We start from the raw sequence: 72,089 nt of genomic DNA, 5'->3' as shown, positions 1-72,089 counted from the left end.
GCAGTGGTGTGGGCGTTTGACAAGTTCAGATCCTATCTAGTGGGAACCAAAGTCATCGTCTACACAGATCATTCAGCTATCAGATACCTATTTGAAAAGAAAGACGCCAAGCCGAGGCTGATTCGTTGGGTCCTCCTCTTGCAAGAATTTGACTTAGAGATCCGAGATCGAAAAGGGACAGAAAATCAAGTGGCCGATCATTTGTCCAGATTAGAAAGTCGGGACCATGTAGCTGAAGGAGGGTCAATTAAAGAAAACATTTCCGGATGAGCAAATATTAGCAATCACCTCAGGTGAAGCCCCATGGTATGCAGATTATGTGAATTTTATCGCAAGTGGGGTGACGCCACTAGAATGGACAGCTGACAATAGAAGAAGATTCCTACATGATGTAAGGTTCTACGTGTGGGATGAGCCATTCCTATATAGGCAGTGTGCAGATCAGTTGGTGAGAAGGTGTGTTCCTGAGGAAGAGATGAAGGCTATACTACATGACTGCCATGCGTCACCATATGGAGGTCATCACGGCGGGGATAGAACCGCCCAAAAAGTGCTACAATCAGGTTTTTATTGGCCAAAATTGTTTAAGGATGCACATGCCTTCGTTAAAAATTGTGATAGATGCCAAAGAACTGGAACTATCACGAGGAAGCACGAGATGCCCTTGCAAAATATACTGGCGGTAGAACTTTTTGATGTTTGGGGGATTGATTTTATGGGACCATTCCCATATTCTAACGGACACAGATACATCTTGGTGGCGGTCGACTATGTTTCTAAGTGGGTAGAGGCCATAGCTCTTCCTACTAACGACGCAAAGGTTGTGGTAGGCTTTGTAAAGAAGCACATCTTCACACGTTTTGGGACCCCAAGAGTGTTGATAAGCGACGGGGGAACTCACTTTTGTAACAAACTGCTGAATAATATTCTTGCAAAATACGGAGTCAAGCACAAAGTTTCCACTGCGTATCATCCCCAAACGAGTGGTCAAGTAGAAGTTTCCAACAGAGAGGTCAAGCAGATTTTGGAAAAGACAGTAAGTATGAATAGAAAGGACTGGGCCGGGAAGCTGGATGACGCATTATGGGCATATCGCACTGCGTACAAGACCCCAATAGGCACTTCTCCGTACAGGTTGGTTTATGGGAAGGCCTGCCATCTGCCCGTCGAGCTTGAACACAAAGCATATTGGGCGATTAAAAAGCTAAATATGGAGATGGACTTGGCCGGTGAGAAGAGATTGCTACAACTCAACGAGCTTGATGAGTTTCGATTGCATGCGTATGAAAATGCCAAATTGTATAAAGAGAAGACCAAAAGATGGCATGATAAGCATATCCAACATCGTGAGTTTGAACCAGGTCAAGAAATTCTACTGTTTAATTCAAGGCTAAAGCTTTTTCCAGGAAAGCTTAAATCTCGATGGTCGGGTCCGTTTGAAGTGGTTAGTGTGAAACCTCATGGTGCGATAGAATTGTGTGATAAGGGGTCCAATACGACATTCTTGGTAAATGGCCAAAGAGTAAAACACTATTGGGGTGGTGACATTGCACGTCACAAGACCACAATGGATTTAGTGGAGGCATGAAGAACATGTTGCGTCGTGCCGCGACGTTAAATCAGGCGCTTCTTGGGAGGCCACCCAAGTTAGTTAGTTTATTTTTATTTTTATTTTTAAATTTTTTTTCTTTTTGTAGGACATAGATCTTAGAAAACGAGGCGGATGCGTCGCATCCCCCTCAGCAAAAAAAAAAAAATTTTTGACGGGCCAATTGCTCAAGGCAGTGAAGTCTGCCTATCGCGCCCGTGTCGCGTCCGAAAATTTTTGAAGGAAGACAAGGGGATGCGTCGCGTCAAAGCTCGCACGCACAGGTAAGTAATATATATTTTAACACATCTTAAGATAACGAATTCGTAAAAAATGCTTCTTGCGACGCATCCACACGTCTCTTTTTGGCGACGCCTACGAACGCAGAACAGAATTCTCTAATCGAAATTGTAACGCATACAAACGCAATAAGCTCAAACGCGACAGGTACGCATCATCCTCTTCGTTCTTCCGTTGGCTTCTCTCCTAATTCTTCTCTCCTCCCTCCCTCAATGGTAGCAACAAGTAGGTTTTGCAATTCCAAAATTTTTAGGGCTGTCGTTCTTGGTAGTTGTAATGGTTGCGAGATGATAAACTATAATTCCCTTCATCTCGTCCAACTTTGGGAGGGTAGTTGCATTGCTCAACTGATAGAATGAACTAGGCACACTTGTTGCATACCACATGTTTGACGAATTGTCCCTGAGGAAAATTTAGGCGTCGGTGAAGTCTGAGTAACCGAGCAACATTGGTGTATGCTTGAGAATAAGTGTGGGGTCGAGTGAGGGCTATGTGAAATTGAATTTTTGAAGAGAGTTATCACATACTTGCTGAAAGTCATGAGCTACAATTCCATGAAGTAGTGAATGGCATGACTTTACGAATAAATTGAAGTCTGCAAGCTGTTGCAATTGCTTTCAAGCTGAACTTCACTGTTTCATCTGCTAATTGTTGAATTCTTTGCATTGCAGGTACTTAGATTCGTAAAATGACAGCAGTGAGTAAACCATCCAAGCAACAAGACAAAGATGGTAACAAGCAACCGCCCAAAAAGCCTACCGGAAGGGCAGCGGGCGGTCCAAATCCACAGAAAAAAAGGAAGCGGACGGAGAAGGAAATGGAACTGCTGCCTAGGCAGTTAAGTGATGATTCAGAGCAAGAGGAGGAGGAAACATTAGTCAGGAGGACAGTGAAGAAGGGTATTACACCAAGCAAAGGAATAGAGATAAGAGAGCCTGTGACATACCAAAGAAAAGCTTCGAGAATGAGTGCTCCGACTGATAAAGGGAAGGAGAAGATTACTACAGAATCTGAATCCGATTCCGATTCGGACAATGACCACCTACAGGTCAACATGAGTGATGAAGACGAGGGTGAACCCATAGACCGAGTTGATTGGGAGAAATACTTTGTTAATGAGAAGGCATTCCGAGCCTATAAGAAGATACTGGTTTCAAAGAAGTATATTCCGGAAAAGCCGATAAACATCGGACCACTTAAGACAAAGTACTCAGAGTTTCTAAAGTCAATTCGAGAGGTGCAAAAATGGGGACCCATTCTGAAAGGTCACGGCAAAGCCAACCTCACCATTGTTAGAGAGCTCTACGCCAATTGGCGTCACGCAAGGGGAAACATTGTGCGAGTAAGAGGGGTAGATATTAATGTGTCAGCTGAAGCTCTGAATAACTTCTTAAGGGTGCCACACACACTTACAGACAGGTTTGACGCCATATGCAAAACACCAGATTATGCACACATTAAGTCTGTCCTATGCCCTACCAGGAAGGATGCAGAATGGAAGCATGGGAGTATGGAGTACCACTCTATAGCCAAGGAATTCATGAGTGCGTTAGCACGTGTGGCTCTAAATTTCATTTGTAACCGCCTGCTGCCATGCCAACATAAAACTGATGTCCCTCGTTACCGCGCACTCGTATTATATGCTTTATTAGAGGGGATACCACTCAACTTCGGAGCCATCATGCATGATCAAATGCAGCGAACCAGGATGAATTACAAGTGGAGGCTGTTCTTTGCTAATACCCTAACGGCTTTTTTAACAGAGATGGGAGTACTATGGGACAAGGAGAATGACGACATTGAGGCTAAAGCTCCAGGACCATATGATGTCACTCATGTTCTAGAGCCGAACAAGGGAAGGTCTTCTAAGCTCACCATTCAACAATTATTTGAGCATATGCAAGCAGATATGCAAGAGAACAGGGCTGAGCTGATAGCGACTCGTGTCGAGTTGAGTGCCACCAGGGATGAGTTGAGACAGACTCGTGCGGATCTAAGCCGAGTTCAGACCGAGCAGGCCACGATGATGAAGGAGATATCATTACTCCTCAGAGCTCTGGTTCAATGTGCAGGTACAGACATCTCCCAGCTGATTGCATCATCCACTGCCGGACCATCCACTCCTGTTCCTCCCATAGTCACTGAGGCTCCACTCAACAGGCCTACTGAGGTCGCTGTAACACCTGATACAGAATCCGCACCAGTTGTTGATGATAGGAATGCTATGGATGCAGATGCTCCTCCACAGACTGCGGATGAGCCCTCCACCTTGACTTGAGGGAGTTCTTCTCACCCTACTTTACCTTGTTTGTGTGCGTTGGGGACAACGCACAGTCCTAAGTGTGGGGTGGGGGTGATTCATGTTTTGATGTATGGATGAATGTACTAAAATATTCACTGGATTAATGGCATAAAATAGCAGTAAATTCATCTATATGGAGTAACTATCAGTTTATCTATCAGTTTATCATTATTATAAAATATATATATATATATATATATATATATATATATATATATATATATATATAGTATCTTTGTAGATAGTAATAATCCCCTGTGGTTTTTCTTTGTGCCTCGGTTCTTTTTCATGGGATGTAGTTGAACCGGGTAATTTTATTTTCTTTTTAGAGTAGAGTAGGAATGTAGGGAATAAAAGGAGGAAGAATGATGAACCTAGGTGACCTTGACTTGGTTGATAATGGCATATTTAGGCTTTTACATATGTAATATCTTCCCTTCTCACTCTGAAATTATTGATGATGCCTTGTTAAAACGGATAGCATGTTTTGTGGCGCCTATTTCTCATTTTCTTGACTTGTGTTCACTTTGCGCTTAATGCTTAATATCTCGTTGCTCCGTGAATACTTGCATTGTTTGAGAGTCGGAATGTGACCGTCCTTAGCGAGTCATGTGCCATATGTGGTAAGGTTTTTGTGTAGTCCATATAGTGTACTTGTGTCTAGAACTTGCCCGGTATGTGAGTTGAAGCGAAATTTTAGGTGATGCTCGGTTTGAAAAATGATTTTAGGCTTTCTTTGATCTTTTTGAGCTTATTGCTTATCACAAATAAAATCTATCCCTAGTTAACCCTTTTGAGCCTGTAGACCTTTTATTTGGTACCCACATTACAAGCCTATACCCTTTTTATTCTTAATTGACATTGTTTTGATCCTTTTACCTCTTAAAGCACTTTAATTGTTAGATGAGCGCTAAAAGAAGTAAGAAGGGACTAAGTGTGGGGTGACTTTTGAGTGGAACCAATGAAAGAAAGAAGGGTGCAATTATTTTGTAAAATAATACACCGCTAGCGGAAAGAAAAAAAAAAAAAAAAGCAAAGAAAAATATAAATGAATAAATTGTTGTCTTGTTCTTGCTAGTGGGTATGAATTAAAGTAGTGCTTAAAGAAAGAGGAAATATTGTTTGAAGTGATATTATTGGTGAAATTGAAAGGGTGTTGAAGAATTCGCGCTTAAGTTATTTGATGATGTGTTAAAGTGCTTAGGAGGGTGAATCATTATTCCTTAAATATATCCTACCCGTCCCTTAGCCCACATTACAACCATGAAAAAGTCCTAATTGATTTTAGATCGAGCGAGCTTACATTAGTAGAGATTTACATTAAGGGCAAGCCTATGGTACCAACTACATGCATGTGACTTCTTTTGTGAGAGTGAGCGATTTTCTTTGTGAGCATGAGATTCGAATGTGTGGATTGATTCTACTCTCTCTGCTTTTGTTGTGAGGGCACATGGTTTCACTAGGGATAGGTAACGTTATTAGACTTCTCTATGATGTTGGTTGTTCAAGCCATGAGTGCATTGTGACATTGAGTCGGTTTTTGAGGTTAGGATTGTTGTGAGCATGTTGTCTTTGTTCGAATATGTTTAAAGAAGGGCATAAGAAAAGGGAAGTGTGTTGATGCATAGTCTAGAGCCTAATTGTAGCAAATAACCATGGTCATAGATGTAGTGTGCTTTGAATGATAAGAGCTTAATTTTATTTTGTTTACTATAGTGATGGTTTGTTCGAGGACGAACAAAGGTTTAAGTGTGGGGTAGTGATGTTTGGCATATTTCGATATGTGTTGATGTTACTTTGCCCATGTTTTAACCACTTCTTGATTGTTATTTAATCTTTAAAACGCCCAACATGGTGTAATTATTGGTTTGATGACTAATTAAGTTATGTGTGACGATTTAAGGTGTTCGGAGTGCAAAATATGAAGAAAAGGTGGTTTAGCCAGAGGAAGAAGGGTTGGATGCGTCGCATCCAACCTAGGAAAACATCATCCTGCATGCAACCTTAGCAGTGAAGTTGGGCCATAGCGTTCGCCATCGCGTGCGAAACTGGGAAGTAGAAGAGAAGGCTGGATGCGTCGCGTCCACCATCGCATGCAAAGCTGAGAAATGGAGGACAAGGTGGATGCGTCGCATCCACCTTAGCATCAATCCCTGAAGCCGAATTGGACTAGGAATAGGAGAGCTTTGGCCCACGACTTTTGTACGCAATATATAAGCTAAAAACGCCTCTTTTAGGATATAAAACATATTGGGAAGAGGGAAAAAGCCACGACAAAGCTGTGGAGGCCGGAATTCATCAAGTTTCTTCTTTCTCCCACCAAACTTAGTAATTTTTATGTTTCTTTATATGATTTGTTGTTTGGCTACCATGTCTATGTGGAGCTAAACTTCACGTTCTAGGGTTGTGGTTCTTTCATGACTATTGTTATTCGGATATTGATTTTGACTTCTTGATTTATCATATTAGTTTATTTATTCAATCTTGCACTTAATTATTTAATTGCTTGATCACCAATTGAATATTATCTACGAATCTAGAATTGAACTCGAAAGTGGGAATTCTATATTGCATATAGGATTGAGTAGGGCAAGTTCTTGAACTCGGGCATCGGGGAACGGATTCGTGGTTAGGATAGACATATACCTAATTGCCTTGCTTGGTTGATTTACAGGAATTATAAATGCGTTCTTGTTGATTCTCACTCCATAGACATATAGGCGTTAAGTTAGCTGGAATAGGCGAGTAAGAACTCGACAGATTCTTATGAGCAATATTAACCCTGTCAACCAATAAGCTAGATAAATTAGTCGGTCAATTCAATTGAAGAATACAATAGGATTGTTAGATAGACCATAACCCTAGATCGTTTTCATTACATTGATATCATTAAAATCTGCTCTTTATCTGTTCAAAGTTTATTATTTATATTTTTCTTATTTAATTAGTTGGAATAAAATATTTTTAGATTTAATTCTTGTTTAGATAATTAGGATAGTCTAATTTAGTTAATAGTTAATCATAAGTCCTCGTGGGTTCGACATCCGACTTTTAGTCACTTTATTACTCGACGACCGCGTATACTTGCGTGAGTGTGTTTGGTCGCAACAGTAATTGTTTGAACTCGAAGTATTATAGCCCGTAGGCTTTATGGTCAAGTGAGTGATTGTTCGAACTCGAACTCGAAGCATTATAGCCCGTAGGCTTTATGGTCGAGTGAGTGATTGTTCGAAATCGAAGTATTATAGCCCGTAGGCTTTATGGTCGAGTGAGTGATTGTTCGAAATCGAACTCGAAGTATTATAGCCGTAGGCTTTATGGTCGAGTGAGTGATTGTTCGAACTCGAACTCAAAGTATTATAGCCCGTAGGCTTTATGGTCGAGTGAGTGATTTTTTGAACTCGCACTCGAAGTATTATAGCCCGTAGGCTTTATGGTTGAGTCAGTGATTGTTCGAACTCGAACTAGAAGTATTATAGCCCGTGGCCTTTATGGTCAAGTGAGTGATTGTTCGAACTCGAACTCAAAGTATTATAGCACATAGGCTTTATGGTCGAGTGAGCGATTTGCTCGAACTTCGACGTAAGATAGCACTTAGGCTTGATAGTCGCTTGTTTCGAAAATTCTTTGGATAGTGGTTGGCCCTTAGGCCTGTTTGACTCATAAAGCAGGAAGATCTTTTTGAAGTATGAGACTTCGTTGCAGAAGAAGTTTTCTTTTACAAGTCATTATACACGTGTTTGTATCTTTGTGTAAGGGTTCGAACGAAACTACGTGGGCATGATTCGTATTGACCATTTAGCCCTTATACTTTTCTCTATCGAGACCCTGTCTGACATGAATTTGATATGAAACAACTTCCTTGTACCAAACTTGGTTTATTCTTGATGGTAAGGCCCCACAGTATTCGAGGTTGATTATGAAGAAGCCTCAAATACTGTTGAGTTTCCCTCAGGTAGCACATGGTTGTTGCCTCGTTAAAAACCTCGCCGGGAAAATCTATTTGGGATAAAAGCTGATCTAAGGGAGGAAAAGAGTGCAACGCGTACATTAAAACCTGAGGTCTCGACATCTTTGATTGAACTCCTGCGATGGGTTAGCTCCGAATATGAATATATGGGCGAAAGAAAAAAGAGAATCATACCTTAACAATAATATCGTTTGAGGAATGATATGTTCTAGTTGTTCGATAATGGTTTGCCATCCATCGTTCCGAGTTTATAATATCCCTTTTCGACTATATCGAGGACCTGATAGGGTCCTTCCTAATTTGGGTTGAGCTTCCATTCATTAGGATCTCGAGTATTGATAGTGACCTTTCTTAGGACTAAGTTCCCGATCCCGAAGTGGCGGAGGTTGGTTCTTCTATTGTATTACCTTTCGATTCGTTGTTTTTGTGCAGCCATTCGAACGAGTGCCGCTTCTCATTTTTCATCTAATAATTCGAGGCTAGTATTCATTGCCTCATGGTTTGATTCCACCGATGCATGTTGAAACCTTGCGCTGGGTTCTCCGACTTCGACTGGAATTAAGGCTTCGGAGCCATACACTAAGGAAAATGGAGTTGCTCCTATACTGGACTTCGATGTTGTTCGATATGCCCATAGGAGTTCGGGCAAAATTTCTCTCCATTTCCCTTTGGATTCGTTCAACCTTTTCTTCAAGTTTTGGATGATAGTCTTGTTTGTTGATTCGGCTTGTCCGTTCCCGCTGGGGTGATACGGTGTCGATAATATCCTTTTTATTTTATGATCTTCGAGAAATTTTGTTACTTTACTGCCGATAAATTGCTTACCATTATCGCATGTTATTTCTGCGGGTATCCCGAATCGACACACAATGTGATCCCAGATGAAATCTATAACCTCTTTTTCTCTTACTTTCTCGAACGCATGTGCTTCAACCCATTTAGAGAAATAGTCAGTCATAAATAAAATGAATTTAGCCTTACCTAGGGTCAATGGTAGGAGGTGACGATATCCATCCCCCATTTCATAAATGGCCATGGGGATAGGACTGAATAAAGTTGTTCCCCAGGTTGATGGATCATCGGTGCATACCTTTGACATTTATCACATCTTCGAACAAACTCCTTAGTGTCCATTTTCATGCTATCCCAATAATATCCTGCTCTGATGATTTTGTGAATCAGTGATTCAGCGCCGGAGTGGTTCCCACAAGTGCCTTCATGGACCTCTCGTAAAACATAATCGGTGTCTCCTAGTCCCAAGCATACTTCCAATGGTCCATCGAATGTCCTTATGTACAATGTTCCATCTTCAACCAACGTGAATCAAGCAGCTTTGGTTCGTAGGGCCCTTGACTCTTTAGGGTTCGATAGGAATTTTTCGTTTCCCAAATATTCAATATACTTATTCCTACAATCCCAGGTTAAGCTTGTGGAGTTTATCTCGGCGTGCCCCTCCTCGATTACGGACCTCGAAAGTTGAACGATAGTTCCTGAATCGATCTCATCTTCCTCGACCGATGACCCCAAATTTGCGAGTGCATCGGCCTCGCCGTTTTATTCTCGAGGCACATGTTGCAAAGTCCATTCCTTAAAACGGTGTAAAGTTACCTGCAATTTGTCCAAATACCTATGCATTTTGCCTTCTCAAACCTCGAAGGTTTTTTTTACTTGGTTTACTACCAGTAAAGAGTCACATTTAGCTTCAATCATTTCTGCTCCCAGGCTTTTGGCCAGCGCGAGACCTCCAATCATGGCCTCGTACTCGGCCTCATTGTTAGTCAACCTAGAAGTTTTGATAGACTTCCTAATGATGCCACCCGTGGAGGGTTTCAACACGATGCCAAGCCCGGACCCCTTCACATTCAAAGCACCATCTGTGAAGAGGGTCCAAACCCCCAATGATGTACCTGATTTTAACAAGAGTTCTTTTTCAACTTCGGGTACGAGGACTGGCGTGAAATTGGCCACGAAGTCTGCTAAAATTTGAGACTTGATGGTCGTACGGGATTAATATTTGATATCGTACCCACTAAGCTCGACGGCCCATTTGGCCAACCGGCCCGATAATTTGGGCTTGTGTAAAATAATACGTAGTGGGTAAGTCGTCAACACGCATATGGGGTGACATTGAAAGTATGGTCTTAATTTCCTAGAAGCGCTTATTAGTGCAAGTGCTAATTTCTCTAAGTGTGGATATCTAGTCTCTGCTTCTCCTAAGGTCTGACTTACGTAATAAACAGGAAATTGCGTACCTTGCTCTTCTAGAATTAGGACGCCACTTACCGCGATTTCCAATACAGCCAAGTATAAGTAAAGTCTTTCATCTGCCTTCGGAGTGTGAAGCAATGGCAGGCTCGACAGGTATTGCTTCAATTGTTCTAAAGCTTTTTGGCATTCCACAGTCCAAGCAAAATCGTTCTTCTTTTTTAGCAGAGAGAAGAATCTGTGGCTTCAATCCGATGACCTCGAAATGAATTGGCCTAGGGAAGCTATCCGTCCGGTTAGCGTTTGCACCGCTTTCACACTATCCACGATGGTGATGTCTTCGATGGCTTTGATTTTATCGGGGTTGATCTCAATTACCCGATTTGATACCATGAAGCCAAGGAATTTGCCCGAGCCAACCCCAAAAGCACATTTCTCGGGGTTGAGCTTCATGTTGTATTTCCTTAAAATCTCGAACGTCTCCTGCAAATGAGTTAAATGGTCCTCTGCGCGCAGGGACTTGACTAGCATGTCATCAATATAAACTTCCATCGACTCACTTATTTGTTTTTCGAATATTTTATTCATTAGGCATTGATAAGTAGCTCCTACGTTTTTTAGCCTGAAGGGCATTACATTATAACAATATGTTCCATACTTGGTGATAAATAAAGTTTTTTCTTGGTCCTCTGGGTTCATTCTAATTTGATTGTACCCGAAATAGGCATCGAGAAAAGTAAAGATCTCATGGCTGGTTGTGGCATCGATCATCCGATCGATGCTAGGCAGTGGAAAAGAATCCTTGGGGAATGCTTTGTTTAGATCTTTATAGTCTACACACATTCTGAGTTTGTTCCCTTTTTTAGGGACTACAACTACATTAGCTAACCATTCGGGATATTTTACTTTCCTAATCGACCCTATTTTGAGAAGTTTACTTACCTCGTCCTTCAAGAACGCGTGCTTTAACTCGGACTGAGGTATTCTTTTTTGCTTCACCGATCTAAACCTAGGTTCAAAGCTCAGCCGATGCGTTGTTATCGACGTTGGGATTCCTGTCATGTCTACATGGGACCAAGCAAAGCAATCTATGTTATCAATAAGAAATTGAATAAGTTTTTTCCTGAGTTCGGGGGTCAATCTCGTTCCCAGGTATACCTTTCTTTATGGCAGATGTTCGATCAATATAACCTGTTCCAGTTCTTCGACTGTCGATTTGGTGGCGTCATAATCCTCGGGGATGATAAAAGTTCGGGGGGTCAGGAAATCTTCCTCGTCATCTTCTGTTTCCTGCTTCACCGATTTGGTCGAGACTGGCAGTTATGATTGCTATTTGGACTCTCGTACATTTTTAATGCTCGATCTTTATGAGGCTGATAATGTTGACATCGGTGTTACCTCATTGACTGCAAATATTTCCTTCGTCGCATGCTGCTCCCCGTACACTATTTTCACGCCATCCAACATTAAGAATTTCAATACTTGGTGGAGATTCGAAGGTACTGCCCTTATGTTGTGGATCCAAGGCCTTCCGAGTATGGCATTATATCTCATGTCGCTTTCGATTATGTGGAACTTTGTGTTTTGGATGGTCCCAACCACATTCACTGGTAGAATAATTTCCCCTTTAGTCGTTTCGCTGGCCATATTGAAGCCATATAAGACCCGAGCTGTGGGCACGACTTGATTCTGCAGACCGAGCTGCTCCACACCCCTTGATCGGATGATATTCGCAGAGCTATCTGGATCCACTAAAACACGCTTAACCTGAACTTTATTTAATAGGATAGAAATTACCAGAGCATCGTTGTGGGGCTGAAAGATGCTTTCTGCTTCTTCGTTTTCGAACGATAAAGTGCCTTCGGACACATAATCTCGGGTTCGTTTTTCCCCTGTGGCCGATACCTTAATGAGTTTGAGCGCGGGTCTCTGTGGAGTGTCGACCCCGCCGATGATCATGTGAATGATATGTTGAGGTTCCTCTTGTTTGTCTTTTCTGTTGGAGTCCCTTTCTCTAAAGTGATTCTTGGATCGATCACTAAGGAATTCTCGAATGTGGCCTTCATTGAATAGACAGGCTACCTCCTCCCTTAACTGTCTGCAGTCCTCGGTCCTGTGGCCATGCGTACCATGATATTTGCACATAGAGGGTTTCTTTGGGAAGGATCGGTTTGTATGGGTCTGGGCCACCTAGCATCTTTGATTCTTCCAATTGCTGATACAATACACGATGCATCGACATTGAAGTTATACTCTGACAACCAAGGTTCTTCTCTAGGATCGGTATGTTTGTCAAAGCCATTCTTACTCATCAGTCCCCGAGAATTCTGTCTTCGATAACTCCTTCAATTGTTTCGGGTGGCATTATGTGTTGAACCGTTATTCATTCGATCTGTGACGTATGGTTGATATCGGTCTCTGATCGACCTCGGTTCTCTACCGATGTCTCTCTGGTTTTTAATAGCCGGTATGTTTGGATGTGCGGATCCGGAAGGAGTTTCTAATTGGTCGTCTTCGACCCTGATCTTTGATTGATATCGATTGTGCACATCTGCCCAAGTCATTGCCGGGTACTCGATCAAATTTTTTTTCAGCCGACATGATGCCATCGAACTTCTCTCGTTCAACCCTTGAGTAAAAGCTTGGACGGCCCAATCGTCTGTGACCGGTGGCAATTCCATGCGTTCCATTTGAAAACTGGACACGAACTCCCTCAGCATTTTATTATCCCTTTGTTTTACTTTGAAAAGGTTCGATTTCCTCGTTGCAACCTTTATGGCACCGGCGTGTTCCTTTACAAATGAATCCGCTAACATGTCAAATAAATCGATGGAATTTGGTGGCAGGTTATGATACCAAATCATTGCCCCCTTCGAGAGGGTCTCTCTGAATTTTTTCAATAACACGGATTCGATTTCATCGTCTTCCAAATCGTTACCCTTGATGGCACGCGTGTAAGAGGTGACGTGTTCGTTGGGATCGGTCGTACCATTATATATGGGGATTTCGGGCATACGGAATATTTTGGGGATTGGTTTTGGGGCTGCACTCGAGAGAAAAGGCTTTTGTACGAATTTCTTGGAATCCAACCCTTTTATCATGGGCGGAGCCCCTGTGATTTGATCAACTCTGGAATTATATGTTTCTACTTTCTTATTGTTGGCTTCAATTCGCTTTGTGAGCTCCTCAAGTATTTTAGCAATTTCGGGAGTAGTCCCTGATTCTTGCTCGTTCGACCTTACTACGGCTGGCTCCGTTCGGTGGGCGATTTCTCGAGGTGGACTGGGTTCCGGTCTGCTCGATAGCTGGGTTTGGCTCTGCAACTGAGCTATCGCTACCTGCTGGGCTTGCAACATTTCAAATATCATACGCAAGCCGACTCCGTTCTCCTCCACGTTATGGGAGTCTCGAGCTGCAGATCGAGTACCGCCATGAATTCTATTTTCAGGCTCGGAACGTTGGTTTGCCTCAAAGGCCATATGCGAGTTGACATCTAGCGGTACTTCGACTCGAGCTTCAGGTACTTCGACTCGAGCTTCAATGACATCGATAAGCGGCCTTCCGGCCCTGGGCATCAAGTTATTGGTTTCGTCTTGAGGGCCGGCTTCGTTGTAGGTAGGTAAAGCCATTAATAGAGGGTTTGCCACTGCTAGTTCAAAGTCAGAGACACCCTCAAAAGGCGAGCGTAAACTGGTGTGTGTTGCAGATTTATATCAAACAAACACTGTTATCCTTAGCCCCACGGTGGGTGCCAAACTGTTTACCCGAAAAATCGAATAAAGTTGAATTTATAAGTAGTTCTAAGGATACGTGATATAACTTGATAAAAATTGTATAGTGAAATAGAAATATATATATTCTTGACAAACTGAATGAAATATAAGGCAGAGAAAATGAGCCCAAAAGTGTTAATCTCTCTAAAGTTGTCTTTTTTACAATGTGTCCTTGTTGCTTATAACAATGCTCCTCTTTATAGTAGAAGGATCCTATTTTATATACAATAAAAAAAATATATAGTGGGGAACCCATGATTAATTATCTTTTTCCTAATTCCTGCCAGGATTCTGTCCCTTAGTGCGGTTGCAACGGCTCTTTGTCTGTGAGCTCGATACTGACTCGAACTCGATATTGGATCGAGCCTTCGGCCTTGACTCGAGCTCGATTCTGACTCGGAGTCTTGATATTCGGGGCAGGTGTTGGTCGATCTATGCATCTTTGACAATCTTCACGTTGTCTCGTAGTTCGATTTGGTCATGAGCTCGATAAGGATACTGAGCTGGTCATTGATCGGTCTTAGAGCTCGATACATGACGTCCTTGCCTCGGATCTCGACCTGACGTTATGCAGATACCCTTCGATCGAAGTATTATCATCTTGATTAATCCGTACGACTGACTAATAGGTTTCGACCATATACAGATAGCCCCTTGTTTTCGAGAAGGATGTGACGAGAAACGACATGATTTTCCAACGGTATGATTTTCCTATTGAACACCTACCTTTCCAACGAAGTCCAAGGCGAGGACCGCGCAATCCATTGTCAATATGTGGTGCCGACAAAGCCACCCAGCAGGATGATGGTTCATCTCACATAAGTTCCGGGGGGGTTTCAAGAATTCTGCAACTTATTGTACATAATGCAAAAGTAAGCGCTACGAACCATTTGCTCTAATATTATTTCAATTTCAACTCTTGCTTACCGACCAACTCTGCTCTAACCAACAAAATTCTCAAAGCAAAATCTCATCGGTTCCATCTTAGGGCTCACACAAAGGGTCTTTTTGCAGAGGCATTTTGTGCCCACTGAACAGCACTTGTATCTCATGGAATCTCGTATCATTTTAACAGTCAAAACTGTACTACAACTCAGACTAGAAATTAATTGCCATATTTTACGTTTTACAAAACTAATACTCCTTCCGTTACAACTACTACTAAAAAAAATCTTGAACTAAGATTTGGGGGTTGGGTTGGGAGGCCCGCACAAGCGAGTTCTGCGAAGTAGGCAGCGTCAACACTTGGCCAGCCTATAACCCCTCCACAAATTCTTGCGCCACAAAAGTGTTTCAAGAGCGCTGCGGCCGGCTCTCACCGTCCGCTTTGTTTTCCTTACTCATTAGTTTAAGGCAAGTTTTCCCGTTACTGCCTCTCGGGGTCTTATACTAGTGACATATCTGGTGATGATGTCCTGTTCCTCGATGTGGGACTTTGAATTCTTTGGAGAATTTTTTCTAGCCTTTTTCGTTTTCTTTAGTAGACCCAAGAAAAAGAACAAAAATTAAGAAACAAATTGAGCCGAACTTGTTCTATGATGAAATATATAAAATTGTTGAACCAATAAATAATTATTACGATGAGTTCCATGATGAAATATATAAAATGGAATATTACTTTAAAAAGACAGGAAATAGTTTGTAATTAAGGGGATAAAGCTACTTGTCACTCGTTAGTCCGCTACGAATTGATCCAAAACAACTTATCTGAGATCAGTTTTTCTAATAATCAAACTACGCTTGGGCATTTATTTTGCGCTGAGTTTGGAGTACAAGGATCAAAGAATCTAATTTTCGATGTGAAATTGGACACTGAATTATTACAACTACACAAAAATACTCTGAAGTCACTATTTTCATTAATATAAAATATTTAAAGAAATTGTAATTTGTAGGCAAAGGAATAAGCTATTTGATTCCGTACTACTAATAAGTACTAGTAATATCATATGAAAATGGCACTAAGGGAACATTTGTTTAACTGATTACTTTTGCAGGGAACTTCACTTAGCTAGCAGTAGTAAATCTAGGAGTGCATTGTTCTTTTTGAACATGAAGCTCACCTCACACAAAGCACATATGTAAATTGTCATAAGGACACAGATGTATCAAAAGCTTGTGATATAAATGTTTGTATTTTATCATGAAAAAATGTCATAATAAGATATGCGGATATCTTAAAGAGAAAAAAACAAAAACAAAAACAGCCAAGACATTGTCTGGTAGAAAAGGCTGATTTACATGTCGTCTAGACATTCAAGTGTACGGTATTAAAGTTTGAAATGCAAATTGCAATGATATCAATAATGCTTTCTTGTATTTCACTATGAGGTACAAAATTTGCACCGTCATCTTATTACAAACTTGGGGAAGAATGCATTTCCGCCGGGAAAAAAGATATAGAATACACTTTACATATGATGAATAGCTGTCTGTTCAAATAGAAGGCTACTTACAACGAATCAATTAAAAAAGAGTCCAAAAAATCAAACACATTACATGACATACACACTGATACATTTTGGAAGCAGCCTTTTATCATGGCTTTTTTGACAACAGTGGTTCTAGCTGAGGGTCAGCACCTTTGGTAAGAAAAGATTCCTGGAAACCTGATTCGAGTTCAGGCTGAGAAAATTCATCTTTCCTTTGATTGAGTAGCCTCTGGAACAAGCTTGGTTTGTTTTCTGCCAAAACTTCTTGTGCCTTGGGAAATTCATTTAGTCTCTGAACATGTTGAAGACAAATTTGAACAGCATCGTGAACTCGGACAAAGTACCACTCCTTGCCAATCAGATCAATCACACCAGCTCTAGCTAGGGTCAGAAGCACTTCGCGGTTGGGATTGGAAATGGCTAACTGCAATATTACACATATTATCAATGTGATAAGTTGCGAAATAAGATATTATTCTAGGATACAGAATTCGAGAAGCATGTTTGTGTAATCTGAACCAAAGAGAGACTCTCAACCTGAATGTCTCGTGATTTATATTCCTGGTGGAGCTCTTTCAGAGCTTGAACAGCACTGGAGTCGATATATGTAACAGCTGGAATAGATATGAGAACTGTGATTAGTATGAACAAACAAATAGTTTACTCAACCCTCAAAGCATTTTACTGTTCTTCAGTTTTCACATCAAATACCGGAATATATTAGACAATTGTAAAGACCAAATATAGGAGCTTTAGCACTACTAAAGCATGGCGAAGGAAATAGCAATGGTAAATTTATCATAATTTTGTCCTTCTGACACAGCCTACGCTAGAAAAATGTGCCAACTCATGGAGACTTACGGGCCATCTCTAGGATCACAAAATGAATTCTTGAAACTTCTGGTCCCCGACCTGTAGATTCATCCTTTTCAATTTCGTAATCTCGTAACCTGTGAAAGAAAAAAAATACAGATCACAGGGACATGTGGGATATGATTTGCCGAAAGCCTTAACAGTTTAGTGAAAATGTTTCAGAAACACTGAATTCAAGGTAAAAACTTGCTCTCCTTTCAGAAAAATAAAGAAAAAGAAAAAACATCATGTTGTCACCTGTCTTTGATGTAACTGGTGTTGGCAAAGTAAATAGGTGCATCAATTCGAACAATCACAATCCCATTATACGTATATGCTTCAGGGTATTGTTGAGTGTTTCGGTAAATAGTAGTTCCAGGAAGACGCCCCAAGACAGCTGAAAGAAACTCATGTCATCGAAAATTATATTATTTATAAAGCATTGACCAGAAACAAAAGAAATTGAAACTTAGCACCAGTGGTTTAAACATCATAAGTACTTGATTATCTTGTTAACTTGCCAGTAAAGAACTAGAGGAAAAAGAAATGCTTGTAAAACTGAACGTCACCAGCAAAATGAAATATATGAAGGAATGAGAAAAACTACCAGATAAAACATTATATTGAGAACAGAAAATTTAGAGGACACCAGGAGGCACCAAAAAATAGCAATGCCAATATGAAGAAGTCAATGATGCAATTACAGGGTAGTGATATGAAAAAGCTTAAGAATCGTGCTGGCAACAAGCAAATATTAGTTAAATTTAAAAACTCCAAATAAAATTAATATGTCAAATTACATAATATGATCTGCTATGGCATCCGCAGATTTGATGTAAGTACATGGATATTAGACAATTGCAGTAACTCACCAATATGTGGATTTGCTGATTCATGGATAACAAAAGCAAGTGAGACACCAACCTGCAAATAAATGAGACCAAAAAATTGGCAAGCTGAGTTTATCCTTAAGATTATCAAATACTATATTTTTCCAACACAAAGGTTATCGGCCAGTAGTTATTGACCTCTATTGCATATTATCAAGTTCTTTTTCTGGGTAAGGAATTATAGCATGTGCAATGCAGGATGTTTTTTTGGTTCCATTATGTGATATAACCAAGGCATTGAACTCCAAGCATTTACTTCAAAATATTTCAATGATCAAGGAATTAAATTTGAAGCATTTCCTGCAAAATAGTTGTACTAAAGAACTCTATAAAATTATGTAACTAACATGCAGGCCAAGCTCATAGCAAAAGAACAGTTAGCTGAAGAGGATGGATAGTTCTAAATTTCTAGTGTAGGAAAAAACTTCAATTCAACATCCAGAATAATAAAGTACAATATATTCAGGTCTGGTTAGAGAGAAAAACTAACCCCAACAAGGACACCAATCTCTATGCCAAGCAACAAGGTTGTCATGCAAGTAATAGTCCACAACAGAAAATCTTTCTTGTCAACACGCCATAAAAATTTAGCCTCATCGTAATCCACCTGAAAGGAGGAAAAATAGAAACATGAATCTAACTTTGCAATCTAAGCATGAAACTTGCTGCAGTTAAAATTCATTCATCTCCACTTCCAATAATATGCAGAATTAATTGATCCTAAAACAGTCAGCACTGAAACCAGAATTTCATCGTTTGATGCTTCAAGTCGATAAATATCTTACAGAAATTTGTGCTTAGCGAAAATAGTTAAGAAATAAACAAGGAATTTACAGGAATCATCTAAAACAGATAGAGAAGTGATAACTAAGAGCTGATTCAAGAAATTACAAATGCAAACCATCAAATGATTCTTGACAGCTGAAAGAATATTTCTTCTATCCAGCTTACTATGTTTTACTATATGACTCATATTTCCTGATCATACAGCAATTCTTCCCAGGGAAGATATGAATAGAGAGTCAGGAAAATCAAACAATGAACTGAAAATTCTCCTATAACAATTACATAAAGAAGCCTTAGTGAAAAAGAAAAGGTAAAGATGCAAACCATCAAATGATTCTTGACAGCTGAAAGAATATTTCTTCTATCCAGCTTACTATGTTTTACTATATGACTCATATTTCCTGATCATACAGCAATTCTTCCCAGGGAAGATATGAATAGAGTGTCAGGAAAATCAAACAATGAACTGAAAATTCTCCTATAACAATTACTTAAAGAAGCCTTAGTGAAAATAAAAAGGTAAAGATGCAGGATGTTCTTCCCTTGCTGGTCGGTGATTCGACACCAACCTTTCAAAGAACAGAATGTTAAAATACACACAGCAGGAAGCTATGCCATGATAAACCCAAATGACGCATGATAGAGTAGTAGCTGGTGTATTTAGTTAAATTATGCTGATGTTGTTTAACTTCAACTAAAACTATATCTGTATATAAAAAAGTTACATTCAATAGAATGGCAACCTTAACAACATAAAATGAAACAAATGATTCCCTGGTAGAAGATGGCACACATACCAGTCCAATTACAGCAGATATCACAATCGCAGCCAAGGAACACTGCAACAGCAATACAAATGAATAAAAATCAAGAGCAGTGGAAGAGTTTAAAGTATCATAATTAAGACAGGAAATGGTCAAATGTTGACCACTAAATTGCAAGCATGCAATAATAAGAAGATGTAGGAGCATGCAATAATGAAAAGATCTACGGTACATCACTTCCTAGATATCTTATAAAGAAAAGCACTAAAAAGATATGAGTAGCATAAACAGATTAAAAGGATGATTACATCTCTTTTTTTCTTTTTTTTCTGGACATGGTAAACTCCACCCTCAAACCCCCCTACCAGGGAGCCTATTGTTGGCCCTTTCTCGTTTTGCTCCACTGGGAATCGAACCCGCAACCTAATGGCTGGCTGGAGGCGGAGGGTCTTTACAACTAGGCTATCCTCCCTTGTCATAACGATAAATACATCTCATAGAGCACATAAAAAATTGAAGCCAAATTAGAGGATAAGAGACTGGAAACACAGCTCAAACAATGTGACAGTTGAAAGTAATCTAGTTACCGACAGTAGGGTGAAAACTTTACACCTTCAAACATTATCCTTTACCTGAGGTATGTATTCAAATACAGGAGTCAAGAATAATAGAGCACATGCCATTATAATTCCCATCACAAGTCCCGATAAGCCAGTTTTTGCTCCACTTTCATGATTTACGGCTGATCTAGAAAAAGAGCCTGCCAGCACATTAGGAAAAGAGAAACTTTGTCAGAAACCAGCTCCGAAAAGTTGTAGAAAGATACAAATGTGGAATTGATCAAGCCACACAATATTCCAAACTCACCTGTTGTAGGGTAAATTGAGAAGAATGAGCCACAAATGTTGGCCAAGCCAAGACCAAATAACTGTTACAATAACAGAACCATAAGAAGTTGTAGTACGAAATTTTCTGATTAGAGCATGACATTTCTTGTGGTTATTATACCATGACAAATAAAAAGAGGAGAAGAACGAAATATGAGTAACAAGTCAATGTTTATCATAACTTGTTCAAATCTCACAACAGAGCATAGTTAAATCGGTAAATGAATGAATAGCAGTTCTTGCAAGATCATCAAAAGTCACACACCTCTTGGTTCGAATCCAGCTCATATCCATTTTTTGCTGCCAGTGCCTTAGCAATCCCCACTGATTCCTATAAAGTTGGGAAACTGGTATCACCTATCAAAAAAGGATTGTCTAACCAAAAGATGAAATTGAAAAGCATGCACAATTATAATGAATGATTAAATTCTTACTTACCAGGATAGCTACACCGGTAATAAGAACGGTAGTAGGGATCAAAGACTTTACATGGTCAAAATGCTTTGGTACAGAAAACTTTGGCAGCCCCTGAGGTATATCACCCACCTAAACCAAAGCATACACATTGTTATTGGAGTGATAACAGTTCTGTCAATTCAGATCATGTAGAGTAACAAATAGGAAAATGTTTTTAAAAAGAACAAGATTGTGCAACAATCTTTTCTGTGATGTAAGTTCAATATTTCAACCAAGATCCTATGAACACAAAGCCACTCATCCTTCCATTAATCCATGCCTCTCACCATACTCAACTTTTTATCTGATCTGATTTTTAACAACACTGATACATCAAAAGTGAAGATATCCTTTCCTCTTTATATCTTTTGACATCAAGGGCGTTCCAATGTGCAAGCTCCTTCTCCTCCCCCCCCCCCCCCCCAAAAACAAACAAAGGTCAATGCAGCAATAGCTCCCTAGAAAAAAACCATAGATGACCCCTTGAATTTTAATGAAATAATCAGTATAAGCATCAATCCTACTTTTCAGTCATATCTATTGCTTTAGCGATGATAATACCCAATTAGGATAACATTTGTAGCTGACTAGAGCATTCTCAATTGTTCATGTGGAGTCGAGAATATTGTTTTTAAAGTGAAACTGACAAACATATAAAAACAAGCATCAATGAATGTGTAGCATCTAAGGAAATGCTCTAATGGGATAAGTCAAAGTGGTTAACATCAAAAATTTTGGTCCTACTGACCCTGCAGGTCAGATATTAATATTAACTTTATGCAACTATCCTTTTCAGTCCATGTGAGGAAAAAAGTGGCAAATGTAAGTTTAATCCAACATTATTGTGTTCTCGCATTTGCTCAAATGAAAAAAAAATTTGCTAATCTTAGATTCAATTCCTGAAGTTCAGGTTGAGCTTAATACATGTCGTTCTCACCAACGAAATTGAAGGTGGATGATAGATTTTCACAAAAGTTGTACCCAGAACAACAGCTGTGAGGGGACCAGCTGCACGCAGAAAACGCAAATGCTTTCTTGTTTTTCCCTGAAGAGAAAACAATTAAAGCACATGAACCTTCATATAACTGATAAAATTAGTATATAATACACATGAAAATGCCGGTAAACTCCTACCAAGTGCTTCATGGTCAGAAGAATAGCTAGCATCAGTGAGCCCATAACAAAAGGAGGCCACGAGAACTACAAAAGGAAATCGAGTTAGCCTTTGAAGAAAGAAAAACTATCTTGTAGCAATTAGACAAAGAATCATCTCTCTGACTTAAGAAAATGAATGGAAATCTTTTTGCCTTTTCCAAAATCTACTCCGGAAATGGCAATAAGGAAGTTTTGTTGACTTAAAACTGCCTGGAAACAGTTTCAAAATCTCCAACAAAACGATTCCAATCCTTTGACAGCATTCAGCACTTATCCCTAACTAACTTATATGACCTCCATGTACCAATTCTTTTAATGAATGTCCTTTGTCTCTACATGATTGAGAAAAATGGCTCTCCGAGTTAATATTGTAGAAAATTGCCCATTTATACAACCCGATAACCTTTGATTAAAACTAAAAATCCTCCCCAACAGTACAGTTTTGCAGAACAATCACGTCAAAGTTAAGTAGACAGGTACATCAGATATTGCAGAGAAAATTATAGTCTCTGCAAGTTCAGGCTAACAGTGAATAGCATGTCCGACACACGAAAGAAAAGAAATCAAATTTTCAATTTGCATATTTCAATGTAAATTACTACTAGCATTTAAGTTTCTCTTAGCATGCATAAAATGGAGTAACCTGCAAATGTTTAATTCTGGAAAGTACCTTATCTGCTTCAGCAATTATACTTTTGACTAGAGGTATGATTTTGCTACTCCGTTCTATTTCATAGCCCAAGAAGTACTTTGCTTCAGACAAGGCAATGACAAAAGCAGAGGCGGTTGTAAAACCAGAAATCACAGAGTGGCTGATGAAACGTATGAGCCATCCAAGCCTATGGATGAGTTGAAATAAGGAGTGAGACGTTTAACAAATTTCGTCAGAAAGATAATGAAGATGCAGAATTTTCAATCAGTTGGAAAGAGAACCAATCAAGGATACAGAACTCGTACCCAAAGAAAACATCAAAAGGCCCATTATTAGCAATCATTATCAACTCTTTAGATGCTCAAGTTTCCAAGGCTTGCACGGACTGCGTTATTTGCATTATACTCCTCTTAGGAAGAAGTAGGTCTAGGTCAATGCTAAGCATGGTCTTTTTTCTTTCTTTTTACAAGTAATCAAAAAATTTATACAGCCTTGCACTAAGCCAGTGCGACAAAAATATAACTACAAATTGTGAAATTCCCCTATTGTGTCTAAAATTGCTTAGCATGATCTATTTTTACAATCCCCTTTGTTATGAATGATTTCAGTCAGTTGAACAGGAACATGGTGAAAAAATTATCCTAGAAGCTCTGATTTTCTTTGTGCGTGTTAAGAGATGATAGACATGGAATCTGCTTATTTCTCACAGTGACTACAAGAGAGTATGACAATCTAGAAAATTCAAATTTTAACAAAGAAAGAAAGAACCAAAGCTTAAAGCAGAAATACCTTAAGAGTGCCATTGTGCATTCAAAGATGCCAACCATAAGTGCTAACAATATAGCAAGCTCTGTGTATAACTTGTCTGACGGATCAACTATGCTGCTCAAGACATTAGAGACTAGAAGAGACGTCAATGCAACTGGACCAATTGCAAGCTGACGAGATGACCCAAATATGGTGTAGATAAATATAGGGATGAAACCAGAATCTGTTTAGCAAAGCTCAGATTAAGAAAAGATGCAATTTTGAAGATAACCAAGTAAACAGAAGATAAAGATTTTGCTACTTATTAAGAAACAAATGAACATAGCTAGGAAAGATAGGTTCATAAAGACATAAACAACTAGACATTTAAAAAAAATCTGAAAAGGTCATGGAAATTAGTTTATCCACGTAGAATTTTCTTTCAGATATGGATGCTAAATTAAGAAAGAAAGAAAACGGTGCTTCAAAGAGGAGGAAAATTTTGCCTTCTTATTCAAAACAAGGAAAATAACCTAAGAACCTAATTCAGAGCACCATACTTAAATCGAGATTTATTTCAATATCAGCATCAGTATTCAAAGGTCGTTTTGCTAAATTAGAGAAACATATCGAGAACGGTATCTGCTTCACTTTATCAGAATTAACAAAAGAAACATAATGAAGTAAATAAGTTCCAAAGATTTACTTACAAAGTCCATATATCGGTTGAAGCCCAGCCAGCTTTGCATACGACATAGACTGTTCACGCAACAGAATCAGTTAAAATGAAAATGCATACTATAATTTAATAATTCTCATTGAAAGACCAAAAGTGCCTCCAAAAAGGTACACTTGACAAGCAGTCTAGCATAAGAAGATAGGTCATATAATGCTTAAGACTAAAGGTGAGGACATTTGGTTTACCCCATTATTGTTTTGATATTAGCAATTAGTCTAAAGGTTCCAGCGTCTACATACTCATTCCCAATCAAAAACAACTTAAGAAGACAAGTGAGCCCGACAAGGCCATCAGTCTATAACGTCATCGATTATGACTTTTGTCTTTTTTTTTTTTTTTGGGGGGGGGGGGGGGGGGGGAAGCATCAATTATAACTACTTTGAGCCGGTACTACAGATCATAAGAGTAAAAAGAGGACCCAGAGCTGCATATAATCTTAAATTGTGACATTGGTTATGTGAAATTGGTAAAAAACACTTGAGAAACGCGGAGACAGAATGGAATGAACTGACACTGATTGAATTATGCAAATGAAAAGCAGAGATATGCCAGTAAGTTCATAACTAGAGGCAGATCTAGAATTTAAATGCAATGAATGCATTACTTAATATGTATATTTAGAGAAGTCCTTAAATTTTTTTTATATATATATATATACACACACACACACATACTCTAAACCCGATGCAGTACATGCACCCGCAGTTTATAAGCTGGATTAGCCTCTGTGTATAGCAAGAAAATGGACGGGGAAAAGTAGTACTCTCTCTGTCTCATTTTATATGATACAATTACTAAGTAAACCGCCTTTTTTTTAATTACAATTTTTCAAACATATTTTTTGAATATATTGAGTTATTACCTATTGTTTCTCATAATAGTACTTTTTACCTAGTTTACGAATCTGTAAACTTTATTTTGAGAAACATGAAAACCTAGACCCTTGTCCCCTGAACTCTAACACATAAAATTGGACGGAGAGAGCGATTAACTAGGCACCACCAACCTATGAATTCTATAACAATGACTAGGATGAATTTACAGTATTATCAACTTAGCTCAGCAATGGTTACAGTAACAGGGATGACAATTCTGTAAAGGATTTTTATATAGTGACATGAAAATTTAACACCATTAGTGTTATTAAATAGAGTTACCATCAATTACCTTTAAGTAACCTGATTGTGTAAATATTTTTTGAATCCTCAGTGCATTAAACCTAAGCTCTTCTGTAAGATTCAATTCATAATTTAGTTCAATTCATCAATTTTTTACACCATTATGTAATTTAAATGAAGGGAAGCCTTGGAACAATGGTAAATTAGTATCTGTGTGACCTATATGTCATGGGTTCGAGCCTTGGAAGCAGCTACTAATGCTTGCATTAGGGTAGGTTGTCCATATAACACCCCTTGGGCGCGACTCTTCGCTGGACCCTCCGTGAACGCGGGATGCTTTATGCATCGGCCTGCCCTTTTTTCTTTTTTTTTTCCATGTATTTTAACCCACAGTTTATTCTAGCTTACCCCCATCAATGTTATTAAATAAAGTTACCAGCAATTACATTTTAAGCAACTTGATCGTGTAAAAAATTTTTATACGCTGCCAGTGCATTAAACATAAACTCTTCTGTAAAATTCAATTCATAATTTGACCAGTAATGAGAAAAAATTATAGTACCTGAGGAACGAGCATGATGCCGACGGTGATACCCGCCATGAGATCAGGCTGCAAGTACTCATTCACTTTATAAGTTCGCATCCAACGGGAACAGGGAAAGAAGAAGTCAATCCACTCAATCCACGTCATCCTTTTCATCCTCGCCTTCCATTTCGATACAACAGAAGGCGAAGAAGATGACGACGTCGTCGTATTGGTTGACGGATGTTCCAGCGGGATAATTTTCACCGAGCGGTGGCTACCGGCCGACATAGAAGTAGGAGAAGAAGAAGAAGAAGCAAAATTATCTGCGGAAGTAGCTATAGCCGTGAGGTTTTGGGAGCTAGGAGAGGCGTAGGTTCTGTCCATGGCGGTTGGTTAGAAGAGCATAAATTTGGAATGCGATCGCGGCGGCGAGCGGCGAACGGCGGCGGAAAGAGGAAAATGTTTGTGGAGTCAGGCGGAAGGTGCGCCCACCGGGAAGTGTCAGAGGACCTGTGGCTGTGTGAGGAAGAAGAAATGGTGATTGGCGGAAAAGTATAACTTGTAAATGCCACATGAGGACTAAGGAGAGGGCCACCACTGCCTTATAAAGACTTAAAAGATGACACAAATCTGAATCCTGATTCAGGAATCTCATTCCCCCTGTTTTATTCTTGTTTTTTTCCCCTTTTTTTTTTTTGCCAGTCTTTTAAGTAACTATATTTATTTATTTTAGCTACTATGAACATTTACCTGCACTTGATTGAATTTTAGGTAAAATTACGCCACACATTAAAATTTTATATTATATTTATCATTTATAACTATATTTTTATGATTGTCATGAATTGAATATGATACATTTATTTCTTAATTAGAGATCTTCTAATTCGAGCTTTAAGAATAAAAAAAAGTTCTAATAAAGAATGCTCCCCTTCCCTTAATCGTCTTTACGATGTGCGAATCTGACTTATAGCTTATTTGATCAAGTTTTTTCAATCCTAGAAGTACTTTATTTTACTTTGAAAATAAGAACATTCGTACAAAATACACCAATTTTATCAAATTAAGAAATGGTAAATTTTACAAATTAAAGTAAAAATAAATACTAATACAATAAACTTCGAAGAATTATAAATATTTATGTACAACGATATGTAATATTAATCTAGACCAAACTCTAGATGAATTCTGGTCAGTCAAAAATAATTATATCGGCTATTAATTTTTTGAAGTAGCTAAAAATAATTTTTTTCAAATTTTTATCCATATTTGCATGGATCATTCCAGTATTTTATTTTGATTAAAAAGTGCTATCAGTTTTGAATTGATTATTCGATGTTTGGTCAAGATCCACAAAAGAACTCACTTTATTTTCTTTTCTTTTTTTTATACCTACTTCATGATGTAAACTTCTTATTAAATGAAAAGTTCAAATACATAGAGACAAAGATGTTTGGCTACGGTGTATTTTTTGTAAACTCTTACATCATTCAAAGGCAATATCATAGGATACACTTTGCAATTAACTATATTGTTTACTCTTAAAAACGGATAACAATTAAATTTATACGCGATTTAAAGATATGTGGATTAATTCAATACAAGTGATCAATGACGTTAAATTAAGCAAATAAAAGATGTAATAAATGGCCAAACCAATGATAAGAGTGATTCTGAGCTCGGTTAATGGCTTAACGAGGAACCTGCCTTCGGTTCCAAGCTTGCACTTATAAAGAACTTAAAACAAAAGTAACAACTTTGGATAACTATTAGAGAGAATATAAGTAAATTGTATTAATATGCGTGTTACAATGTCCCTAATGAATAATAAGCTTCCCATTTATATAGTATGAGGGTTTTACCCTAAGTACAATCATAAGAAAGGTAAAAAAATTCCTTTTCGCTAATCACTAATTTTCTGTTGATACGGGCCGAGATTCACACTGTGATATCCGGTTGGGCATGGGCATCACGGCTCTTTTGTTAGTAGTGTGCGGTTGTTTAGTTATGATCTTTGAAGTCTTTGGATTTGAACTGGACCCAGAGGACGTGGTCCCGATGCCCCCGAGGGCATGCGTTTTGCTCGAGCACCGATACGAGGGGCTCCCTATTCTGACTCTGATTCCTTACGGTCACGTCCCAACTCCGTTTACCTCACCGGAAAATTGGGGTGTCTCCCGGCCCCAAGCATACGGTGAGTGGGCCATCGAACGTTCTTCTGAACAGAGTACCTTCGGATAGGCTAAACCTGGTCGCCTTCGTGCGTAGAGCTCTCAATTCCTTAGGATTTGAGGGCAACTTTTCCGGTCTTCAAGTAGTCTATATAATTGTTTCTCCAGTCCCAAGTAAAACTTGTTGAGTTTATTTCGACATGGCCTTCTTCCACTACCGACTTCACGAGTAGTACGACCGTTCCCGAGCTTAATTCAGCGTCATCAACCGATGACCCCAAGTTAGCTAGAGCATCGACTTTGCTATTTTGATCCTAGGATACGTGTTGTAGGGTTCATTCCTTGAATCTATGCAGCGTTACCTATAATTTATCCAAGTACATTCGCATTCGTTCCTCTTTCACTTCGAATGTCCTATTGACCTGATTTACCACAATGAGGGAGTCGCACTTAGCTTCGCGCCCAGGCTTTTAGCCAATTCGAGACCTGCAATCATGATCTCATACTCGGCCTCATTGTTAGTCAATTTCACACTTCTAATAGATTGCCTATTTACATTACTCGTAGGCGGCTTCAACACGATGCCGAGTCCGGACCCCTTTGCGTTCGAGGCAACATCCGTAAGGAGGGTCCAGATTCTCGAGGATGTCCCCGAGGTTAACAATAATTCCTTTTCGACTTCGGGTATTAAGGCAGACGTGAAATCGGCCACGAAGTCCGCCAAAATTTGAGATTTGATGGCACTCTGGGATCGATATTTGATATCGTACCCGCTAATTTTAACGGCCCATTTGGCCAATCGGCCCGAGAGCTCGGGTTTGTTCATTATGTTCCTTAGTGGGTAAGAAGTTACGATGCATATGGGATGGCATTGAAAATATGGCTTTAACTTTTTGGAGGCGCTTAGCAAAGCGAGCGCCAATTTCTCTAGGTGAGGGTACCTTATTTCGGCCTCGCCTAGAGTCCTGCTAACATAATAGATAGGAAATTGCGTACCTTCCTCTTTCTGGACTAAGACTCCGCTTACCGCTATCTCGGATACCGCTAAGTACAGGTATAGCTGCTCGTCTGCCTTCATTTTGAGAATTTAAGTCTCGTTCGACAGCATAAGGCCCAGAGTAGCTTCAAATTATGTGTATTGACTTGCGTGCGTGGTTGAATTCAATTACCGATTGTTTTAGAGTGACTTGGGACACTTAGTCCCTAAAACGGGAGCTTAAGTCTTAGGATTTTGACTGTAGTCGGAACTATGTGAAGAGAACTCCAGAATAGAGTTTCGTCTGTTCTATTAGCTTCGTTGGGTGATTTTGGACTTAGGAGCGTGTCCGGACTGAAAATCCGAGATCTGTAGCGGATTTAGGCTAGAAATGGCGAAAGTCGAATTTTTGAAGATTTGGACCGGAAGTGGACTTTTTGATATCGGGGTCGGAATGCGATTCCGAGAGTTGGAACAGCTCCGTTATATTATTTGGGACTTGCCTGCAAAATTTAACGTCATTCCGGGTTGATTTGATAGGTTTTGGCATAGGTTTTAGAAGTTGAAAGATTTGAAATTTATAAATTCGATTCATGGTGCGATGCGTAGTTTCATCGTTAGTTGATGTGATTTGAGGGCTCGACTAAGTTCGTATGGTGTTTTAGGATTGGTTGGTATGTTTGGTTAAGGTTCCGGGGGCCTCGGGTGAGTTTCGGGTGCTTAACGGATTAAAAGTTTGATTTGTGTTGCTGCTAAGTCTTCATGCTTCTGGTATTTTTGCACATGTGGTGAAGAGGCCGCAGGTGCGAGAGCGCACATGCGGAGAGGCAAGCGCAGGAGCGGAAAGGTGGAGGAGCGTCATGGGTCGCAGGTGCGAGGAAAATTCCGCATCTGCGATGCCCGCAGATGCAGATTTTGGCGCGCAGAAGCGAGAGTAAGCGCAGGTGCAACTTGGACGTGCGCACCTGCATTCGCGCAGATGCGGCTAATTATGCGCAGGTGCGGTCACGCCTGGGCAGAAAAGAGAAATCTGAGGGTTTGGTTTCATTCTTCGTTTTTGGACTTGAGAGCTCGGAATTTGGCGATTTTTCGAGGTATTTTCAGAGAAAACTTTGGGGTAATGATTTCTAACTCGTTTTTGGTTGTATTCCATTAATCTATAGTTGTTTGCTCCATTTAGTTTCGGATTTTTGGGGTTAAAATTGAGAAAAATTGGAAGAACTTCTTCAATGAAGATTTCGATTTTTGAAAGGGGATTTTTGGTCGGATTTGAGTAATTCTTATATGGTTGGACTCGTGCGTGAATGGGTGTTCATATTTTATAATTTTTACCCGATTCCGAGAAGTGGGCCCCACTGGCATGTTGAGTTAATTTCAGAATTTTCGTTAAAATGTTGATTTCGTTAATTAGATGAGTCTATTATTATTGTAATTATGATATGTAATTTCTTTTGGCTAGATTTAGGCCATCCAGAGCCGGATATTCGTGGAAAGGGCATTCTTACGGATTTATTGAGCTTGACTCGAGGTAAGTATCTTGCCTAAACCTTGTGGGGGGAACTACCCCTTAGGATTTGAGTTATCTATGTTGATTGTAGTCTGTGTACGTGAGGTGACGAGTGCGTGCTCGGACCTATTTGTGGAAAGTTGGCTTTTTAGGGTTCTTATGTCCTTATATTCACTGTGTATGATATTGTTTTTGATCTTTTTGAATTCCTATTTGCTAGCTTCACCTCTACATGCTTTGACTAGAGATAATTGCTTTAGGATTCACTCTTACTGTCTATTTGACCCTTATTCGACTTATTTAAAGATTTTACCTCTTCTATCGTCGTGCTATATTTTTTTTTTCATAACTGCTTATCTTTAATTAAAATTATTATTTTCTCACCCTATAATTGTTTAGTCTTAATTGGAGTTATGATTATCTTCCGCTGCTTATCTTTATTTGAATTATTGAATTTTTCTCGTAATTGCTCAACCTCAAAAGGAGTTTAGATAACCTATATCTTAGTTGACTTGCCATTATTTGGAACTATTTGACTCGTGTTGGCTTCTTATTGTTGACTTGAATATTGTGGAATCGTTGCTACATTTTTGTTTTGTTTTTCCTTGTTAAGCTGTTCTCCTTGTGCCTAACATTCTTTACTGTGGTTATTTCTTGTGAATGAGTTATACCGTTCTTGTGAGTTAAATTCTTGAGTTGATTTGCTCTCCGTACTTTGCATTTCTGTCATTGTTACTTTTGTACTCGTTGTGGTGATTTACGAGGTTTCTGTCGTGTTATAGTTATTATCTTTGTTGTTTGCGTTGCATATTTAAATTGGGATTATGGACGTATTTCGGGAGATTCCACAGCACTGCATATTTAAATTGGGACTACGGACATATTTCGGGAGATTCCCCTGTCTTGCATATTTACTTTGGGACTACAGACGTATTCCGGGAGATCCCCCTGCACTGCATATTTAAATTGGGACTACAGACGTATTCCGGGAGATCCCCCAGCACTGCATATTTATTTTGGGATTACCAGACGGTATTCTGGTAGATTCCCCACTGTGGTTATATCTGTGTTCGGGGCTGCAAATCTTCCATGCTCAGGTGTCACAGGGTGACTTATACTCGAAGGATATGATTTTAAAAGTATTTATCTCGAAGGAACTATATTTGAAGATATTTATTTGAAAGAGTTATACTTGAAAAGTATTTATCTTGAAAGAACTATGTTTGAAGGCTAATTATTTGAAAAGTTTATATTTGAAAAGTATTTATCTCGAAGGAACTATATTTGAAGATATTTATTTGAAAGGGTTATACTTGAAAAGTATTTATCTTGAAAGAACTATGTTTGAAGGCTAATTATTTGAAAAGTTTATATTTGAAAGGTTTTATCTTGAAAGAACTATGTTTGAAGGAAGTATATTTCAAAAATAATTTCTTATTGGAAAGGATTATATTCTAAAGACCTCAATTTTAAAAAAAAACTTACGGGTGAAAGTTTACTCTTGAAGGATTTTGACTAATTTATTGGGGTTATTGGCTGAGACCTCATGTGAAAACTATTGCAGCTGCTGAGCTACTACTTGCCTCTACTGTATTGTGATTTCTGGATTTGGGTTGTGTTTTCGTTCATTCTTCTGTGTCTTATTCTGGTGTTCCACTATTACTTCCTGTTTTTCTTTCCTTATTGCAGTTGCTATGTCGTTAGCCATATCTCGGGGTCCTTAGATAGATGTCATGTTTTGTCATCCCTATACTTATACTTCTTCAGTTTATTAGACCAGTGTGTCTTGACTAGTCCTCGTCACTACTTCACCGAGGTTAGTCTTGATACTTACTGGGCACCGTTGTGGTGTGCTCATGCTACTCTTTTGTACATATTTTTGTGCAGATCCAGGTACTTGTTTGTTAGCTATCTGTGTGGACTGTTACTGTGGAGACTCAAGGTAAACCTGCTGCTGCGTTCACAGGCTTCAGAGTCACCTTCAACTTTTCGTTTTGCACTATTTATTCTTATTTCTAGATAATTGTATTTAGAAGTTTTCTAGCAAACATTCTGTAGAGCTTATGACTTGTACTACCGATTTTGGGAGTTTTAAAAGATTCTATTTAAACAATGTTGTTTTAATTATTGTTAGGCTTACCTAGTCCCTAAGACTAGGTGCCATCACGATACCCAGACAGAGGAAAAATTGGGTCGTGACAAAGGGTGGACTCGAAAGGTACCATTTGAGTTCCTCCAAAGCTTCCTGGTACTCCGGGGTCCGCGAAAAGTTATTCTTCTTCTTCAATAATGAGAAGAACCGATGGATCTTATCGGAGGACCTCGATATGAACCAGCCCAGGGCGGTTATGCGCCCGGTTAGCCTTTGAACGACCTTGACATTGTTCATTACGGTGATATCTTCTATAGCTTTGATTTTGTCGGGATTGATCTCGATCCCTCGGTTGGACACCATGAATCCAAGAAACTTTCAGGACCCGAGCCCGAATGCGCATTTCTCCGGTTCAGCTTCATATTATATTTCTTCAGTATGTTGAAGGGTTCCTGCAAATGTTTCAAATGGTCATCTGCTCGCAGGGACTTAACTAACATGTCGTCAATGTAAACCTCCATTGATTTTCCTATTTGTTCTTCGAACATCCAGTTTACTAGGCGTTCATAAGTGACACCAGTATTTTTTTAGTCCGAACGACATAATAATATAACAATAGGTGCCGAATTTAGTGATGAAGGAAGTTTTTTCTTGATCGCCCGGTCCATCCGGATTTGGTTGTACCCGGAATAGGTTTCTAGAAAGCTGAGTATCTCGTGCCCGACTGTTGCATCGATCATGCGATTGATGTTAGGCAAAGGAAAAGAATCCTTGGGGCACGCCTTGTTCAAGTCATTGTAATATACGCACATTCTTAATTTATTTTCCTTTTTAGGCACTACTACTATGTTAGCCAACAAATCTGAGTACTTAACTTCCCGAATGGAACCTATTCTAAGGAGTTTGGATACCTCATCTTTGATGAATGCATGCTTGAAATCGGACTGAGGCCTCATCTTATGTTTATCCGAGTGGAACTTCGAATCCAAACTTAGCTTAGCTTATAAGTGGTTATCTCTGGCGGGATCCTTGTCATATCTAGATGGGACCAAGTAAAACAATATGCGTTAGCTATAAGGAATTTAATGAGTTTTTTTCTGAGTTCGAGAGTTAACCCTGTGCCCAAATATACCTTCCGATCTGGCAAGTGTTCGATCAATATGACTTGCTCCAGCTCATCGACTGTCGATTTGGTGGCATCGGAATCATCAGGGGTGATGAACAACCTAGGAACTTTGTAATCATCATCCTTGCCTGCCTCCTGCTTCTCTAGTTCGGTCAGGGCCGGTATCAGTGATTGTTATTTAGTTTCTTCCTTCCTAACGACTCCACGTTCTTTAATGTCGAGAGTGCGGACATCGGGATCACCTTATCGACCGCGAACATTTCTTTTGCGACCGACTGCTCTCTGTAAACTATCTTGATCCTTCCCGGTGTGGGGAACTTCAATGCCTGGAATAATGTCGAAGGTATTTTCCTCATATTGTGAATCCATGGCCTTCCGAATAGAGCATTATATCTCATATCCCCTTCAATCACATAGAACTTCGTTTCCTGAATAGTTCGGCAGTGTTCACTAGCATGGTTATCTCCCTTTTAGTAGTTTCACATCCCATGTTGAATCCGTTTAAAACCCGGACTGCATGCACTATTTGGTCTTGTAGACCCAGCTGCTTTACGACCCTCGATCTGATGATATTGGCCGAGCTACCCAGATCAATTAACACGCGCTTAACTCGAGATTTATTTATGAGTACAGATATTACCAGTGCATCGTTATGCGGTTACACGATGCCTTCAGCGTCCTCATTATTGAAAGAGATGGTCCCCTCCGGCATGTAATCTCGGGTTCGTTTTTACCTTTTAATGGACACTTTAGTGCGCTTTAGCATTAGCCCCTAAAGGACGTCGACTCCACCAATGATCATGTTGTTTGTTGGAATTCCTATTCCTGAAGTGATTTTTGGCTCGGTTACTCAAAAATTCCCGCCCGTTATTAAATAATTGGGCCACTTCTTCTCTTAGTTGTCGGTAATCTTCGGTCCTGTGGTCGTGAGTGCCATGATACTTACAAATCATGTTGGGGTCTCTTTGGGCAGGATCAGACTGCAGTGGCCGAGGCCACTTGGTATCTTTGAAGCGTCCGATGGCAGATATGATACCGGCAGCATCGACGCCTAAGTTGTATTCCGATAATCTCGCCTCCCTAGCCCCGAGTGGCCTGTAGAAACCGTTTTTACTCACGAGTCCCCTACTATTATGGCCTCGATCGCTCCTATTTTCGTTCCTCGCAGGGTTACGTCCAGATCCACTACCCCTTCGATCTCCGCTATACGGTTGATATCGATCTCTGTTCGGTCTTGGTTCATGATCGACGACTCTTTTAGACCTGTCATTAGTTATGATGGGATAAACGGACCCGGAAGGGGCTCCGAGATGATAATCTTCGACTCTGATTTTTTATTGGTACATGTTATGGACGTCAACCCAAGTTACCGTCGGGTGCTCTATAAAATTCTGTTTTAGCTCATGTGAAGCCAATGAGCTTTGGGGGTTGAGTCCTTGAGTGAACGCCTGAAGGACCCAATCGTCCGCAACCGGAGGCAGGTCCATTCGCTTCACTTGAAACCTCGACACGAATTCCCTGAGCATTTTGTTATCTCTTTGTTTTATTTTAAAGAGTCCCGATTTTCTGGTCTCGACCTTGATGGCCCCGGGATGAGCTTTTACGAAGGCATTTGCAAGCATAACAAACGAATCAATAGAATTAGGGGGTAGGTTAGGATGCCATATCATTACTCATTTGGACATTGTTTCTCCGAATTTTTTCAGCAGAATCAACTCGATTTTGTCATCTTCTAAGTCATATCCCTTGATGGCACACGTGTAGGAGGCCACGTGTTCATTTGGATCCGTGGTTCCGCTATACTTTGGAATTTCGGGCATATAGAACTTCTTCGGGATTGGTTTCGGTGATGCGCTCAGAGGGAAAGGCTTTTGGACAAATTTCTTGGAATCCTGGCCTTTCAATATCGGGGGTGTTCCTAAGATTTAATCAACCCTGGAGTTATAGGTCTCCACTTTTTTGTCGTTGGCTTTGATCTTCTTTTTTCCCGATTCCACCCGCTTTGTCAGTTCCTCAAGCATCTTTATTATTTTGGGGTTGGTTTCGCATTCAACTTCACCCGGTCTTTCTATGGTCGGTTCATTTCTTCTGATATTTTTCCAGGATGGTTCGGGCTCAACTCTGCTGGGGGCGCGGGTTTGGTTCTGCAACTGGGCTATCGCCACCTGTTGGGCTTGTAACATTTCGAAGATCGCCCGCAAATTGATCCCATCGCCTTTGCCGTCGTGCGTGCCCTGAGCTACTGATCGGGGTCCTTCGCGAACGCTGTTCTCAGGGTCGGTAGGCAAGTTTGCGTTGATGGCCACATTAGAGTTGGCATCGATTGGGTCCGCGGTCGGAACACTGTTGGGGTCAACAGGGACACCTCGTTGCTGGGCACTATATTGTTGTTCTCGCCATGGTGGCCAGACTTAGCATCAACGTTCAAGTGAGCAAATGAAGAGTTTGATATTTTTTAATTTGACCTGAAATTAAAATCTCAAAGAGCAAGCGTAAAACAGAGTGTATTATGGAAATTTGTATCAAATTACCACTATTATCCTTAGCCCCACGGTGGGCGCTAAATTACTTACCCTTAAAAATGGATAACAATTGAATTTATACGCGGTTTTAAAGAGGTGTGGATTAATTCAATACAAGTGATCAATGACATTAGATTAAGCAAATAAAAGACGTAATAAATGGCCAAACCAATGATAAGAGTGATTTCGAGCTCGGTTAATGACTTAACGAGGAATCTGCCTTCGGTTCCGAGCTTACACTTATGAAGTACTTATGAACAAAAGTTAGAACTTTGAATAACTTTTAGAGAGAATAGAAGTAAATTGCATTGATATGCGTGTTACAATATCCCTAATGAATAATAAGTTTTCCCTTTATATAGTAGGAGAGTTTTACCTTAAGTACAATCCTAAGAAAGGTAAACAATCTTCCTTTTCGCAAATCACTGGTTTTTTGCCGATACGGGCCGAGATTCACGCTGTGATATCCGGTTGGGCATGGGCATCACGACCCTTTTGTTAGTGGTGTGCGGTTGTTTGATAATGCTCTTCAAAGTCTTGGGATTCGAACCGGACCCGAAGGATGTGGTCCCGATGCCCCCGAGGGAAGGCGTTTTGCTCGAACACCGATACGAGAGACTCCTCGTTCTGACTCCGATTCCTTACGGTCTCGTCCCAACTCTGTTTACCTTACCAGGAAACCGAGGTGCTAAGTGGGCTCGGTTTTACGAGTGTACAACTAGGCATTTTTAAGGGTAAACATATACAAAAACTTATGAGTTCAACGTCTTTTTCTTTTGCAATTAGAGGTTCAAAAGCATTCTTGATTTCTTTAATTGGACTAAGCTCACTCTTGGGATGTCTTTGCAAAAAGTTAAAGTGAGTTCTAACTATACAGAGGGTAACCATATTTTATTAATTATTATCTTTTTCTCTAAGTCTCGACTAACAACAATAATCACAATAATAATATATCAAATATAATTTTACATAGAGATGTCTGAGAAGGGATAAGGTGTACACAAACCTTACCTCTATACTTGCGGAGGTAAATAGATTGTTTCCAATAAAAATAATGGTAAACGTTATTTATTTCAAATACATAAAATAGTAGAGTTTCAATCTATACGTCCAAAAAATAAATTTTTAAATGTACTATCAACAAAAAGGTAACCTGAAACTTGGTGAAGATGAATTATGTCTAAATTGTAATTGAAAGTTCAAACTCCCTTTTATGCCATTTTAAAAGACACTATTATTAGTTGGAGGTCAAGCAGTTGTTTCTTTGATTAGATCTTTTAAATATTTTATTGTAGTTTTGAATTATAAAATATTTAATGATAGTACATTTATGCAATTACTTTTAATACTTAATTTTTATTTCAAAAAATCTAGATCAATATCTGAGTTCACACAAAATTAAATACGTTGAACTTTACCAATTTAGATAGAGAGAGGAGGAGGAGTAACTTATTCCAAAGCCAGGCAATAAAACCCCATAGAGGTCAGTATCAATGTTTTAGGTGTTAAATATTATGTATTTATTAATTAATGTGATATAAACTCCCGATTGTTACCCCCTCCATCCTAAAGTTCTAATTTCGAGAGTAAAACGAATTTTTTTTTATCATGCTTTTTTCATATGTCTTTAGATATTTTGAATTGTTAATTACTGTGACTTGTAATATTTTTTACATAGTTTTCAAATATATACATTTTATTTTTAAAAAAATTCTATGCATAAATTTACGGTTAAAATTAAGAAATTTGATTCTCGAAGTCGTCGGAGTAATAAATTAGCTTTGTCAGAGTAGTGCATGATTGAGCAAAACGTATCTAGACGCTTATTTGGGAGTGTTCATTCCTACTTATAATACACTCTAAAGGGGGGGGGGGGGGGGGGGGGGGAAGACGTGCACGAAATTATCAGTTATCAGTTACACGTTTAGCCGAATTACATTAAAAGTTGACCATTTCTATAATAACTTGAAACAAAATTTTTAGCAAAGCTGAAAAAAAACATATTGATTTTTTTCAGCATACATTGAATTTGACTTCAGCTAATTTAAGTAAACGAATATCAATACTGCTATATTTGATAAATACATAGATAGGGTATACTTTTCTTCTCTGCCTCTTCCATTTTGGGGCTTTTCCATTCTAATTAAAGCCAATACAATTTCAGAAAGTTTGGGAAGTTTTCCTGGCTACATTTTTATAGTTCAAAGAAATTGTTCAAGAGTCGAAAAAGAAACTGTTCAATAGAAAAGAATTTAGAAACATTCAAAAGATTTTTTAAGAACGACAACCAATTAGAAATGTTCCTTTTTATTTGCAAGGAAAATTCTCCAAAAAAGTTTATCTAAATTTAATTTATTTTGCCCATCAAAGTTTAAATATGCCGTCCGTCCTAGAATTAGTCTTTTGACATTTTGAAAAGATAAGAAGTTATTAATTACTATATATTTTTGTTTTTGCAAATCTACCCTTAGTGTTTCAGTTAGTGGAGTGATAATTAAGTAAGACATTTTTTAAAGAAAAGTCAAAAAAGTAAGCACTACAAAAAAACATATACTCTGATGAAAGTTATAAACGAATTTTTTAAGAGGCGTACAGAAAGACAGTTATAAACCAGATGAAGCATATGGTTGTGGGCAACACATTTACTTGCGAATTGCAATGCTGGTCAGAGGATCCCAGTCTCTCTCTTTTTTAACCCTGTAATCGAGGAAAGAAGAACATACCAACATAAAAGTTAAGGAATTGAACTTGAGACTTTTTAGTATGAGTACCGATCCTGTGGAGCACAATTGAGGCAAAGGAGACAGTTGAAATAGGAACTTACCGTCAAATTTTGGACCACACAATAGTGACCAGCACTATTGGCATCATTATTTATACCCCACTTGAGAAACACTCGAAGAACCCATAAGGAAATTTGATAGTAGTAACTTGTACTAATATGCTATTCCACAGTCCACACCTATCAAGTTTTATTAAAAAATATTATCTGAGCTTGATTCCAAGGAATACATTGCAGTAAATGAATCATGGAGAAATTCATGGTCTTATACTTTGCCGTAATATAATATGGTTCAAAATTAACCGAATATACTTGTTGAGTTGTTGTATCACAATTACTTTACCAGACTATGATACATGAGGGTTCTTCTACAACAATTTCCATTATTTCTTTTATAATAGAACCACAAGGTCAGATGGTCTATCGTTCAACTTATGGAAACTAATAAAAATTATTCCTTGTCACGGGCATTTTACACTTTATGCAACCTAAAAGTGCTTGCTTGATATATTTGCAAAGCCCATTTCATGGATGGATTATTCAAGCCCAAGCTTAAATTTATGTATATTGCCTATCAGATATAATTATTTTTGGTTGAGCGGCCAAAAGTGTTAAAAGCCCTATGCAAATGACCTTTTCAGGCTTAACTAATGAAACCCAAATTCCTCTAATATAAGTTAGCAATATACCAGGAGCAAGCAAACTGAGGAATCATGTTATATATATGAATAGGCAAAGTAAATTAAAAAAATAATAATAATTCATATTACTTGTTCTAGGGAACATCCAGATCATAGCAGCCTTTTCTTTTCCATATTTTCTTTTAAGGAGCAATCACCAGATCAACCGATCTCGAACAGCATATCAGAGTTCACTTATGCAGAGGTATTAGGTACATTGGTTAGATAAGATGTCACAATATCCTTTTGACTATTGGTATGCCTGTGCATGTTCAGGTTTGTGGCTGTATTCGTAGTCAAGATGAACGAAGGCCCGCTCAATCTCAGGCAATAGTTCAAGCTTCTCCTGCAACGACTCGCCAATATCATGTGCCTCTTGCAAAGGCATGTCCGCAGGCAGGACGATATCAACTTCAACAAAGTAGTGAGAACCAAATGTATAAGCCCTCACGGTATCTATATGCCTTACGGCCTTGTGATGATTCCAGCAAAGGTAAGTCAGCTTCTGTAGATATTCTGGTGCAGCTGACTTGCCGACGAGAGAGTTCACATTCTCCAATACAGTCATTGACCAAGTTCGAATGGTATACAGTGCGAGCTGCAGCAGAGGGAAAATAGTTTAAAGCCACTAACTTTGTTCAACTAACCTTGTTTAAAGTGAGAGGATTGACAGCCCCATTAAAACTTTTCCTTTTTCTTTGCACATTTCTTTTAAGGGAGGAGGTTGTTGGTGGAATAGAATCTAGAGATAGAACTTACAATCATAGCTCCAACGGGATCTATCCAGTCGGTGATGTAGTTAGCAAGCAATGCTGCAATGAGACCAATTATGTTTGTGATAACATCAAAGAAATGATCCTGGGCATATGCTTTCACAATCTCATTGGTAAAAGACCGGCAATACAACATTAAAACTAGTTTCACCAAAGTCACAAAGACCATAATCCCAACAACCCATCTCTCCTGCTCCTTGGTAAGGTTGAAATCAGACTCCTGTGAGAAGGTCAATGTTAACATTTGTCGTTGTGCAGGATCAAGGAATAATTATAACAATCCATGTAATTTTCAACCAGACAATACAGCATAAATAGAGCAGAAATTTGCAATCATAGAAGCCACAACTTACATCAGATATTAGTGTACGCATAGACTCCAGAATTATCTGCAGTCCCAAAGTCGCCATGACAGAAGCAAAAACAAGGATTCCCTGTGTATCATTTTTCAAAGTTAAATTGGACCAGCTCCCAAGGAAGAAAAGAAAACAATCATACAATATCTCTATTCATGCCGGTAAGTTGTTATCACCAGATATGTAGAAATACAAGTAAAACTGAAAGTTAAAACACAGTTCACTTTGAACCCATTGGGAATTACACAACATGCACTTTGAAGATAGCCATAGACCTGCACTTTGCTCTAGCTACATGAAAATATCAAACATGTAAAATCATTCAACTTCATAGGATCAGCCAGCATGCAGGGCAAAACTTGTTTGCAGACTAGATTTTTACAGTGGGATCATCCCTGTATCCTAAGGAATTATCAACTGATTTAAACCAGAAGGTCAAAAATCTGAATAGATAACACAAATTAAATGAACTAGTATCTCCACGATGGCAATTTAAGTACTTAGCACCAAAGTAAAACTTCTCGGAGTTATTTATTTACAGATATTAGGCAAATTATCTTCAAACCAAGAAGCTAGAAAACACTCCTCCTCCTTAAGATGTGCATCCTAAGCTTACTAACTAAATGCAACTGTTATGAGTACTACACCAAATTCATGCCCAAACTAATTATTCATGGAACAATAAAAGAGTAAGTGATTGTTGTCAATTTTGATAATCCAAATGAGATAACAGGAATACATGAACGGCAAGAAAGACTATGCAAGAATCCAAGTGTAACTCAAGTCTATGTTACCTCCTTAGTTATGTTCAGACATTGGACTAGTAGAAACATCAGGAGATAATAGTTCTTTTTATAGGTAACATCAGGAGTGATAATCTAGATGTCTATATGCATATCACCAAAACACGATTAACTAATTGAATTTGAGGATCGCTACTTAAAGCGAGCACAATGGCTATCAACCTAACCTGATGTGGGAGAAAATGGTCCATATGGGAGGCTAGAAGCTCCAATATCCATGACAGATCATAAACAGAGACCATATTCATCCCTCCACAGTAAAAACAGAACACCTAAATTTTTGCCAAATTACTAATAGACGCTTAATAATCTTCCTGTAACCCCACCCTCTCTCATTCTATACTGTCAGTAACAGCAGCCACTGCTCTCTCTCTCTTTCTGTCTCACAAACATTCTCAGTGTGGTTCGCCACTGAGGCTACACTTAGAAGACAACTATTGGAGAAAGAGATGCTGAAGATTTGCATCTCTGTAGGTTTTATTGCAGTCATGTAAGCTGTCTGCTAGAGGTCATTATTGAAAGTTTGCACGTCGTTTCTTTTATTTCAACCTTTTATAGTTGGTTACTATCAAATATTATGTTGTTTTAATTCATTTAATTTGTCTTATAGCCTGTTTGGCCAAGCTTCTAAAATCAGCTTATTTTGAGAAGTACTTTTCTCAAAAGTACTTTTCAAAAAAGTGTTTTTGGTGATAAGCAGTTTGTGTTTGGCTAATTAATTTGAAAAGCACTTTTGAGCAGTAATTAGCGTTTGGCCAAGCTTTTAAAAACTGCATCTATGTGTATTTTTCTCAAAAGTGCTTCTCAGAAAAGTGCTTTTGGAGATAAGCTACTTTTTTTTGCTTCTCAAAAACTACTTCTGCGTCTCCTCAAAAGCACAATTTTTTCCTTCTAAAAGCTTGGCCAAACACTTTTTGAAAAAAAACACCTTAATTTTTGAAAAAAAAACACTTTTGGCCCAAAAAAAGGCTTGGCCAAACATGCTATTAGATGCATTAAGTTTGCATTTCTCGTGGTTCCATACTTTAGGTGAAAATTATTCCTTTGTTTTTTGGACTACGTCATGTGATGATTAGAGATTGATCTCAAGAAGAAGGCTAAGTTGCCTCTGCATCAACAAACAAAATGAATATTAAGGCTTACCATGACCACAAAATAAAAATAGCAGCGGCAGAGTTTAAGGTCCCTTTAAAATCAAATATGACAAGAACGCATAGTATAATTACCTTGTTAGACAACTTTTAAATCCATGAACATTGTTATTATATGCAGTAATCAACATTAGCCCAATAGCAAGTGACAAGTGCAAAAATGCCCTGATTAAAGGCATAGAAAATGTAAAAAACTTAGAGAACAAAAGCAGCAGCACTAACCAACGGCTGCATACGTTTCTTTCCAATAGGATATTGATATGGGTTTGGTGTCTGCATGGAGAAAGCTGTAAACCATAATATGAAACCAGAGAGAAGATCAAGCAGCGAATCCAATGTGGATGCTATGATGGCCAATGAACCACTCTTGACTGATGCATATACTTTAGCAGCAAAGAGAACCATGTTTGCAACATTTGATATCCTAATGGCAAATGTTTCATTTCTAGCAGTTTTTTCCCTCTCTTCCTGCAACCAAATTAATTGACCTTGTCAGTCCAAGCTTATAATAATATAAGAATGATTACATCTAGAGAAGAAACAAATGCTTGGTCTTATACATAAAGAAGAAGCAGATAAAAACTATCAAAACCTTTGACATCCCAGGTACAAAACCACGATCAGTCAAGGTGTCCATTTCATTGAAGCCCTCGAGCATTTCTACCTGTTGCTGGTAGTACTCAGCAATGTTGTCTTCTTGACCTATAAGCACCAAAGAAAAACACAGCGTCATAATCCGTGCCTTCAAGAACACCCCATGTCTTACGGTGAAAGCATTCAGTAAATCCCTCACTATAGCCCCCTATAAGTACTAAACCAAAGAGTTGATGGGAACCAAGGGTGACCTGCATTTAAAGGCCACCACTCGTACCAAAACCAATTATAAATTGTTAAAGTACCATTATCAATTCGAAACATACATTCTCATATGACAATTTAACAATTCAACAGAATGCAAAAGTAGCCTCTTGAAACAATCTGTTGACTGGCTCATGTCACATGCAAACACACACGCGCACCAATTAACCTGTTCTATTCAGAGGCATATCAAGGAATTGAAGGTTGCCGGTGCACTAAAGCTTCGAACAAGTCATGTCGTCTAAAGTGCATTCAGTTGGTTTGATGGTATTGCATTAATTTGATTCAACTTTGTAAGTATTCAATATGAGAAGACAACAACTCAGGTAAAAACACATATTTTAACAAATCCTCCTACCGCTACTTTGTAATTGAGGTTGCCACCTAAAATACATGAGTAGTAGTTTTATAAGAATTTTATATACTCGGGTGCCAGTGCACCCTCACATATTAACATAGATCTGCCTCTGGTTCTATTACACTGACCTAACCACATAGACTTACCTGGTGAGTGCACTCAGCTAAAGTTTTCTTCTTATTTTCAGTAAACTGAAGTGCTGAAACGCATTAAATTTAAGCTTTAACGCTCATGCTCTTATAACAATAATTATCCATCTAAAACTTATCCAAAAAGAATCATCCATCTACATACAAAATATATGCCAATTTGCTCCAAACCAGTGAACTGCCCATAAGCATGTTCAATTGTCCAGAGAACAATAAAAAGTGAATATAGCTTAATATCTTTAGCAAATTTACACCATCCATACAAGAATCATTTTGTTCTTCCGAAAATTGAATCCACGTGGCATGAATACTTTCTGACACTGAAAAGTATTAAAAAGAGCCCCCTAATTAACTCAACTAAAGAAGTAAGCTTAGTGTTAGAAAATTTCCACAATTAGTAAACTTCCTACGCACAACAGAATATCAGTCAAGTATTTCTCCATCACTGATTAATAGGAATCAGCTGTATAAATCCTTTATATAAATTCCACTCCATTCAAGTGGTGTCTCCACTAATTTACTATCCTAATGCAACTAGTTAAGAAATTAGCAGAGAATAACACTCAAAGCGGCGTCGCATAGAGAGGTGGAGAATGTACTTAAAACCCCAAGGCAATCATGGAGGCCACGTGGAGGCTTCTCTTTGGTTTCAGACGATAACCGCAACTCGTCGAAGTTTAATCTCCATGATCGGTCGGCATTGTTTGTCTCCAGCAATAAAAGCTCCTCTTCGGCGCCGACGCCTTGATCGCCGCCGTGAAGAGGTACTACTTCTAACATTTTCCGGTCACCGGAAAACAGGAAAAAACCAGTTGAATACACTAGGTAAAAAACTGGCGGCACCTACTTGAAGGAGCCGCAGAAAGTGGTAAAGTGAGTAAATTTGATGAAACTCGAGGGACCTTTATGTAATTTGGAGTTCTTAGTGGTGGGTAGTTGTGGAGGCTATATATGGCGGAACTTTTTTGAACAAGGAAAGTGGAACTAAAAATGATTACTGAAATTTGGAAAATCACGCGCCACGAAATTTAACTCGCTCGTTTATTAGCTGGGATGAAAATGACGTGTCACTTGGCCCCGCTTAGATTGCTGAGTTTGCTCGTCAAGATGGGAGATATCATACCACGTGTACGGTGTAGATACCAAGTCTTGGTAGATTTTTAGAAGATAACGTGGAAAACGGAAAAGGTCACGTGAAAAGAAAAAAAAATGCTTACACTTTAAAAATAAAATAAATAAAAATAAATATATTCGACACTTTCAAAAATATACTTTTTACAAGAAACAATTTGCGTTTGGTTAATTCATTTAAAAAGTACTTTTGGGTAACAATTATTTTTGGCCAACTTCTAAAATGTGTGTTTAAGCATATTTTTCTCAAAAGTATTTTAAAAAAAATACTTTTGAAGAGAAGTTACTTTTTTTTACTTCTCACAATTACTATATGATCTTCAATTCACCATAATATTTGTGATTATAGAGTTTTTTAAACTTGTGGTATTAAATATATAATAATATTTGTGTGAACGTAAAATTTTATTAATAAGATTAAACTGAAGATTTTAAATTAAATTATTCTATAGTTAAAATGAGTTTTTTAATAGACTAAAAAGATATATGATCATAAAAATTTAAAAAAAATGAGTAGTTTTAACAACATTAAAGAATAATGAAAATTCTAATAAGTAAAAAATTTTATGTAGTGGATATACGTTTATATTGATTGATTTAATATAAAATTAATTGTGAATAATATTGGAATAATATTTTTTTTCTAAGAAGCAAAAAGAACGAATGAAACCGAGGAGCGATGCGATTCACATGATTCATTGATATAGGTGATATGACTAGGGAGTGGGTCCCAATTTTGTTTGAACAAAGCAACTTATGCTTTTTTATCGGACTTCCTTTAGATAATGAAGGAAATTTGCAGATTCCGTGTCGTTGGAGGCACCACAACTCCACAAGGCATAGGGATATTTTGGAGGTCAAAATTATAATATTAGTTTATTATAAATAAATTATAAATTAAGGTAAAAGTATATATTAATTAATTATTATATTAAGCGATAAACCCGTATGTAAAGACATTTGTCTATTGCGGGTACATTTACCTGTTTTAGAACGCCAAAGGATGGAGAAAATGAAAAATCGGACAATATATTGTTTTTCATGAGGACTTTTACATGAATAGTCTATCGAATTCGAATTCGATGTTTATATTTTTTAGCTAGTATACATAGATTATATATTGATTAAATATATGATTATATATATTGTATGGGTCCAAATTCATCTTTAGTCGAAATGGTATTAGTAAAACATTCCCGAAATGTCACGCATCGAAATAATCTAATTATCAGCGAAGGTCGCGGTCGAAGAGTCAACAAGACCGAAGTCGAGGAGTTGTCATCGAGGCCGAGATCGAGCACCCTTAACAGAGCTGTAACGGCTAGTTTCGAGATAGGATACAAAAGAGAATATTTTCTTCACTTGTATTGTTAGGGTTTTTAGGAACATGCTCCCTATAAATAGAAAGAGACACAATGATAGAGGACATGTGATATTCATTTGTAAAAATACACTTTGACTCGAAAAAGAGAATTGGATCTCATTGCAAATATACAAACATCACATTTTTATGAAGATTCTTGTCTACACTTTTCCATTAGATCCAAGAATAACTCAAATATTCAAATGATTGTCCATCACTCATCATTGTCAGAAAAACATTCATTGATTTCATCATTTCTTGGGTGACTCATTCATTCTATTTACTTAATTGTCATTTACTGCTATTCATTGATATTGAATGCTACATTATTGCCTTTGATTTCTGAAATATTTATTGCATACTGTCGCCGCTATCCGAATATATCTACATAGTATTAGTTGCATTTTTAAGAACTCCATCTTAGGGCTATTATTGTTAGCTAAGATTAACCCTCATTTATATAAATTTAATTATTTGAATCAAGATCTATATTTTTGGTTAAACAATTTGGCGCCGTTTGTGGGGATTTCTCAGCTAAATTTTTAGTTTCATTCAGATCTATAATTAATGCAAGTCAATAACGTCAAAACCCCGAGATCTCCTTTCTTTGTGCATACAAGACCCTACATGGTAGGTAATCAAGGAGAAAGGACAAAAATAACAAATGACTTCGCAACCAACCTCATGAATGTCATCAACGGAAGTTGTGAAACAGTAGGCTAGGACACGACACCCTATGCGTCCCCTAGGCGAGAGAGGTCACATCCCCCACACTGCAGCATAAAAAATCCAGCGGAAAAAGGGCCTCCACGTCTGCAGACGAAGGAACGCCCCCAGTTGTAAAGAAGCTCCTTGAAGCATGACTGACCGACACACTAGCAAGCTTCCTCAGTAAATCCGCTCCAGGCATGACTGCAGAAACCGCAAGAGCTTGTATGATTGTTCGCAACAAATTTTCATCGTACGGAAAATAAACTGCAACAAAAATAATATGAAGAAGAAATTTTATTAATAAGTATTTATGAGTACACTTCTTTGTATCCCTTGATTCTCCTCTATGAAATTCTCCGTGATTCGAGGGCTTGAGAAGCGTCTTTCTCGAATGTAGGACGTTATAGACCTCCTTATGATGTATTTAATCGCCAAGATCATCGAGCAGCACTTTGTTGTTTCGGGTTGATCTCCGGGAAGAACTCCGTTGATCACTCCTTTGTTGAAGAACTATGCACTTGATGATTGATCTCTCTGTTTGTGGATGCCTTCACCAGTTGCGGGATGTTCTTCTCCAACTCTCAATGTCTTTAGAGAGTTATGTAACCCCTCTATTTATAATGGTAGAGGATGGACAGTCCAGCTATATATGAACCCTCTTGCTTGATTCTGATTGGGTCATTATTTTGGACTGGGATTGCCACATCATTTAACAAGTGGCATCATCTTGTTGGCTTTGGGTTTGACTGGACATGCCATATCACTTGACATATGATGAGTCTGGGCCTTAAGATAACATAGACCTTGGGATTGAAAATAATAAAATGGACTAATTTTAATTTATATAGTCCAAATTAATTATTTAACCCAAATAAATTTAATCCAAATTTTGTATGGATTAGACCCAATAAATTTTATATGTCTACAGATGTCCCCTACTTCAAGACTTGTTAGAGTGTAGGCTTGTCGAAACTTGAAGACGAGGCTTGAAGTATCCATGAGAAGACCACTTTCTTTCTTGCCCATAAATAAAGAACTTGAATTCTCTGGGCAATCGTAACTCTCCAGTGAAGCATGTAATCAAAGCCATCAAACAAGGTCGTCTTACTTTGCTTTCATTTTTTACTTTGGATATAAATTCAATGATATATCCCTTGCCATATGTGAAGTTCACTAAATGAAACTGACCTAAATCGAATAGGAAAAAACTTCTAATGCCAAGTATATTGTACTTAAACAATACTTTATTAGTAACCTTTATAGTAAAATTATGGTAACCAAAACATGGTCACATTGAACAATGTATGACAATTCCATCATAGATCAATTTCTTATGACAAAGCCACGTGAGACATAAGCCTTCCCCTCTTCCACTTTGACTTGAATTCAAATACGTCTCAAAAGTTACCTTCTGATGAATATTTACCATTTAAAATTTTCAATTCAAACAAGAATTTTCTTTTTTACTTTAAGAAGAATTCCTTTTCCATAGGGAAAGTTCCACCTCCTTAAACAATCTATATAAGGGATCTTTGTTGCCTTTACCTTGACATATGAAAGTGGTGAACATAGGGTTCTTTTCACGCTGAACACAACTGCTCGTTTTATGCTTTCACTTCTTTATTCATTTATTTTTCCTTTTAAAATAGAAAGAATATCATTCATGCCTTTTTTAATTGCAGTACTAGTCAGCCAACTTTGTATCCTTGCGAAAAAGAATTCATATTTTGCTGTAGGAGACTTTAAATTATGAGCCGCTTATTTCTACCAAAACTAGACTCATAGGACTTAAACATATCAAAAAATCAGCATGAATCTCCTTTTGTATCAACTGAAAATAATTTTCGAAATTGATCTACACGTCTTGCCCGTGTTGATCTCACAGCATTGCGCACTCTCGACGAAAGATTTATATTATGAGATCAGAGAGTCCAAATCATGGGCCGCTTGATTCTACTGATTCTAGACTCAAAGAAATCCAGCATATCAAACAATTACAGCCAAATTCCTTCTGGATTGTCTGGTATTAATTTTTGAAGTTGGCATACGTGTCTGGCCCATTGATCTCACAACTCTGCGCACTCTCGGCGAAAAAGTCGTATCTCGAGATAGGAGCATCCAAATCACAAGCCGTTTGAAGCGTTGGAAATTAGACTCCTAGAGATACAAAAATATGTATAAATCATAGTCAGGATATTCTTAGGTTTCCCTAGATAATTTTCTGAATATAGAACACAAGTTCCAACATGCTGGCTTGATTTTTTTCAGCTTTGTACGCTCTTGCTAAAACGATTCATATCTCAAGATAGGAGCATCCGAACTACGAGATGTTTGCACCGTTGGGAAGAAGACTCGGAGATATACAATATCTATAAAACTCGAAGCTCCAGCCCTTTTTATCCAGACGCAACAAATCTTTGAATCAAGTGCTGAAATCGAGAGGATTGTTCGGGCAACATACTTCTTTTTTCCCTTTTTTTTTTTGCAGGTTTGGAGAAGATATATATGGAGAGTTCTCCAATCCGCATCATGAGAAAAAGTGGATGATCACCATTCCTTTTTGTAGGTCAGAGGTTCATAAAGTGTACGATCCATCAAGATTTGACGGAGAAATGCACGTCACAATGCTCACCATCCGCATTGAAGCGTCGTGTCATTGACACCGTTTCTTGTTGCTGAGTAAAATATCCGCATCATTGTCCTTATTGCTTGTGCGTGGCTGGTGGAACTGCTGGTTTCAGATACTCAATGACCTAACTCATGGTCAAGGTCATAGATTAACGAGGCTCCTTAATTTTAACTTCCCTTTCCATGCTGATTAGTTTTAATCAAACTTTTTGTTACTCATGCTAACCTTTTTATTCTTTTCTTTTCTTAGAACGTGGGGCTATGGATAAGTATTCATGAAGCAGCAAAACCACTAAACGAAATTAGCATTAGCCCATGAAGCATTAGTCCGAAAGCAGAACATCTCAATTAGTGCACCGAATGCATCTATCGTCGTTAACCAACCCGACCAGCAGGAACCAAAGCATACAGTACTCTACAAGAAGATAGCAGTAAGCCTTATGTCGAATTAAGCGTCTTGTTGCCAACATTGACACTTACTGCTAAACTGAGCTTTGCACAGTCGACACCAATCAATCATGTGAAATCACAAGTTTTATATCGTCTACATCGACATTTATGAGTGGAGTTGAAGTGCATGTTGCTGAAACGTCGTGCTATTGGCACTGAGGACTTTCAAGATATTTTCCTTTGCAGGATTTTGTGAGAGTTCTAGCGATCTTGATATCCCTAAGAAGATGCATTGCTAGCAAACTTCTCATCTCTTTGTTGCGGCTTGGCGAGAGAGACACATGAAGTGTCCTTTCAACCTTGGCAATAAAATCACTATTCTTGGAGGCTTGGAGAGACAATATTTCATCATTGGTGAGCCAACATGTACCACATCGCATCATTTCAGGTTGACGGGGAAGACAATTGGAGTAGGCCTTCCCAACTTCGGCAAGCAAACACTTAGCGCATCTTTGCAAAAATACTTATTTCTCAATGCAAGAGCAATGAAATCACAAACCGCTTCTTCCTAAAGAATCATATCTTGCAGGGATGGAACATATAAAAAATTCAGCACCAAATTCCTTGAGGATTAGCCGCAATGTATTTTTTGAAACTGATAAACGTGTCCAACATTTTAACTTTACAGTATTGTACAGTCTCACCAAAAGATTGATGTCCCGAGCTAGGAGTGTCCGAATCATGAACCGTTTGTGCCATTGGAAATAAAGCTCTGACACCTATAATACGTGAAAATTTCATAGTAGGATTCCCCTCAGAATGGCTGCAATAATATTCTGAATTTGCTCCTGATGTCTACCGCACTTGCAATCCAGTTGTGCGCACTCTTGATGACAAAATCATATCTTGAGCTAGGAGCATCAAATTTACAAGTCATTAGCACCACTGGAAAGAAAATTCAGAGATCTACAAGGCCTAAAAAATGTCTTGGCAAATTTCCTTCCTCAACGGACGTAGTTATTTCTTGAATTTAGTCTAGACGTCAATCATGCTGCCTTTCAGCTTTGTGTCTTCTTACTGAGAAATTCATATCTTGATCTAGGAGCATCGGAACTGTTAGACGTCTTTGTCATTAGAAAGAAAACACGGAAAGAAGAATCACTTGAAAATATTATTGCATAATTCCTTATGGACTGGCCGCAATGATTTCTTGATGTTCATCTAGTTGTCTGCCTTGTGTGTGTGTCTGCCTTCTCGAGCTAGGAGACTCCAAATTGCGATTCGTTTACACCATTAGAAAGTAATCTCATAGAGCTGCAATACATATAAATTTCACAGTAGAACTCCTTTCGAGCTGGAAACAAAAAATTCTCAAAATCCCCCTAGCTGCAGTAGCTTTCAGATTCGTGTAGTTCCGGCAAAAGAAATAGTATCTTGAGCTAGGGGCCTCCAAATTGCGAACGGTTTGTGTTGTTGGAAAATAGACATACAAAATCTTAGGGGCATAACATCTTCCATATGGACCGCAGTAGTGTTTTTCAAAGTTGATCTCGGTGTCTGTTGAGCTTGCTTTCCATCTCTATGCTCTCTCAGTTGTCCTACGAATGTTTTTTTTTCTTTCTTGAAATTGACTTTACAATCTTGCATGTAGTAACTTTGACTATCATGCCTCACAAATCTTATCCATTAGTTTTCTTTTGCAGACTCGCAAAGGAGCTCAAAGGGTCCGGATATCAGACTGAGATGTCATACAAGATGCAGATATGTTGAAGTTTTGAGTACGCAAAATATCTATAAGAAAGAAAGAATTATTATAGTAGATCGTCATGCGAAGCCACCCCTTTTTTTAAAACTCATGCGACTAAACTTGGAATGAAACTCTAAATTGCCTACGTACCTCGGTGAAGAGGATCAAGTCATAACGTAGTTCTGAGGGATGAGTTTGTTTTTTCTTTCATGCCCTAATTTTTGCCTAGGCCGTCCCTTTAGAGGTTTTCAACCTAGAGGATTTTGTTTTTTGGCCGTACACAGTTTAGACACATACGGATCAGGAGTGTAGCAATATGCAGTTTAGGCTCATGTGTCGAGGAGCGTAGGTGAATTTCATGGGAAGTATTGCTTCAAAAAATTTCCGGTGATCGGACCAACTTTGAGACCATCCTTATCAATATTTTTGTATGCGCTACTTGAATAGGCTTCTTTCACAACATATGGCCCATCCTATTTTGAGGTAAAATTGTCACATATGTGTTTGTTGAGGATTACGGGTCGTCGAACAGTTAGGACTAAGTCTCCCGCTTGGAACGATCGTGGTCGAACTTTCTGGTTGAAGGCTCTAGCTAGCCGAGCTTGATAGCACTCCAATTTTTGTTGCGCTTCCAATCTTTTCTCAGCTAATGCCTCTAATTCTGCTAGGCGAAGTTGAGCATTCTCTTCGGACGTGAGTCTTTCTTGGATTGTGATACGCAATGATGGAATTTGTTGCTCAAACGGTAGGACTGCTTCTACGCCATACACCAAAGAGTAAGGAGTTGCTTGTGTAACAGTTCTGAAGGTTGTCCGGTATGCCCACAAAGCTTCACCAATTTTCTCATGCCAATCTCTCTTGTTCTTTGCAACAACTTTCTTCAAAAGGTTACCAAGCGTCTTGTTAAAAGCTTCAGCAAGGCCATTGGCGGGTGCATTATACATTAAAGACTTCTACTGCTTGAAACCAAATTTCTCGCATAGACTCCTCACGATCTTGTAGTCAAATGGCGTTCCATTATTCGTGATTATGTATCTTGGTATGCCATACCTAAAAATTATGTTTGACTTGATAAAATCGGCAACAGTTTCCTTTTTTACTTCCTTGAATGGAACAGCTTTAGCCCACCTAGAGAAGTAGTCTGTGGTATCCAATATGCACATCTGTCCCTTTGATGACTTTGGAAGCGGTCCAACAACGTCAAGTCCCCATGCATCAAAAGGCCATGAAGCTACAGTTGGATGGAGAGGCTCTAGAGGTTGGTGGATATAGTTGGCGTGGAATTGACATACTTGATATCTTTTGGCATGTTCCATGCAATCCTTCACCATTGTCGGCCAATAGTAGCCCATCCTCTTGATGCAAAAATAGGGCTTAGGACCAGATTGGTGTACTCCACATAAGCCAGAATGTGCTTCCTCCATCGCTTGGTGGGCTTCTTCTTTGCTAGGACATCACAAAAATAATCCTTCAAAAGAGCGGCGAAATAATGTCCCCTTATAGAAGATGAATCGTGGTGTCCTTCGCTTGATGTCTGTTCTTTGTCACAGATCCTCAGGTAACTTTCCATGTTCAAGGTACTCTATCAATGGTTGCCTCTAATCCTCTTCTTCAATCACCCGAACTGACGTATGATGACTTTCGTTGATTTGAAGATCAAGAAGTCCGGGAATGACCCATCGATGACACACATGTACCTTTGTTGACTCATTCTCTCCAAGTGCCATCATCGTGGCCAAGTTAGCCAAAGCATCAGCCATGTGATTTTCTTCTCTTGGGACGTGGTTTAAGAACACCTGGTCGAATTTTTTGAGTAACCAAGAAGCATATTGGTGGTATGGAAAAAGATCTTCCTTCTTTACATCGTAAATCCCCAAAAGTTGGTTGATGGTCAGCTTAGAGTCGCCGTATATCTCTAACTGTAGAATCTTCATGTCTAATTCCATTTCAAGACCGATGATCAAAGCTTGGTACTCTATAGCATGTTGGGGCATGTTTCACCTAAAACAAAAGAGAATGGAAAGATTGGTCTTTCTGGAGAGATCAACACAACACCTGCCCTTGCACCGTTCCGACATGCAGATCCATCAAAGAACATTGTCCATGGTGGCAATTCTTCAACGAACAAAACATCTTCATCTGGAAACTCATTAGAAATCTCTCGTTCCACCAGATGATCAGCTAGAAAATCGGTGAGTGCTTGTCCTTTCATAGCTTTTTGAGGTGTGTATGTGATCTCATATTGGTTAAACAATATGGACCATCTTGCTAGGCGTCTAGAAAGAACAGGTCGAGTCATCATGAACTTCACAGGATCTGATCGAGAGATGAGTTTGATGGTGTATGCTTCAAAATAATGCCTTAGTTTCTTTATTGTATAAAGTAACACTAAGCATATTTTTTCAACAGACGTGTAGTTCAACTCAGCTCCTATCAGAGATCGACTGAGGTAGTACAAGGCTTGTTCCTTTCCTTCATCATTCTCTTGAGCAAGTAGTGCCCCAAATGATCGTTCTTGTGCCGCAATGTAGATTATCAATGGCTTCTCAAGCATTGGTCCCCCTAACACATGTGGATTTAGCAAGTATCTTTTGATGCTTTCAAAAGCATTTTCATATGATTGATCCCAATGAAAAGGGATATCCTTCCTCAGTAGATGATTGAAGGGTTGACATCGTTCGGCCAGATTAGAGATGAACCTCCGGATGAATGCTAAGTTTCCCTGTAGACTTCGAAGCTCCCTCAAGTTCTTTGGCTCGGGCATTTTCTGAATGGCGTCAATCTTTACGGGATCAACTTCAATTCCACGATGACGCACAATGAAGCCAAGAAACTTTCCTTAGGTAACTCCAAATGCACACTTGAGTGGATTCATCTTTAGGTCGAATTTTCTTAACCTTTCAAAAATAATTCGAAGGTCTTCAAGGTGGCACCAGCATTCTTTAGACCGAAGGGCGTCACTTTGTAGCAATATATTCCTTTTGGAGTTCGAAAAGCAGTACACTCTTCATCTTTTAGAGACATTATGATTTGATTGTATCTGGAGGACCCACCCATGAATGACATAGCTTTTTGCCCTGTTACTGTTACACCCCATATTTTCGTACGTAAAAGTACACTATAAGTAAATTGATGGAATATCGAAAATAAAATATTACATCCCGCATTTTCGTGTGTTAAAGTTTCGTCGTAAGTTAATTGACGTAAGTTCGAAAATGGGATTATTTTGAGATTATAGCATTATGCTATTTCAAACAATTGATGAGTAAATTTATGAATGTGAGAGGACAAGCAAATCAAAGAAAAAAATAAATTTCGTCGAAGTTTGACATTTTGGGATAAAATACGGCCCAAGCTATAATACCCCGTAGTTATAGAATAATGTCATTCAAGGTACCACATGACCATGATAGTGAGGTGTATAAAGTGTGTTAAAAGTGAGTAAGATTTTAAGTAATTTGAGATAATTCTTAATTATGTGGATTATTAGTTAATGGGGGAATTAACAAGTTAATTAAAGTTAGTGGGTAATTAATTAATAAACTTAGGATAAGACTTAAACCCCCGCCCCCCAACGTGGCAAGCCTTCCTAAGTTCTCTAATGACTATTAATGAAAGTGAAAATGTGTCACACCTTAAAGTGACACTAAGCTTGCAATGAGGGGCCCACCTAAAGTTAAGAATAACATCTCAAAAATCAAAATCATTTCCTACATCTCTTAAGAAAGAGTTCAGCAAGCTTTCCTTACACAAAAGTAACGTTAAATCATTTCTCTAATATGTATTTGCATATTATATATCATATAAGCAACGCCCAAACCTTCAACAATTCAAATTAACGTGAGATTTTGCAATATTAAAGGAGTACGGTATAATCTTTCTCAAGAGAATGGACTCAGGTATGTTAAGGCTATCCCTTTTTTCTTTTTGGCATGATCTATACGACACGAACGAAACGAGCAAATGCACAACTTCCATAAATGACTCTATTCATAGAAGTATTAGAGATGTCTATGTTCTTGAATTTCCATGTCTTATTATTCTATCATCTGCTCATGGATCTCAAAAAAATAAGTAAGTTGATAAAGTTTGTTACATGATATTATACGTTCTATGAGAAATACAAACATTTCATATTTTTCATTCTTTAAGAATATGAATTGTGTAATTGCATGGCCAAACCTTGTAGAGCACTAGATATTCAGCAATATGCGGGATTTTGTATACATTATATCAATTTATTATCATTATTTGGGTTGTATGTCATATGTATACTTGAATTGGAGATCGTAGAAATTCTAAAACTCTATTTCTTGTCTTAAAGAAATATTCATTTTGCAATATTATAAAAGTTAAAGTTAGCAGTTTCAAGATATTTTTCCCAACTTTTTCAAATGATATCTACGTTGTTTTGCTAAAACTTCCCCATATATAATTTTTTATTTATTATTATGGGGAGAATAGTAAGTGAAATATCCAAATGTACATTTTTTTTTTATTACCTAGATTCTCCTCCTTATGTAGGAATAATGGTTAAGGTTAGTCTGGAGTTTGGTGCATTGAAATTCTTAATTAGCTTTACCATATTGCACGTGTAGTAGGCGAGTAATTAATACTTAGCTTATTAGTAACTTACTTAAATTTCAATTGTCAAGTAGTTCGATAATGGTCTTATGATATTCCGAAAGATTTTATTGACGTACTTCTCATGCATTACATTCATTTATGCATGTACATTGACCCATGACAAGACGACGTTATATACGCGTATATATGTATAATATATGTATATGGGATATAGGAAAAGGTTACGACGTTATATACGCACCACCACCTGATCAGCTGGTATATGTTGATGATTTTGCCCACAGTGGCCGAGATGATGTGATGGGATGCCCTCAGTGGCTTGATGATGTTATGAACATATGTACCTATGCACAACATGACATTCATACGCATATGCATGACACTATGAGTATTTCCTGATGTACAGAATTATTTAGACTTACATGTCGAGTCTTTTACTCCATGTTTCTCTCATGTCTATTATTTACTGATTTTCATTCCTTACATACTTGGTACATTATTTGTACTGACGTCCCTTTTGCCTGGGGATGTTGTGTTTCATGCCCGCAGGTCCCGATAGACAGGTTGAGAGTCCTCCAAGTAGGCTATCAGCTCAGCGGAAGATGTTGGTGTGCTCCATTTGCTCTGGAGTTTCTTATGTGGTCAGTATGATTAGTACATGTATTGATTAGTATGGCGGGGCCCTGTCCCGACCTTAATGACATTTATTTACTCTTAGAAGCTTGTAGACATATGTCATGTACGTGAAATATTGTACGGCCTTGTCGACCTATGTTCAGTGTAATTTTGGTCTTATAGGCGAGTATATCATATGTGTAAGTTTGCATTCCATCATGCTTTACTCCAGCTCATTAACCTATGATAGAATGATACGAAAGATACGTTACGTTGGTACTCGGTTGAGTAAGGTACCGGGTGCCCGTCGCGACCCATCGGTTTGGGTCGTGACAAAAGTGGTATTAGAGCAGTTCTGTCCTAGGGAGTCTACAAGTCGTGTCTAGTAGAGTCTTGTTTATGGGTGTGTCGTTCACCACACTTATAAACATGAGGCTACAGGGCTTTTAGGACTGTCACTCTTTCTTCTTACTCTTGATCGTGTGGTAGATCTCAGTTGTAAGAACTCAATTTCCTAAATTTGATCTTATTCGTAATACAACGATGCCTATAATCAGAAAGATGGTCGGTAAGAGATGTAGTTGTGGAAGTGTTGATTAAGAAGAACTCGATTTTGCATCATGCTTATGATAAGTAAATGTGAGGTCTTCAGCAGACCATGCGTGTACTAGAAGGTGTAAGTTTCTTGATAAGGAGTTTTAAGGCAAGAATACTTATCTACTCTTACGGTAAAAAAGGAATAACAGAATCGGAAGGTGGACACAAGTTTCAACAAGTAAAAGAAGCAAGGTGAAGAAGGGTATGAGGTACCCAGTTAATAAAGATTATCATTATTTACCATTCAGGAATGGAGATATAAGAATTTTGAGTTACCTTCAACGGTAGCAGAGATATGTACAATTGGCCACACCTATCTCATTTATGCCACATGGAAGCTAACAGAAGTAGTATAAGAGAAGGACAGATATCAGGATCCGATTGGGGTTAGAGTGACCCAAAAACGGTGGATAGAATGTTTGCGTTAGTTGACATTTCCGAAGGATATTGCAAATGTGATAATAGACCTCCTTGTGAGACACCCAGACGATACACTCTAAAATAGTACAACTAGATATGAGTACTACAAAGATAGGCAATAGGATCTTTGAAGGGATAAATATTACCTTAGTGTGTCTCCCGTCCCTAGTAGAGAAATAATGTTAGGTAATTTGAAGAGCCAATGGATGGAGCAAGGGGAGCTAAAAGCAAAAGAATGTCTTATTCGAGTTTTCAGAATAAAGTAATAGACATAGATGTTAGCGAAAAATAAGGAAGAAAGCTTCAACCTAAACATGGCAACTCGAAGGAAAAAAATGGTCATGTAAAAACAGTCTCACTACAATATTGTATACACTCTATAGGAATGTGGCACCTACCATGGCTAATGAACGGGAAGTAAAATCAAAAGTAATATTCGAGATCATATGATTTGCATGAAAATTTCAGCATGTGTGGGAACTAAGTTAAGCTAAGTATGCGCAACAAGGAGACAGGAAGGCCAGGAAAAGTAATAGCTTACGTTTAAAGAAAGTTGAGAAGGAACGGAAGGAAATATTCGATCAATGATTTAGAGTTAGTTACGTTATGAATGCACTCAAGATTTTGGAGTATTATCCATGCATCATATATGTTGACAAGCATACATCCGTAGAAGATTCTGGTATAAGCTAAAAGAAAGAATTGAGCCCAAGTCATAGACAAATGATTGAATTGTTAGAAAATTATATCATGGATATTCCATAGTGTCCATGTAAGGCTAAAGTAATGAATAATATTGTGAGTCACATATCGGAAGATAGCTTAAGCCTACATGAAGGCTGATCAGAAGGAAGAGGAAACTAAAGAGTTACAACAACGAAGTAAATTAGGAGTCTGATTATTGGACCCAGAAAATTATAGAAATCGTGATTGAGAACATTGCAGGACCACTCTTTAATATCAAAGGTACAAGAGAAATAGTACAGTAGCCATATTCTATAATGGTCTACGATAAAGTCAGTTAGAAGAGTACCATCCTCATAAGAAATCAACATGAATCTCCCACCGAATTGTGTATGCACCAGAGGTGCAAGTATTATAATATAACTTCAAGTTGTAATGTGAATCATATCTATGTAGAAGGGAGGTTATGAAAGAGATAGAAGATATGATGCGAGATTTTAAGATTAAGTAAGGTAAAGGTGGACAACGTACAAGATACTCAAATGCAGAAGGTTGTGAATAGTCCTTACTTCAAATAGAAGGCTAGAAGTGCGGGGATTCAATATCCAGGAATGATAGCAGCGTCGTCAGTGGCATATCTGCCAGTCAATGATTTCTAGGTATCGAGAGGTCCAGTTAAGAAAGTAAAGGAGAGTTAGAGACGATGTGATGTCTCACTTGATGTTCTAAAATAACATAAGGAAACCTATGATGCAAGCAACTTGAAGGAAGATTGCGAGTAGTATAAATAGATATGTGTAAGTCGCAAGCTAAAGTATGGTAAAGCGTCAAGGTTTTAGGAAGACATGAGTAAGGATAAGAAAGGGCAAATGATAAGGTGACGAGAATGGATAAGTCCTCAGGATTAAGCCCATGAAAACAAGGGAGTTGATGGCTTCTCTAAGTTATAGAAAGCTCAGTATAGCCTGAATGAACTCAAAGGAGTTACTCATCATAAGTAGAATTTAGAAGAGATGGAATGCTGCCCTAATAGTGGAATAAGGGTGTAATTGTGATAGATAAAGGATGACGTTTGGGCCTTTGATTGAGTAATGATTTGAAGAAAAAAAAAAAGAAGGGATTCATGAATTGTACGGGATTAAAATACCCACATAAGTGAATCACATTGGGATGCTATAGAATACGGTTATTGACGTACAGTATCACCGCTAAGTGGACCAGGAAAATTACTTCGAATATTCCTCAATGCAACGTAAGCCCTAGTGGCAAGTTATTACGTAAGAAGTTTCAAGTTATCAGTGGTATATTGTAGATCAATATCGAGGTGAATCAACAATGGATGGACAAAATTCACAAAGTATGAGATGAGATTAGGTCATCATTCTTAAGATGTGCAATAATAAGGAAGCATTAAATGACTTAGCTTTATGCATATAGGATAAGCAACAAGAGTAACCTGGAGTATGGTCGTAGACCTCAGTAACGATAAATCAAAGTAAGAGTCATGGTATAGTATGACCCAGCTAGATGCAGTAAAGTCATACGGATAGATAAATGGATCTATGAAATAAGGTATAGCAATATTCGTAAGTTCAACAAAGTACCGAGCGAAGAACTTTAGTATACCTATAGATGCCTAGAGAGACATTTTATCAAGCTCTGTATATGTTTACAAAGTGAGGCATAGAGATTGGCTAAAAGCTGGAGGAAAAAGGAGAGAGGTGTCGCGTAGGCGCACTTACAAGGTCAGTATCGTACATGCTGCATGATAGAAGGTAGCAACAGTTACGAGATTGGAAGGATTCCGATCACAAGCCATGGTGTGGGAAATAGGCCTAAAGAGGGGAATGCCCTGGCCTTTGGATTTATTCACAAAACAGTTACCTAAATGGCAAGGAGAGTATTAAAGTATTCGCAAGAGCTATGGGTGATAAAAATGATAAGTATATCAGTCAACATTCGAGGATGAATGTTCCAAAGGGGGGAATGATGTTACACCCCATATTTTTGTACGTGAAAGTACGCCATAAGTAAATTGATGGAAGCTCGAAAATGAGATATTACATCCCGCATTTTCGTGTGTTAATGTTTCGTCGTAAGTTAATCGACGTAAGTTCAAAAATGGGATTATTTTGAGATTATAAGCATTATGATATTTCAAACAAGTGATGAGTAAATTTGTGAAGGTGGGAGGGCAAGCAAATTGAAGAAAAAAATGAATTTCGTCGAAGTTTGACATTTTGGGATAAAATACGGCCCAAGCTATAATATCCCTTAGTTATGGAATAATTCCATTCAAGGTATCACATGATCATTCAAGGTACCACATGACCCCTTAGTTTGACATTTCGTGAGATGTATAAAGTGAGTAAGATTTTAAGTAATTTGATATAATTCTTAATTATGTAGATTATTGGTTAATGGAAAAATTAACAAGTTAATTAAAGTTAGTGGGTAATTAATTAATAAACTTAGGATAAGACTTAAACCCCCGCCCACCAACGTGGCAAGCCTTCCTATGTTCTCTAATAACTATTAATGAAAGTGAAAATGTGCCACACCTTAAAGTGACACTAAGCTTGCAACGAGGGGCCCACCTAAAGTTAAGAATAACATCTCAAAAATCAAAATCATTTCCTACATCTCTTAAGAAAGAGTTCAGCAAGTGTTCCTTACACCAAAAGTAACGTTAAATCATTTCTCTAATATGCATCTGCATATTATATATCATATAAGCAACGCCCAAGCCTTCAACAATTCAAATTAACGTGAGATTTTGCAATATTAAAGGAGTACGGTGTAATCTTTCTCAAGAGAATCGACTCAGGTATGTTAAGTTTATCCCTTCTTTATTTTTGGCATGATCTATACGACACGAACGAAACTAGTAAATGCACAACTTCCATAAATGATTCTATTTATAGAAAGATTAGAGATGTCTATGTTCTTGAATTTTTATATGTCTTATTATTCTATCGTCTGCTCATGGGTCTCAAAAAATACGTAAGTTGATAAAGTTTGTTACATGATATTATACGTTCTATGAGAAATACAAACATTTCATATTTTTCATTCGTTAAGAATATGAATTGTGTAAGTGCATGGCCAAAACTTGCAGAGTACTAGATATTCAGCAGTATGCGGGATTTTATATACATTATGTCAATTTATTATCATTATCTGGGTTGTATGTCATATGTATACTTGAATTGGAGATCGTAGAAATTCTAAAACTCTATTTCTTGTCTTAAAGAATTATTCATTTTGCAATATTATAAAAGTTAAAATTAGCAGTTTCAAGATATTTTCCCCAACTTTTTCAAATGCTATCTACGTTGTTTTGCTAAAGCTTCCCCATATATTATTTTCTATTAATTATTATGGGGAGAATAGTAAGTGAAATATCCAAATGTATATTTTTTTTATTACCTAGATTCTTGTCCTCCTTATGTTGGAATAATGGTTAAGGTTAGTCTAGAGTTTGGTGTATTGAAATTCTTAATTAGCTTTACCATATTGCACGTGTAGTAGGCGAGTAATTAATACTTAGCTTATTAGTAACTTACTTAAATTTCAATTGTTAAGTAGTTCGATATTGGTCTTATGGCATTCCGAAAGATTTTATTGACGTACTTCTCATGCATTACATTTATTTATGCATGTACATTTACCCATGACAAGACGAAGTTATATACGCGTATATATGTATAATATATGTATATGGGATATGGGAAAAGGTTACGGCGTTATATACACACCACCACCTGATCAGCTGGTATACGTTGATGATTTTGCCCACAATGGCCGAGATGATATGATGGGATGCCCTCAGTGGCTTTATGATGTTATGAACACGTGTACCTATGCATGACATGACATTCATACGTATATGCATGACACTATGAGTATTTCCTGATGTACAGAGTTATTCAGACTTACATGTCGAGTCTTTTACTCCATGTTTCTCTCATGTCTATTATTTACTGATTTTATTCCTTACATACTCGGTACATTATTTGTACTGACATCCTTTTTGCCTGGGGATACTGCGTTTCATGCCCACAGGTCCCGATAGACAGGTTGATAGTCCTCCAAGTAGGCTATCAGCTTAGCGGAAGATGTTGGTGCGCTTAATTTACTCCGGAGTTGCTTATGTGGTCAGTATGATTAGGACATGTATTGATTAGTATGGCGGGGACCTATCCCGACCTTCATGATATTTATGTACTCTTAGAGGCTTGTAGACATATGTCGTTTACGTGAAAGATTGTATGGCTTTGTCGGCCTATGTTCAGTGTAATTTTGGTCTTATAGGCCAGTATATCATTTGTGTAAGTTTGCATTCCCTCATACTTTACTTAGGTTTATTAACCTATGATAGAATGATACGAAAGATACGTTATGTTGGTACTCAGTTGAGTAAGGTACCGGGTGCCCGTCGCGACCCATCGGTTTGGGTCGTGACAGTTATAGCATCAACCATAAGTTCAATAATTGGTAGCGGAAAGTCATCTTTGAGACATGCCTTGTTTAGGTCTCAAAAGTCAACACAAACACGTATTTGACCATTCTTCGTCTTGACAGGTACAATATTCAATATCCATGATGGGTACTTTACCTCTCGAATAAATCCTGCCTCGATGAGCTTGTTGACTTCGACTTCAATTTATGGTACTAGCTCGGGTCGAAACATGTGTTGTGACTGCTTCACAACATTTTTTTTATACGACCAAGCGAAGGCATCTTTGTACTCGGTCAATAACTTGGAGTATTCCTCCTCCTCCTGAGGCGTAAGAAGCGCATTAATGAAGGTGAGGCGTAGATCTTCCAGAGTGCCTAAATTGAGTTCCTTAAGCTCACCCATAGTTGATTGCCCGTCATCTTCTAGTTTAGGGGGAGCCTCGTTTACTTCATCATCAATGTCAAGGCATGTGCTATCTTCCACAGTTATGTGATAGGATGTTTCCACAAAGTCTGACTTTTCTCTTTGACTCTCTTGGATGGTCGGCATGGATTTTTTCTCTTTCTCTGCTTCTTTATGAGGATGGCAAGTGTAAAAAATAGTTCTCCTTTGCATCTTCAGTGGACCATCTATGGATATTGACAAAATAGACTTCCTCTTCATACGTGATGGGAAAACACTATATATTTCTTTGTCAGCAACAACTTCAAAATGATCCCGCACCTCATGGACTTGATCCTTATATTTTGCCAATATCTTTCTAAATGGTAACTTCTATGTGGTTCCCAAACGACAAAAGATAGATGTCATTGAGGTAGTGGAAACTTCCTTTAGATGTTTGGAAGATACATGTTCACCTTTGTGACTTAGCCTTTCAAACACCGAGACCTGAGGGGTTGAGCCTCCAATGCGATCAAACACTGAGGCCCGTTGTTTTATTTTCTTTCCCTTAACTTCCTTCATCTCCTCTACCGAGGTATGTTGTGATGAAGCTATATCTTTTATTCTCTTAGATGAAATTCGAAGAGGCTCTGCCAAACTAAATCCCTACCCAAAATTTGGAGTGGCGACGTAGTGCCCTTGCTTTCTCAACTTCATTTGGGACTCATTGAGACCATGTATCATTTCACCAGTGACTTCGTCTTTGAGTTATCCTAGTATTGATGGATTGGAGAAGTCATAACCAGACTTTTCAAGCAGTATGAAGGCCTTAGGATCAAAGTGACCTTGTATTTTATCAGCTTGGATATTGCCTTTAGCAAACTCACAAGTCACAGATGGGATTTGTGAAATTGGAACGGTTATATGCTCCTTCAAATCTTGGATCGCTATGTGACTCATTTGCTTCTTTGCAGTACATTCATGTAACAAAGGTTGCCCTTTCTTTCGACGCCCACGCGGAACATAGTGAAAAACTGGATGCTCCTTATCAGCCTTTGTTTGTATGTCATCTTCAAATGATGATAGCTTAATGGAGACTTCTTCAGTTCTCTTCTTAGACACTTGGCAGTAGTCCGTTGAGCCTAATTTTCTTCTTCTGAATTGACATCATCTTCGTCGACTGATGATGGTTTCTCCACATTCGGTTCACAAGAATCTAGGTAGAATCTTGCATCTGCAAAGTATGACTCTGTCTTAGTGAAATGATTGATGTCTGCATTAATTTTGACTATCTCCCCATCCCTTATGCATTTCAGACATTGATGCAAAGTAGACGATACCACTCTATTATCATGAATTCAAGGACGTCCAAGCAACAAATTGTATGACGTTTTAGTATCTATGAGGTGAATCAGGGTGTTTGACTTCATCTCACCAATGGATAATCCTATGCAGATCATACATATGGCTCTTTGTCCTCCTTGGTTGAAACCTTGAATTGTTAGGTTACTTTTGGATAGCTCATCGATAGAGATCCCAAGGTTTTTTAGCACCATCTTTGGCATGATGTTAACAGCCGAACCATCATCAACAAGTATGCAATTGAGATGTTGTTCCTGAATGGACCCTACAACGAACAAAGGTCTGTTATGTGGCTTAGACCCCAACAATAAGTCATTATTTGTGAAGGAAATTGTTGCACAACATGTGACAACTTTTTCGTCATCATGATGTTCTTATGGTTTCATCGGATCAAGCTCATCGTTGCTTTCATTTGTTTCATCAGCACTAGAAACTACATGAGTTGCACCAACATGACCTCCATAAAGGAATTTTCCAGGAACGAATTCATGCAATGTGATGGGCTTGCGAAACTTCGGTGATAAGGCACTGTTAATCTTCTTGCTAATAGAAGATTTGATAATTCTTGGCGGGTGTAGCTTATCCACATTGCTCATCATCGCTCTTGGCTTAGAAATTCATAGCCTCAAAATTGCTTGATGTTTTCGCTTCTTGCGAGTGACTGGAGTCCAAACCTCGTCGTTATTGTATTTGGAGTGATTGTCTAACTCGAGTGAACCTTCAAGAGTTTTCCTTAGAAGCTCAACTTCGACAGGCTCGAAACTTCCAAATTGTAAGAAGGCATTGCTTGACATGTTCTGCAACCTTGAACGCTTCTTTTCTTTGGGCGCTACACTTGCATAGTTTGCTTCTACTGTTTCATCCATATCTACGATGATTTTCCCCTCACTTACAAGAGCCATGATTTTCTCCTTTAGGACGAAGAATTTCTCTGTAGGGTGGCTAATGATGCGATGAAACTTGCAGTATTTCGGATCGCTAAATTTACCAATTTCTTTAGGCTTTTTTGATTTAGGGAGATCAATGACTTTCTTGGCCAGCAACTCATCAAGGATCGTGGGTACGTCTAAATCTGGAAACGGATAAACCTTCACCTCTAATTCCTTCAAGGTTGGACGACGTTTCTCCTCTTTGGGATATTGACTCGGGTCTTATCCTCCTTTACCTTTTTCTTAGTCGTAACTTTCACAAAAGTTGCTTTCACCGCCATAGATTCTTTGGTTTGGTTCTTTAATGCAACATTTTTCTTGAACTCCTTCTGATCAGCAAATGGAGATGCCTTTTCATGGCTTGCAGATGCTTAACTCCATGTCGTGAGCTCGCGTTGCAAGTTCTTCAAAAGTTCGCGGTTTGATCCCCTGTAGGATGTACAAAAGGCCCCAATGCATCCCTTGAATCCACATCTCCACAGCAAATATTTCTGAAAGGCGATCCTTGCAGTACAAACTTAACGCCCTCCAATGATTGATGTAATCCACCACGGGCCCGTCCTTCTTTTGCTTGGTGCCTGTCAACTCTATCATGCTTACAGTTCTTCGAGTACTATAAAAATGATTGAGGAATTCCTTATTAAGTTGCTCCCATCTATCAATGGACTCGGGCTCCAAGTCAATATACCAGTCAAATGCGTTCCCTTTTAGAGAACGAACAAATTATTTTACCAACAGGTCACCATACGTCCCAACATTGCTACAAGTCTCGACAAAGTGGACAATATGTTGCCTTGGGTTTCCTTTGCCGTCAAATTGATGCAACTTTGGTGGTTGATAATTGGTTGGCATGGTTAGACAATCAATCCTCTTAGTATAAGGCTTAGAGTAGTACAACGAACTTTGTGATGATCCGCCATATTGAGCTCTGATGGTGTTTATTATCATGTCTTGCAATTGTTGGACAGATAACGCCGCAACCGAAGTGGATTGCTTTTCCTTCTGAATGTTGAACTTGGCAAGTGATTCCTCAACAACTGTTTTTTGCGAGGTGAAGTCAAGTGACTGAGAAGGGACATGGCTTGACTCTCCAGGTGCATAGGTCTCCAATTTGTTCATGAGTTGAGCGATTTGAAGGTCTTTGTCATCAATTGACTTCTTTAAAACTTCTATAGTCTGTTCCATCATGGCAAACTTTTCGTCCACATTAGTTGCGTCAGTCATCAAGGCGTTGACTTTCGTTGAAACTGGAGAATCCACTAAATCCTCAAATCCACCAACGTTTGGGACTGCTTGAGAAAGTTCGTCAAATAGCAAGAATGGGGTATTGCCCCCAGAGATTGCGGTTGCGGGCGTTATATGAGATCTTCTCTTCTTTGCCATCTCCAAGGAGGCGAAGTATTCAGATAAATCCAAGCCACTAGCATTGAACTTGCTTTGAGTGATTGGGCCAACATGACTGAACTCAGCGGGGGAGGCAGCAATAGCATCTTTGCATGAAACATCATCACACTTGCGGAAGGCCATTGCAGCAATAGATATGAAGTTTGCAGTTTTCAACTTGCAAGAGGAAGAGATGAAGGGCAGAATTGGTCCCATTGGGCGTGCCAAAATTTGTTCGCAACAAACTTTCGTCGTACGGAAAAGAAACTGCAACACAAATAATATGAAGAAGAGATTTTATTGATAAATATTTATGAGTACAATTCTTTCTATCCCTTGATTCTCCTCTATGAAATTCTCCGTGATTCGAGGGCTTGAGAAGCGTCTTTATCGAATGTAGGACGTTGTAGACCTCCTTGTGATGTATTTAACCGCCAAGAACATCGAGCAACACTTTATTGTTTCGGGTTGATCTCCGGGAAGAACTCTGTTGATCGCTCCTTTGTTGAAGAACTATGCACTTGATGATTGATCTCTCTGTTTGTAGATGCCTTCACCAATTTCGGGATGTTCTTCTCCAACTCTCAATGTCCTTAGAGAATTATGTAACCCCTCTATTTATAATGGTAGAGGATGGACAGTCCAGCTACATATGAACTCTTTTACTTGATTCTGATTAGCTCATTATTTTGGACTGGGATTTCCACATCATTTAACAAGTGGCATCATCTTGTTGGCTTTAGGTTTGACTGGACATGCCAAATCACTTGACACATGGCATGAGTCTGGGCCTTAATATAAAATGGACCTTGGGATTGAAAATAATAAAATGGACTAATTTTAATTTATATAGTCCAAATTAATTATTTAACCCAAATAAATTTAATCCAAATTTTGTATGGATTAGACCCAATAAATTTTATATGTCTACAATGATACAACAAACAAATGAGCAGTGCATCCAACCAAACCCTCCAACGACAGGTATAACTCACAATATTACAGACGGTGCATGTGACAACGCCCTCGCTTCCATTCTAAAGAGGATGAAAGAAATGGAGAATGATACCGAGACCAGACGAAAGAACACCAAGAACGAGTTGACAAGATACCGGGCGCTCCTTAAGCTGCTGCCGAGAAGGGACGCCGGTAGGTTCGTAGAGCAACCGTACAACGATGAAGCATCCCCGCATGCCTTACCAAAGACCTTCAAAATGCCGTCATACCTCAATATATACGACGAAATGACTGATCTTAAATATCATGTGACTCACTATATCACCGTCGTGAAAAGGCAACGACCTCGCCAAGGAACAAGTGTCCTCCATTTTGCTGAAGACATTTGGCGAAACCCTTACAGGAAGGGCATTAACATAGTATTTGCCACTACCAGCTCGTTCCATAAAAACTTTCAAGCAGATGGCCGATAAGTTCATAACCACCCATGCCGGAGCCAAGAAGGCCGAATAAGATTCAACGACATATTTGTTATTAAGCAGTCCTTGGGAGATGGGCTGAGGGACTTCCTCGCCCGATTCAATAAAGTATGGATGACTCTGCCGAACGTATCCGAAGGGATGGTGGTCGCAACTTTCCAAAACGGGCTGAGTAGGGACAATTCAAGAGCAACTAGAAAACTGTTAAGCTGATTGATGAAGTATCCTCCAACCACTTGGGACGAAATCCACAATGCTTATTGTGCTGAGGTCTGAGCATATGAGGACGACCTCAATGGAGCAACTCACCAGCTAACCTCGGTACAAGCCGAATCCAAAAAAGAACGAAGAGACAGCACCAGAAGAGATCACCCGATTCTGTGACCTAACAGGGAATGACATCAACTATATGTCGGGGCGGTCTTCGCACCCTCCTCCCTCTACGAAGAAGGCTCATCCAGGCCAAGGACATGGATTCATCGGAATGACAGAGGTATGCCTCATTTATTATCTGCTTATAATTTTTGTGTGTCGCCTACAGAAATAGTCTACGCACTTGAGAAACTCTAAACAAATGTGAAGTGGCTACCGAAGATGAGATCGGACCCGAACACCAGAAAATCCAACGCCCTCTGTGAGTTCCACCAGGAGGCACAAAACATAAGATTTCATTGCCCTCAGACAAAAAGATGTAAACATGTTACGGCAAGGGCACCTCAAAGAACTGTTAAGCGATAAGGGGAGGACCAACTTTGCCAGAGGATGTGAATATCAGTGCCCGCCATCGCCAACTTACTATCAATATGATCATCGGCGGTGATGACGATGCCTCTATCAACTGTATGAAGTTCACCACCTCTCACAATCTCAAGCAGTCCATCACCCGCGAACGGTATGACGAACTTGAAGAAAGTATCATCTTCCACGAGTCGGATGCCGACAATTTGACTTTTCCTCATAATGATGCCCTCGTTATTACTTTACGCATTTTAGATACCGATGTCAAATGTATCATGGTGGACGATAGAAGTGGCGCATGCATTATCCATCCCCGAGTCCTTACCCAAATGAGACTCGAGGATAAGATAGTGTCGCGCTGCAGCATGCTAACCAGTTTTAACAATGCAGCTGAGCGGACGTCCGGGGAATTTACACTCCCCGTCCTGGATGGTGGCGTCACTCTGGAGATGACATTCCATATCATGGACCATGCTACTGCGTGCAATGCCATAGTGGGGAGACCATGGATACATCCTATGAGAGTCGTCCCCTTCAACATATACCAAATAATTAAATTTTCAATTCTTTGGGGAATATTCAGCATACGTGGGGAACAACGCACATCCCAAGAATGCTACCGCATTGCCTTGGACAACACGGCCACCCAACAAAAAAGACAAAGAAAAAGAGGCATAGCAATCAACAGTGTCGAGGTCAAAGCAAGAAGAGACCAGGGACGTCAACATGGATCCCGACATGGTGAGGCTGTAGGTTCGACCATAGAAGATCTCGACCCCATTAAATTGGACCTTAAAGACCATAGCAAGAAGTCCTATATCGGCTGCAAACTCTGGGGAACCAGGTAAATCCAGTCAATTCTTAATAGCCAATGCAGATTTATTTGCTTTCAGCCATGCAGATATGCCGGGCATCCCAAAGGAAATCGCCACACACAAATTAAACGTTGACCCATTCCATCCCCAGTAAGACAAGTCATGTGTAAATTCAACTCCGCCATCAACAATGCAGTCCACGAGGAGGTGGAAAAATTGTTGGAGAACGACTCCATCAGGGAGTCGAAGTACCCCAAGTGGATATCCAATGTAGTGATGGTCAAAAAGAAAAATGGTAAATGGCGGATTGGAGTGAAGAACGCGGGGGCTACTTATCGACCAACTCATTGACGCAACAGCCGGGTATGAACTATTGAGTTTCTTGGACGCTTACTCAGGATATAATCAAATTCTTATGGAGGAAGAAGATAATGAGAAGACCACGTTCATCACCCACTAAGGAACGTATTCCTACAGGATCATGCCGTTTGGAGTGCAGAACGTGGGGGCTACTTATCAAAGATTAGTAACAAAGATGTTCAAAGACCAACTCGGTAAGACCATGAAGGTATATATAGACGACATGTTGGTCAAGTCCAAAAGGCCAGAGGATCACATTGAGGTCAACCCAGACCAAATCAAAGTCATCGAGGGGATACCGGAACTCTTAACCACTAAAAAACAAGTCCAAATGATGACTAGTCGAATCGCCGCTCTATCAAGGTTCATCTCGCGGTCGTTGGATAGATGTCACAAATTATTTGGTGTACTGAAGAAGGACAACGACCTTGAATGGACTCCCAAGTGCGTCCAGGCTCTATGAGAACTGAAGGCATACCTATCGACGCTACCCTTGCTTTCAATACCCGAACCTGGGGAGCAGCTCCTCTTCTATCTAGCCATATTCGAGGTAACGGTAAGCACAGTCTTGATCTGATAAAACAAAGGTACACAATCTCCAATCTATTACATTATCAAAACACTCATCGACACCAAGACGAGGTACCCACACCTCGAAAAATTGGCTCTGGTCCTGGTCGTAGCTTCACGAAATCTTAGACCCTATTTCCAATGCCACCCCCATCTCGGTCATCACAGCCTTTCCCCTGGGGAGAACTTTGCATAAACTCAAGCTGTCGGGGAGGCTGGCCAAATAGGCCATCGAGCTTAGTGAGCATGATATCACGTAGCAGCCGCGAATGACGATAAACTCACAAGTGCTCGCCGACTTCAGTGCCAAAATAATGCTCGAAGCCGAAAGGGA

General features: G+C 38.8%; 4 protein-coding genes, 1 long non-coding RNA gene and 1 other non-coding gene across 7 annotated transcripts; all 6 read right to left on the bottom strand.

The window, feature by feature from the left end:
• Nucleotides 1–15,332: 15,332 nt before the first annotated feature.
• On the bottom strand, nucleotides 15,333–15,495 carry LOC117273655 (U12 minor spliceosomal RNA). The gene has a single exon (XR_004503663.1). It is a non-coding gene; the product is annotated as a U12 minor spliceosomal RNA (small nuclear RNA).
• Nucleotides 15,496–16,433: 938 nt separating this feature from the next.
• LOC104121266 (sulfate transporter 4.1, chloroplastic-like) lies at nucleotides 16,434–26,776 on the bottom strand. The gene is made up of 17 exons (XM_009633217.4): nucleotides 26,179–26,776; nucleotides 24,470–24,518; nucleotides 23,802–24,003; nucleotides 23,031–23,199; nucleotides 22,340–22,405; nucleotides 22,143–22,250; nucleotides 21,188–21,295; nucleotides 21,015–21,080; nucleotides 20,730–20,790; nucleotides 20,495–20,622; nucleotides 19,896–19,937; nucleotides 18,803–18,919; nucleotides 18,295–18,346; nucleotides 17,681–17,819; nucleotides 17,432–17,520; nucleotides 17,108–17,184; nucleotides 16,434–16,994 (listed from the first exon to the last, which is right to left on the bottom strand). The coding sequence occupies exons 1-17, from the start codon at nucleotides 26,524–26,526 to the stop codon at nucleotides 16,677–16,679; spliced, it is 2,139 nt and encodes a 712-aa protein (XP_009631512.1). The 5' UTR covers nucleotides 26,527–26,776; the 3' UTR covers nucleotides 16,434–16,676.
• Nucleotides 26,777–39,071: 12,295 nt separating this feature from the next.
• On the bottom strand, nucleotides 39,072–39,498 carry LOC117273651 (uncharacterized). The gene is made up of 2 exons (XR_004503659.2): nucleotides 39,361–39,498; nucleotides 39,072–39,233 (listed from the first exon to the last, which is right to left on the bottom strand). It is a non-coding gene; the product is annotated as an uncharacterized lncRNA (long non-coding RNA).
• Nucleotides 39,499–40,022: 524 nt separating this feature from the next.
• On the bottom strand, nucleotides 40,023–45,402 carry LOC104121267 (metal tolerance protein 11). Of its 2 annotated transcripts, none has more exons than XM_009633218.4 (6): nucleotides 45,046–45,402; nucleotides 43,674–43,783; nucleotides 43,304–43,549; nucleotides 41,125–41,205; nucleotides 40,758–40,991; nucleotides 40,023–40,596 (listed from the first exon to the last, which is right to left on the bottom strand). In XM_009633218.4, exons 1-6 carry the CDS (start codon nucleotides 45,224–45,226, stop codon nucleotides 40,249–40,251), a joined length of 1,200 nt encoding a protein of 399 aa, XP_009631513.1. In that variant the 5' UTR covers nucleotides 45,227–45,402; the 3' UTR covers nucleotides 40,023–40,248. The 2 variants fall into 2 exon arrangements, with proteins under 2 accessions (XP_009631513.1, XP_009631514.1); XM_009633219.4 differs by lacking the exon at nucleotides 45,046–45,402 and adding an exon at nucleotides 44,444–44,573.
• A 5,706-nt stretch (nucleotides 45,403–51,108) lies between these two features.
• LOC138892012 (uncharacterized) lies at nucleotides 51,109–53,360 on the bottom strand. The gene is made up of 2 exons (XM_070175703.1): nucleotides 52,989–53,360; nucleotides 51,109–51,237 (listed from the first exon to the last, which is right to left on the bottom strand). Exons 1-2 carry the CDS (start codon nucleotides 53,358–53,360, stop codon nucleotides 51,109–51,111), a joined length of 501 nt encoding a protein of 166 aa, XP_070031804.1.
• Nucleotides 53,361–54,014: 654 nt separating this feature from the next.
• LOC138892011 (uncharacterized) lies at nucleotides 54,015–54,362 on the bottom strand. The gene has a single exon (XM_070175702.1). The coding sequence runs from the start codon at nucleotides 54,360–54,362 to the stop codon at nucleotides 54,015–54,017; it is 348 nt and encodes a 115-aa protein (XP_070031803.1).
• Nucleotides 54,363–72,089: the final 17,727 nt, after the last annotated feature.

This window comes from Nicotiana tomentosiformis, chromosome 5, assembly GCF_000390325.3.
Source record: "Nicotiana tomentosiformis chromosome 5, ASM39032v3, whole genome shotgun sequence".
Classification (NCBI taxonomy): domain Eukaryota; kingdom Viridiplantae; phylum Streptophyta; class Magnoliopsida; order Solanales; family Solanaceae; genus Nicotiana; species Nicotiana tomentosiformis.
This window is presented reverse-complemented; position numbering and strand designations above follow the sequence as displayed.

Excerpts from the sequence above, each read along its gene's own strand:
- LOC138892011 (XM_070175702.1), bottom strand. The coding sequence starts at position 54,362 with ATGGAATTAGACATGAAGATTCTACAGTTAGAGATATACGGCGACTCT.
- LOC138892012 (XM_070175703.1), bottom strand. The coding sequence starts at position 53,360 with ATGTATAATGCACCCGCCAATGGCCTTGCTGAAGCTTTTAACAAGACG. Across the intron at positions 51,238-52,988 it reads CTAGAGCCTTCAACCAGAAA|GAAGAAGCGGTTTGTGATTT; the intron begins GTTCGACCACGA and ends ATGATTCTTTAG.
- LOC104121266 (XM_009633217.4), bottom strand. The coding sequence starts at position 26,526 with ATGGACAGAACCTACGCCTCTCCTAGCTCCCAAAACCTCACGGCTATA. Across the intron at positions 21,296-22,142 it reads ATCCACCTTCAATTTCGTTG|GTGGGTGATATACCTCAGGG; the intron begins GTGAGAACGACA and ends GCTTTGGTTTAG. Across the intron at positions 17,521-17,680 it reads ACCAGTTACATCAAAGACAG|GTTACGAGATTACGAAATTG; the intron begins GTGACAACATGA and ends TTTCTTTCACAG.
- LOC104121267 (XM_009633218.4), bottom strand. The coding sequence starts at position 45,226 with ATGTTAGAAGTAGTACCTCTTCACGGCGGCGATCAAGGCGTCGGCGCC. Across the intron at positions 43,784-45,045 it reads TGATTGCCTTGGGGTTTTAA|GTCAAGAAGACAACATTGCT; the intron begins GTACATTCTCCA and ends TGGTGCTTATAG. Across the intron at positions 43,550-43,673 it reads TTGTACCTGGGATGTCAAAG|GAAGAGAGGGAAAAAACTGC; the intron begins GTTTTGATAGTT and ends ATTTGGTTGCAG.